Source organism: Mastomys coucha, unplaced genomic scaffold (genome assembly GCF_008632895.1).
Source record: "Mastomys coucha isolate ucsf_1 unplaced genomic scaffold, UCSF_Mcou_1 pScaffold16, whole genome shotgun sequence".
In the NCBI taxonomy this organism is placed as follows: domain Eukaryota; kingdom Metazoa; phylum Chordata; class Mammalia; order Rodentia; family Muridae; genus Mastomys; species Mastomys coucha.
In genome coordinates, this window is record NW_022196898.1 from 103098810 (window position 1) to 103170898 (window position 72089).

The 72089-nt window shown below is 37.2% G+C and overlaps 3 long non-coding RNA genes across 3 annotated transcripts; all 3 read right to left on the minus strand.

Annotated features, from left to right (window-relative positions):
* Nucleotides 1–7354: 7354 nt before the first annotated feature.
* LOC116094417 lies at nucleotides 7355–14041 on the minus strand. The gene is made up of 3 exons (XR_004120104.1): nucleotides 13681–14041; nucleotides 12170–12249; nucleotides 7355–7736 (listed from the first exon to the last, which is right to left on the minus strand). It is a non-coding gene; the product is annotated as an uncharacterized LOC116094417 (long non-coding RNA).
* A 5367-nt stretch (nucleotides 14042–19408) lies between these two features.
* LOC116094418 lies at nucleotides 19409–45356 on the minus strand. The gene is made up of 3 exons (XR_004120105.1): nucleotides 45308–45356; nucleotides 21061–21099; nucleotides 19409–19560 (listed from the first exon to the last, which is right to left on the minus strand). It is a non-coding gene; the product is annotated as an uncharacterized LOC116094418 (long non-coding RNA).
* LOC116094420 lies at nucleotides 45345–56322 on the minus strand. The gene is made up of 3 exons (XR_004120106.1): nucleotides 56203–56322; nucleotides 52931–53024; nucleotides 45345–45391 (listed from the first exon to the last, which is right to left on the minus strand). It is a non-coding gene; the product is annotated as an uncharacterized LOC116094420 (long non-coding RNA).
* Between the last annotated feature and the right edge of the window lie 15767 nt (nucleotides 56323–72089).

The window sequence follows — 72089 nt, forward strand, 5'->3', positions numbered from 1 at the left end:
ATGGAAATTTTCTTTTATTGAAGTTTAATTTTCAGATTATCAGTTCTTTTTATTGTGGATTATCTATTATCTATTAGCTACCTACCATCATCTATTTATCTATCACCTATTATCTATCTAATATATCTATTTATCCATAGAAAAAATTGTCCAGATATGTAGACTTTCTCTTCACTTGGTTGTAACATTTTAATATCTATAGCAAAGTCCATCATTCACTTTGAGCCTTAATTTAATGCACCATAGTGTCCCACCAACTTTCTCTCAAAAACAAAATGTGATTTTCACACATAATTTTTTCATCATAAGAAATACTTCAGGAAAAGTTAGTCTGTGTTTTACTCTAAAAGATGGGCTGGAGAGATGGCTAAGAGTTTAGAGCACTGTCTGTTCTTCCAGAGGTCCTGAGTTCAATTCCAAGCAACCACATGGTGGCTCTAGAAGAGGGCATCAGATATTACATTACAGATGCCCTCTTCTGGTGTGTCTGAAGACGGCTACAGCATACTCATATATATAAGATAAATAAATAAATAAATAAATAAATAGATTAATTTTTGTTTTTTATTGAATAATTTTTCTTTACATTTCAAATATTATCCCTTTTCCTGATATCCCACCGGAACCCCTAGCCCATCCCCCCTCTTCCTGCTTCTATGAGGGTATTCCCCCACCTACTCACCCCCTCCTGCCTCCCAGCCCTCGAATTCCCCTACACTTGGGCATCAAACCTTCACAGGGCCAATGCCTCTCCTCCAATTAATGCCCCAAAAGGCAATCCTCTGATAGATACAATCTGTTAAAAATAATTCTGGATCTTAACATTTAGAATTATTCTCTGAATTTCCATGTGACATACTAATTCCCTTAAGAGACTGAGTGCTAGCGTTGTATTTCCCTGGAGATTCTGCTGCTTTATGTGGGTGGGTATTATCGTCAAGGTACACACCATATATGTGATAGATTGGCCAATGTTTGCTGTACTTTATTTTCCTCTAACTTCTCTGATATTTGCCTTAATATGGAGTAAAATGTTATTTTCATAAACTTCAATTCATGAATCAACCAACAATGGAGGTGGGGCCATTCAACCATTTTCTACCAAGGCAACAACAAAAGGTAGAACCTAAACTCAGTTCTATCAACTCTAAACTGAAAGTTTTATAACTCCACAAGCTATCTCTGAGAAAGGAGGTCTTTAATAAAATCTCACAGTATTTCCAGGGATTGATAACTTTTGAAATATTGGCAGTCACTACCATGGGAAAAAGGAACAAATTTTGCTGTACACATTAAATTGTTTATCTGTTTCACAAAGATGTCTTTAAAAATGGCTTGCCATTTTAAAATAAGAAATGAAAGAGACAAGAGAGGGGTTTACCTGGGACTTGTGAGCCATATCTATTTCTTTTTTTGTTTATTGGGTTATTGGCTATGGTAGTTTTAATGTCCTTACTGTATAGACATTCAATACTATACTTCAAACAATGCTTGTGAATATTGAGGGTGTATCTACATATTCTAGAACAGAAAAAAAGTTTGTTAAGATGTGAATAGATTAAAAACATTGCAAAATGTTTATATTTTCAAAAAATATATTTGGTTAGTTTCATTATTAAACCAAAGGAAAGACTGTATGGTAAATAAGAACGGTCTAGGGGATGGGAGAAATGGCTCAGCAGCTAAAAGCATTTGTTGCTCTTGCAGAAGACCTGAGTCCAGTTTCAGGAATCCACACAGTGGCTCACAACTAGTAATTTCAGTTTCAAGGGATCTGATGTCCTCTTTTGGGCTTTATAGGCACCAGATATTAATGTGGTACAACAAATATACAGGCAGACAAAACAAATGCACATAAAATAACAAAGTAAATAATCTTAATATAAATAATGCTCAAATGTTAGCTATTGTTTTCTATGATGTTTATACCTACCTAGTCAAGAGCAATGTCTTTCTTATACAGAGGTACCTGGAAGCAAAAATCAGCTTTTCTTTGCCACATGCCATGGTACACTGTTATAGTTGACCTATCAATAAAAGCTTGTGGTGATTTGATTTTGTTTCATGTGTTTTCAAAACAATTTGTCGTTAGTTAATATGATATTGGACTCTAGAGGCCTTGATGGGTATTGGGAATGAAATAACAGGCAACATTTTAATGAAGACTGCTTTGTACTATGTAAACAAATAGTGAGCTTATATAGCCTGGTGCTAACATGAACTTTCCTTGTTATAGAGTGGTGTGTACAATCTTTTCAAAGTGCAAGAGAAAACTTTTTTATTTCTTTTGAGTTTCTTTTTCTAATGAGTTGATAATGTGTGCAGCACCCACTGCTGATGTAAACCTGATAGAATTCTCAACTCATTTAGCTACTGTCTCAACAGGCAGACAATGCCTGGTGGGAGGGATGATTAAAAAGTAACAACAGAGGCAGAAGAAGCATGAAAAAAATCTATAATAGGAGCTTCACTGCTGTTGGGCTGTCCTGTCAGCTCAGAGAAGACAGCACTTTAATTATACAGTATGTTGGTTGAATGATGGGCACACCAGAGAGGCAGTAAAATAAAGAATAGAGAAAAAAATCTCCCTTTGATCATGTGCCCTGACCATCACCAGCAGAGGCAGTCTTGAGGACATGTTTCCTGAGCTGTTAGACTGTATTCACAAGAAAACAAAGAGGTAATTATTTCCTGCATGTAGATAGTCAAGCAGGGCAGGGAAGGCAGAGGGTCATCCTTCTGCTGCTCAATTATAATATTCAGATTCCTCATGCCTCTGGTTTTATAATCACTTAAGAGAGGTAAATCCAGTGTTGGTCCATGCTTGTCTCCACATTGAGGAATACAACTTATCAATTCCTGTATGCTTCATTTGATTATAGTGGTATATCTAGGGTTATCTATCAAAAAAATAAAAATAAAAGAAAGGAAAGAAAAAAAGAAAGAAAGAAAAGAAAAGGAGAGAAAAGAAGAGAAAAAAATTGAAAAAAGCTTCTTTATGTTGTTTCCCAATTCAAGTTAGAACTGGAGCTACAATGTGTGAGGATGTTGTATATACGTGTGTGTATTTGTGTGTGTCCATGTATCTGTATGTCTGGGCTTGCTTATGTTTGTATGTGTGTAATTGATGGTTTTATTGCCAATGAGAGAGACAGTCTGAGACTGATTCTTTGTTCTAAGAAGGTTGACTTCATGAAATAACCAATAATTCTCTTCAAAGTCAATAAAAAGCATATAGTGTTTCTTCTCAAGATACAAGAGAAAGCGAGGATTTAAGTTCAGAACAATCAGGTTTTCAAAGTGCTCATCACAATATACAGTGTGTAGGGGAAAATTGATGTATTCAAATAAAATACATTTGCAATATAAAATCTCTACACTTTTTTTCTGAAAATGTCAGCAATTCATGTATGTCACGGAAAGCGTGCTGCGTCCATCTTACAGTTACTGAGTGGCTGCTTCCTTTTCTGTACTCTTCCATCATGGTGGTGTTATTATATGCTCCTTCTTGTCCTCCAGAGACTCACTGTGACATAACAAACGTTCAAAATTTTTGTAATATCAAAGGCGGCTACAAAGTGCTCGAGTTCACATTCAATCCCTCCCCTGACTAAAGGATGAATATACAGAAAATCTCACAAAACAACACATTTATACGTATGACAGGAACCGGTCTGTTCCTGCTGAAATGAGAGGGAAAAGCGGTTTCCCGGGGAACAAGGCACCATGTGAAAGGGCAGTCGCAGATGAGCCCCTCCCTCGCAGAAAGCTTCATGGGTTGGTTTTGTTTGGCTCTGCTTTGCTTTGTTTTTCTTGCTTTCTGATTCTCTGTTTGCAGATGAGCTTTGATAGAAAATCAGTTCCTTGCTCTGGCAGGTAGACTCAGCGAGGAGAGCGAGCCACTGACAGGTAGCAGCCTGTATGTCACTCAGAAGGTCTGTATCTAAGCACTGATTGCTATCACTTTGTTCCCAAACTACATACACTTTTATCTGCAATTACATTGAAACAAAAAAAGAATGTGATGAAAAGAAAAATAAATAAATCTCTGGGCTTTGTTCTTAGTTGTAACTCTAAGTTTCTAGAAGGAGTCCTGAGAGGTTTGTTTCTGGGCACTTGTTCTAAAGGGTTTTTTTTTCATGGCAACAAAAGTGGCAATGGGCAGCCATCAGGGGTGGCAGGAGTCTTTTAGTAAAATAAAAATCCAGCTGGTGGGATAAATGCGGTTTGTAGCGCCCTAGCCATAGGGGAGTTGGTGGACATTCGTCAAGCTAGGTTAACAGTGGGTGAATGGAAAATGGTTTAAGGTAATTTCCTAAATGGCAAACTGCAGTGGTATAGATTTGCATAAATAGCAAAATGCATTAAAAGGCTCTTTCTTTGGCCACCTACATTTTTTTTCCCTCAATACTTCTTTTGAATTACTTAGAAAATTAGTAGCTACAAAATTATATCCATTCAGTGTGGACCCTAGGAGCTACTTGGAAAGAGTGGTAGAAAGGACCGGACTTCCCTCCCCTGGATACTGGGCAGCAACCTTTGTTTCCTTACACTTCAGCTGCCTGTGTGCCATAAGGTCAAAAGCCTAATAAACATGGAAAAGGATCCTAGAAATCCGCAAGGAAAAGGCGTGTTCTAGGTACAGTGTAATGTGGCACAGATTTCAAGTTGAGATAAGTATCTTGTGCTACATTGACTGCTGTGGTTAGAGGTGCCAGGAGGCAAGACGTCACTGTCACTGACATCCTGACCCAGGGAGCACTGTGTGGCACAGCACAGTGACTAAAACCAGCACCTGACGGAGAGACGGTTTTATTTACCAGAAGAAAAGGATGACTCTCAAACCAGCAAACGGATACCATAGCTATTATCAGTGACAATGTTTGTTATTTAGTATATCTAATGTGGATGATAGCTATGTATATAATCATCCATTAGTTCTGGGCCTCTGGCTAGAACCACAGCATTGAGCAGCTTGGCAAGGTGCCTCTAATGGTGATAGAGTATGCTTGTGGCACTAGTACATTGAGAGTAAACAACTGCTGTCTAATTGAACTAAAAGACTGTTCTATGGCAGGGAATTTATGCTTTATATTGTAAACCTGGATAATTAACTGCATTCTCGATATTTATCTTTATATATAAAGATATGCATTGATAGATATTTTAGCCCTCTTCATCAAAGAAGCTTCTTCTTCTTTTTCTTTTTTTTTTTTTCCAAAGATGGAGATCATTATAGATATTCACAGATGGTCAAAAGACTGAGGACAATTGACAACTCTAGTTGAAAATTTCATAACATAATCTCTAAACCTAAAACTACACTGAGGGAGAAGTGAGAAAGACTTGTAAGCCAGAGCCGTACCAACACAGATGTGGCTCTACACAGCCAAACATTGGACTGAGAGCAGGGACCCCCCCATGGGAAAGTTAGGGCAAGGAAAGTAGGAGCTGAAGGAGTTTGCAACCCCATAGGAAGAACAACAATATCAACCAACCAGACTCCCAAAGCTCCCAGGGACTAAACCACCAACCAAAGAGTACACAGGTGTACCCATGGCTCCAACTGGTATGTAGCAGAGGATTGGCTTATCTGTCATCACTGGAAGGGGAGCACCTTGGTCTTATGGAGGCTTGATGACCAAGGATAAGTGAATGTTAGGACACTAATGCAGGAGTGTGTAGGTAGATGGGGGAGCATCTTTACAAAGGTAGAGCAAGGGAGGAGGAGATAGGGAGCTTGTGGAGGGGAGACTGGAAAGGGGGATAACATTTGAAATGTAAATAAATAAAATAACCAATGAAAAAACCTAGAAAATAAAAGCAAAAATAAAAAACAGAACAAAGGACTTATATGTTTACATATCAGTTAGACAAATGGTGTCTCCAGTGATAAAGACAGTGGGACCATATCAGATGTGAAATCTATCAAGAAAATATTTGATTGTGTGTTGGTTTTCAGGACTTTTTTGCCTAAATTTCATTTCTTAACTATTCCCTAAGTTTCTAGAAAGGCTTACTATAGCATCCATAATTGAGGGATAACCCTCATAAACTTACCAGATATACAGTGTGATTTTATGTATGTCCAACATAAATCTTATCACTTACTTCTTTCATTTATTATCCAATACTTTTACATTTTCGTTCTTTGTAGTGTCTGTGATTTTCCAGAAATGTTTTATTATGTGTGGGGGGTGGGGGTGGGTGGATGGGTGTAATATTATCTATCACTGGGATTAAATGTTGGCATTGTTGCTGAAATCAGGTATTTTAAATATGAGTTTGGTTTATTGTGGGTAGATCTCATTTGTTAATAAGTAGCTTACACTCAGCTTCCCTAGTAAATTCTTGATGAATGGATGGATTAAATGTGACCAAAATGAAATACTGGTTCCAAATTTGAAAATACTGTGAATACAGGTATGTATTAAGAAAAATAGAAGTATATTGGTTAAACACTGGGCTTTGAGGTTAAAATCACATTTCCATGGCCATATTTTTTTCACTTGCAAAATGGACAATTAGTTCAATGTCTGTATACTTCTATTTATTTAAGTAACAGGATGCTTTTAGCATAGTTAAACAGGAAACAGAATAGTGACACAATCATAGACTCATTACCACGGCCTTGCTGTGAAAGGTCCCTCAACAGCCTGCCAAAATGCACAGGCCACCCTGCTCCTGATAAGCAGCCAAGAGCTTCCTCTTTGGACCTGCCCAGTCATCCTGGTCACAGGACACTGGATGTTTAGTCTTTGCCTGGTCACATGATATGTGCTTGGAGCTGAACTATCATGCTTCCCATTGCCTTAAAGGGAGATCATCCCAGAATTATCCCCTAAGTTCTTAGACCATAGTGCCTAGTTTAGATCTTGATCTCATTAAATTTTATATTGCATGATTACACCCCTGTTTGTGGAAAAATGTTTTTGTACTGTATTAAGTAAAGAAGTTGAACTTTGCTATGAGCACAACTTTCTAAATAATACTCAAGCTTAAATAACCCCCAAGCTTGATCTTTTATGCTATCTTTTAACATTCAATGAAGGAAATATAAGTAAACATAAAAAAAAATAAAACTGTTTTCCAATTTTTAGTTTTCTTCTTTCTTTGCCCAAATGATTGAAGATATCATACTACTTTTGGGTTGTGTTGTATATCTCTAGATGATTCGTCTTGTATTTAATGTTATTTGTGTTTTATAATGTTCTTGTAACAATAAAGAAGCCAATAACAATCATTTATAGCATAGACGAAGAAAATAAATTCTAGCCAGGCCATCTAAATGACAGAGAGACAATGAGATATGTAGAGCACTCATCTTGTGCCTTTATTCTGTTTTGTTGCTGTTGTTATCGTTTCAATGTCAAATGCTTGTTTTAACTCTTCACATGACTATTTAAAATTCCATTGTCATCTCCTTGGGAAAAATGACCTCATTTTCAGTTGTTGTAATAGTTGTCCTTGTTATGACCTGTTCTTTGATTTTATGGTATTTTTCCTCCTAAATAGGAAAAGAGAGATTGTTGAAAAACATGGCCAATGCTTCCTGTTGTTGGAGGCCAAGGGCTATAAGTCTGGTAGCAGCAGAGAAGAAACCCATCTCTGGCTGTAGGTAGTGAGCACAAGCTTATCTATCATAGAATTGTCACGTCAGCAGTTACCTAAAAAAGCAGGCAACTTCATTTCCCAGAATATATCCTTCTCTGAGTAGCCTCTCATCCGCGTGCTACCTGGAAGAGAGCAGTTGTAAACAGTTCAGTGGTGTGTGACACACAGTAACAGGAGGCCATATCTGTCACTCTGACTGTGGAAAGATAGTCTTGTTTCAACTATGAAAAACTAAATCAATTTAGCAGTTCTCTAAAACTTTATTGATGGATGACAGTCCTAAATGTGAGGCCATTTAGAGACAACAATTTGGAATAAGCCTGGGCAATTCATCTCCACTAGAGTGGCAGATAGATCATAGCATGTATTGATGAAGGGATTGCAAGATCAAGAGGATTTCATCTTGAAGATTTTGTAGCTAAGCTGTATCAGTCAGGAGATACTTCAAGATGGTAGAACTCTCCAGACAGTATGTTATAAGAAAAAATATATTACTCAGAGAAGCTAAGATACTGTGTGTCTTGAATACATAGCCTTGGCTATGCATTGTAATAATTTTTACCATCATGATGTTCTAACAGTCCTTCTGGGGCCAGCATAAAATAGGGTCTACAATGGAACAGTAATGGAAAATGGGCTATGTTGTCTTAATTCATGTTTTTTTTTTGTTTTTTTTTTTTTTTTTTTTTTTTTTTTTTTTTGTTTTTTTTATGAATGATAAGTGGATGCTGCCACCTTCCTACTCCAGAGGAGAGAGCTCACTGAGAACAGTTATCATGATAGAAAGGAACGAGAGTAGGTGTTTCAAGAAGAGAAAAAGACCTAATTCTAAACAGATATTGCAAGTCCTGTGTAAGCTATTTATAAATATCATATTTACTTAGTGATTGTAAGCAAGCTTGATTGAGATGCTATGACCATATATCAAATAGATATGAAAAAAATATGGTTTTGTGTTAACTTATTCTTCTTAATGCAAAGAATAATTAATTCATACTGAAATGGAAATCTTAGAGTTAAATAAAATATTATACATTATCTATAATAAAGTGAAGTTTTAAGATAATATACTCCATAGTAATAAACATTAACATTTCTCCTTTAAGCATATGTTGCAAGGGTATGTTGGCTCAAATGTAGATTTGCCCAAATCTCCTTCACAAACACAACATTAGATTTGTATGTCAATTCCTATATCTTATTTGGCCAGTGTTTCAAAGATTAGAAAGAATTAAATGAGTAGGTTAGAACCACAATGTGGTCCTCAGAGACCATATTATGTTATGAAAGAAATTTTGGATGCATTCATATTTATGTATTACTCCCAATAATTATATAAACTGACAGCTCTACTAAGAGAATTTTCCTACATTCATAAACAGCCTCTTGAAGAAAATGCACTGGACTTAGCAAACTGTCCCCTAATATTTTTGCTCTCTCCCTTCTGATAGTCCCACATTATCATAGCTTGGACAGTCACTTATAGTTGTCTACAAAGTAATCCATTTTGGTGTGTGTGTGTATATATGTGTGTGTAAATAGCTAGTATAGAACTGTTAAAATCATATTATAAAATTTAACAATTTCAACATTGTATAGTCTTCACTTAACCTGTTTTAAATATTTGTAAATAAATTGACAAGGGATTATTTTCTTATTTTTGTGTTCCTTTAAGTTCTTTAAATTGATACTTACTTTAATTTATTTATTAAATAAAATATACTATTAAATTATTCTATGTGAAATCTTGAGAAACCAAAAAAAAAAAAAAACCTAAAGAAATAAAAAGTTTTCACATCCAAGGGTTAAATTAGGATAACTAATTATTCTGTTGAGAGTATTGAGACTATATTACATTTCAGATATGGTGCCTTTTGGATACAATATCATATACAGTCAAAGGGTTTTAGGAATCTTTGGGATCCTGAGCAGAAAGCAGGTAAAGTAAATTGAAGGAAGGTGATTATGATTTTAACAGTGAAATTTAAATTTGATCTGTGAAGACATTCCAAGGCAAGTGAACAAATCTCTTCTCTGGGAGTGAGCTCCCTTAGGTAAGAAATAATGTGGAACTCATGGTTGACCTCTATGTAGAATTCTATGTTTTCAGTACATCAAATATATCTGTATACCTAACAAAACAGAGGGAGAGAACACACTTCTGCATTCATGTGTTTTTGAATTGTTGGGATTCATGCATGTGTTGGGGAAAGGAAAGAACTATACATACACTCTGTTCACTGACAGAGGGAAAGTGTGTATGGTTCACACATCCCCACCAAGTCTTCTGTCTTCTCAACACACTCTTTACTTGACACTGGAAAGCTTCCCAGGCCTGTTCTATCAGATTCTACCTGCTGTGAAATAGTCTCAGACCAGAAATGTGGAAAATATCAAAAAGGCTCTTTAGCTGGTTTCAGAATGAAGGTCACATCCATATTAATTGCTCTGGTACTGAGGCCCTCCTGGAGACCACCTGTCAGAACATCTGGAGCTGTTGTTGTGGAGACTTCCTACCCAGCACCGTTTCTACCTCTGTGCTGACTTCAAAGGCCCATCAGGGTTGAAATGAAGGACCTGGGAAGGGCATCTGTCTGGATTCACTGATCCAGGACAAGTTTGCTCCCATAATGTTCTCATTTATTTTTCTAGTTAGGGACTTAGGAGAAATGATGTTTGGACAAGCTTTCACTAGAAAATATGGTTTTCTAAAGTTCTCTCTAATTTTATGATGAATATAAATCAAAGTCATCTGTTTCAATGCCAATAAATTGAGTGCAATCAGTTAAGTGACACTCTGATAAAGTAAAGGTTAGTACTACATATCCAGTTGATGAGATGAAGGGAACCCCAGATAACTGGCTGAATGAAGAAGATCTATCATCTTCACCAGATGCATGCGGCATTGCTCAGTAGTAGCATGACCAAGATGTACCAAGATGACCTTCAACTTGTAGAAATGTTGAACAAAAATAAACTTGTGTTCTCTCTCTCTCTCTCTCTCTCTCTCTCTCTCTCTCTCTCTCTCTCTCTCTCTCTCTTCTCATCTCTTGCTCACCTTTGGAATCTGAACTACATCTTGAAGGACCTACAGAAAAATGCATATTTCTTATTGCTGGGTGACTGTAGATATGGAGTTTAATTGATTTTCAATATTGCTCAACAGAATGCAATTACCAGTTCTTATTAAAGTCACAGGAACAGGAATTTAATTCATATAATGTGATGCAAAGTAATAGTTGATAAACTGAATTAGGAAAACAAGGGATCTTCCTCAGTATGTTTCCTTACTACAAGTTTCTTTGTAGGTTTGGGTTTCAACTTAAAACTCAAATAAAGAATGTGATTCACAGAATCATTCTTAATCATTTTCTAATCTTATTCTATTCTCACTATAGGATTTTTGAGTATTTCATAAAATGCATTTTGAAATACTTATTAAGTAGATGCTCAGCACTCAAACAGATAATGTATATTGTATCTTGGTACTACCTGCACCCTGATGATGTTGGACACAAACACACACACACACACACACACACACTACACACACATGGAGAGAGAGAGAGAGAGAGAGAGAGAGAGAGAGAGAGAGAGAGAGAGAGAGAGAAACACTCACACATGTATGCATGCTTGTATGTAAACATTTAAATGTGACTCTATCTTATGTACAGCACCCTCTTTAGTGTGCCTTACATCTTTCCACAGCCTAGAATTAATAATTTCCACATAGTTTCAGTGTCTATACATGATGCTTTTATTATCTGTGGTCCAAAAGTAGCCAGTTAGTAGGTAAAAATTAATGGAATGCTGCAAAATCAACACTATGCTCCTGTGCTTAATTAAGGAAGTCACCAATGCCTTCCCCAATCAGACATCCTTATATAGATACCTGCCAAGATGTCTGTTGGTTGATGAAAACAGAAAAACCTGTTCATGAGTCTTACTATAACTTTATGAAGAATGTTAGTTTTCTTCAAATCAGGCATTGTTAGCTATGGAAAAAAAAGTAAACAAAAACAAACAAACAAAAAACTTAAATGAACTAGTCTGGAAAGGTATATAATCCTTTTCCACTGCTTTGAAAATATCCTAAATCCTTATCAAAAGACCAATTTGTGTAACTTTTATTTTATTTTAAAAAAGATTTTAAGTCTAAACTTCCATGAAATAAGTTTCTGAGCTCTTCATATCTTTTGAAAAATCTATTCCCAATGGAAGTTAATAACTGAGTATATAATTTTCATAATATCAATTTCTTTTTAATCAGAAATTACTTTCTCCTTGCTGATCTGAGAAATTCATTTAAAATAATGTTATTTGCCAGGCAGTAGTGGCACACGCCTTTAATCCCAGCACTTGGGAGGCAGTGACAGATGGATTTCTGAGTTCAAGACCACCCTGGTCTATAGAGTGAGTTCCAGGACAGCCAGGAACAGAAACCCTGTCTAGAAAAACCAATCATCATCATCATCATCATCACCACCATCATCATCACCATCATCATCATCATCATCATCATCATCATCATCATCATCATCATCATCATCATCACCTTTAGCTCCTTCCGTTGATGACTTGGTTTTCCAGTGGTAATGCTGTTTCGAAGCTCCTGCCAAGTTTAAGAGGTAGAACCTAAAAGGAAGTCACTGAATTCAGTCACTGAAGTCATTACCTGGAGCTCTTCATTTTGTCCATATCCTTTTGCACCTCTGGCTCAACAATGCATACTTAACAAGTACCACACTCATGTCACCCTGGTGTCCTTTCTCAGAATAAACCCCTGGAAGATGGACAGGATCCTATACAAAGCTAGTAGCCAAAGTAAATACTTCTTCCCTTAAGTTGTGTGTAAAACATTACGACAATGACAATGTACTAGTGTATGCTCTTTTATTTTTCTTTATAATATATTAAGAGCACAAAGAGAGATAATTGAACCAACTAAGAGGGGTAGAAAAAGACCAGTTTCCATGAAAACATTGAAATGCGGCCATTGGGACAATGGAGAGGGAGATGCAGGGTGTTTTTAAATGCACAAGTGAGAGAAGAGAGTGGGCTTGGACAAAGATTAGAATAAGGAGCCAACTAGCCAGAGAAAGGCTGCCCAAGGTCACTTCTTTCTAGGTGTTCTTACTTATGTGCCTCCCTACTTTTCTATACTTTATACTTTACAGAGTACCTAAAAATCAATAAGGTTTTAACACCATGATCATGAGAGAAATACGAAGTTTATTGATGGAGAGGCCATTACTGAGTGCCTGTAAATATAGTAAGTCCTATAATGAGAACCAGAAGCAACTGAGCCACAGAAATCTCAACTTATCACAGTTGACATCACCAAATGTTGTCTTCTATCCCTGATCAATTCCTAAGAACCTCCACCAAATTAAGGCTGACTGAAAACACAATTCTGGATGTGTACTTTGTGAATCTTGTGAGTTTCATGAACTTTCTGAGCCTGCTAGGTTTTCTTACTTTTCTGAGATTTAACAGCTTCTCTCTTTCCTCTAGAAGAAGATGAAGGAAATGGTCATATAATATTTGGAAATTAGTACTTTCATACTCAGACTAAAATGACATTAAGAATAATAATAGATACATTCAGTCTTCAGGCTCTGTTTAATATTATATACATATCTTATCAAGTTAATTTCTACCACATAATCATAGTAAAGGACGCAGCATGAAGAGTAAATTAGATATGATAGGATGCTGCCTGCATAGACTTTTCTGTCCTACAGGACATAGACAATAACCAGTCCATAAAAGGCAGTTATCGATTTAATGTTTCTGTGATGAAGAGACAAGTATAACTGAATTCAAGCTTTCACTAATCTAAAGCGTGTCTACTCTGTCTTTCCCCTTTCTACAGCTGAAGTGAGAAATAGGCAACCTTGTCATTAAACTGAGGGCTCAATAGACATTGGTCTGAATCTTGTAACTAAAGGCATGATATACTAAGTTATGAGGTCTCCCTCTCCCTCTCCCTCTCCTTCTCCATCTCTACTTCTATCTCCATCTCCATCTCTACCTCTATCTCTATTTCTGTCTCTCAATAGTTACCTGGGTTTAGCTTGAAAATATTCATTCAAGGTTCTGGTTTAGAATTTAGGCTTCACGGTCCTTTTCTTAGATGGTAGAGATTTGTGATCTGTATTTTCAGTATGTTTCCAAATTCCTTCTGATGCAGGTACATTGTCCTCCAAACTCTGTGAGATTTTGGTGATAATAAGGTCTTAACATGCTAGAACAGTGTTTCCATTAGAGACAGTGCCATGTTGTGATATATCAACATGACAAAAACATCCTGTAGAAGAAAAGGGCAGGGAAATAACTTAGAGACAAGGACTGGTCCAGAAGCCATGAAGGAGTGCTGCTTACTGGCTTGCTGATCATGGTTTGCTCAGCCTGCTTCCTAGTACATGCTGTGATCACATGCCCAAGGCTGGAATCTCCAGACTGGCCTGGGCCCTTCCAACACAATCACTAATTAAGAAAATGTAACATGCTCGCCTACAGGCCAATCTGATGTGGACATTTTGTCAATGGAATTCCCTCTTCCCAGATAATTCTACCTTGTGTCAAGTTGACATTAAACATTACATAGACAGACAATGAATAGCAGAGATAATCAATCTGGCAGACAAGATGACCTAACCATAGCCAAGAAGTGTAGCCCCAAGAGCTCCCGTGAGTTAGAGGCAATGTAACAGCCTGAACAAGTTTGTCACACTTAGCTTTTATTCTTGTTTTATTCTTGACAGTAGTGATTCAACCATTTCTCAAATCAGAGGGATTATTTCATCACTTAGGGAAACTCTTGTTACTTCATCATCAGAAAACTTCCAGTAGCCTTTCCTAAACTTTAAGAGTTTACTGTCAATGGTAAAAAACTAACCATAGACCAAATAGAAATATTTTACTTTGATACAATGGTAAGGTCCAAAATGGGAAGCACCTCAGGCTTTTATTAAGCTGGTACACACAGAAATGAAGAACTTTCTGATTTCCAAAAAAGTAATTGTAATAATTTATTTCAACATGTTTACTTTTATGTAGCATTTTATATATACCAATAAGCATATGCATGTTTTAATCCTCAAGAAATTAATCTCTTGACTCAATTTTGAATGAAAAATGTAAGAAAAAATATACTGCAGATAACCTTGGAAATCTTTTACTGTGCTTAAAAAGTTCTTTGAGAGACACTAGGGAAGTGTGTGAGAAAATAGCATTTCTAGTGGCCCAGATGCCTAAGGAGGTCATGTCCTTAAACCTGAATATCTCCATTGAGTTAGCATGGCTTTTAAAAGTTTTTTCTTTCAATTTTGAGATTATAATATAATTATATTATTCTCCCACTCCTATTCTGTCTCTTCAAGCCCTGCTATATATCTTTCCATACTTTCTTTTAAATTCATGGATACATATATCCCTAAATGCATAAATACAACCTGTTCAATCTTAAAAATAATGTTATTTGGATATAGAAATATATTGTTTGCAGGAACAACCATTTGGTAATTGATTACCAATTTCTCTTTGCTAAAGAACACTATTTCTTATAAATGAGTGCAGTCCTTCCTGCTCATTAAGGAAATTCTCTTTGCAACAGACAGAGAAGACTATTATAAAAAAAAAAGGAATCAATGGCCTTGTAGCAGAGGTTTGGAGCCCCATCCCAACGGTTACATATACAATACATACACACTGACACATATACAGAGAATCAGGGATTTTACTGTAAGACTATGTCTCCTAGGATTATCAAATCTTATATCCATAAAGATTCACTAATAAGACTGCTTAAACATGAGCTAAACATGGACATCAACAATAGACATGATAATGTGGATGGGTGGGGGTTGGGACTCTGTAGGCAGAGAACTATAGACAACAAAGGAATGCTGAGAGCATCAGCTGGGCTTCGTGAGTTTTAAAACTATTGCTGATTCTGTGGTCTTGGAATTTTCCAGATTATGAGAATGTCTGCACAATATGATGTGTTTTATATGATATCTTGTCTCCTTGACATCAAGGTTAGGAATTGGATGTGAAGGTGTCAGCATGTACTATCTGGTGCTTCACACAACTGAATACAATCTTAACTATTTTCTTTTCTGAAATTTAAAAGACAGGGATAAGTGCTAATTGTTCTATTTTATGAAAACTTTACTTGTTCTTCCAAAATAATTTAAAAACACCCACAGTTTTCTGATCCTTTGTTTGATATCTTCCTTTCTTTCTTGTGGAATCTGCTGATAATAAACTCCTTGTGGATTCCATCATAGCACGTAACTCATAGATGCTTAAAAATGTTTTGTGACTGAATGAATAGATGCAATTCTAGGAATTTCAGGAGTATAAAGAAAATATTTTTCATAGTCAAGCTCAGGGATTGTTTACGATAAATAAACTGTCTTCTGAAACTCAGAAAGCTGGTCTTGGCATCTTCTTTGATATGCTGATAGCAGGAACAAAAGTAATGAAAGCTACAAAGAAATGTACTCATTATTGTCATCAAGTAGGAAGTGGAACCCTCCTCTACAGAGGTTCAATGACCACCTCAAGCCTGTATTTAACTTAGTCTAGTGACAATAGTGTTAGATTTCTACGGAGGATACAAGGTATTTGAAATTCACCTTTGTCTCAGCTCTAGTTCTCCCAGCTAAGCCATGTGTTATTACCCCATTCATCATTGCCACCATTTGGCAGAACCAATATGGCCTCTGAAAATGAATTCTTTCTGCTCTAGGGTACAGTCTCCATCTTATAGATAATTGTCCTCCATTGCAGGTGGGTGAAGGGTAGGGATTTTGGGAGAGATGGAAACATATCAAAGTGAAGAGGAGTAAAGGGTATAGGAACAGAAAATCTGTACTATAAATATATAGTGGAAAAGCTGTAGAGAAGTAACAGGTGATGGAGTAACATAGAGGAGTAAGGCTTAGTGGAGTAAGGGTGTAACTGGAGGAATGGGAGAGGAGTCAGGTGAGGAATGGTATTAGAAGAGTAGAGGTAAGCCTGTTTGAGAGGATGTGCTCTCTCTAGAATCCATGTTACTGGAAGCATTGGTCAAGGACTCATCTTTGTTTCTTCAGCTTTGGCTTCCCCATTGCCCATGAACAGTTGATGTTCCTTCACAAACACAGCAGGCTGTTTCAGTAGGGAAGAAAGAAGGAAGGAAGGAAGGAAGGAAGGGAGGGAGGGAAGAAGGAAGGGAAAGGGAGGGATGTAGGGAAGAAGGGAGAGAAGGAGAGAGAAAGAAGAAGGGAGGGAAGGAGAGAGGGAGGGAAACAGTGAAGATAGACTCCAGAATGTAGGCAGCTGTGGCGTCAAGTGAGAGTGTAGATAGACTCCTGAATGTAGGCAGCTGCGCAGTCAAGCGAGAGTGTGAATCTATTTAATTACTGGCCATCTTCCATTCTGTGTAGCAAAAGCCCACAGCATTCAGAGCTGTGGTTGTGAGCCTACACTACAGCCCAGGATCTTTCATTGGGTGTCTGATCTTGGCCAGATCTCTCTGACTGCCTTAATTTTCATTGTTCATTGAAAAAGCTGCATTTATGCCACTACCAGGCACTGTATTACAGAATGCAAAATACTTTTGGGCACACTCTTCATCTTTCTTCCCAAACAGCTGACTGTTCAGTATACCCTGCGAGCAAGGTAGAGAGAAATGAGTTTATTTTCAGACTTTGTCAACCTGTTTCCTGGGTATCTGTCTGCAAGTCCTGCAGTTCACTCAGGCTTAACTTACAAAGTGGCAGATCTCTCTCTTTAGGGCAAACACATCACTGCTATGCTTACAAAACCACCAAAGCCATATTCCTAGCTGCCTTTTAGAGTTGACTCATCCCCCATGTGCTCAAGGAGGTGTGACTAAGCCACAAGGCCTGCAAGAGTCTCTGGGATTGGGAGTCTTTTAATAGCCATGGAGCCTTGTTCTAGCAGGAGATTGATTAAAATGGTACAGCTCTTATAATTTACTTTATATATATAAAGGCACTCTTTACATACGGAAATGATTCTTCCTTCTATCAGGCAGCAGCCAGGCACCTTTTCACATTATTTAACTGCAGAAAGTATTCAAATGAAAATTCAGGGCCTCAGATTGGGCTTATATGCACGACTTTCATTTTGACCTTGACTTTGTCCATAGATAACTATACTAAGTAAATTAAATATACTAAAACTATGTCCATGGTGGTATCAAGACTCTAACCCCTCCTTTAAAAGAACAAAAAAAAAAAGGTTAAAAGAAAAGAAAACAAAATAAGCACCAACCCTCTGAGCCCCGGAGTTCTGTTCTCAGTTTTCGCATCCTTTACTATGATTGAATCTCCAGAAAACAGGAGTCTATTTTATGACATGCATTCGATTATGGAGACATTCCTAGGATAGTTTTTGATACTTATCGCATTCGTTCTACACCCTGCCCTTTGAACGCTTTTATCCCTCTGTCTCATCTGAACCTGGAGCTGGGTAGAAGTTCAAAGGGCAGGGACCCTGCTTCCCGCTCTCTTCTCTGTCTCTTTTTTCAGCGTAGTGACATTAGATCACTTTTCAATTCTCTGAATATACCAAGCACTTTACTCCTCTCTGGTTTTGTTAACATTGTGCTTCCAATTTAGATGGCATCCACTATGAAACAATATCATTATGATTCAGGGAAGAAATGATATGGATCAAACTCAAGAGGCACAGAGGAAATGCTGGAACTCTGCTGCAGAAGCAAAAGCCAGCAAGGCCTGCCAGTGTATGAGGTGTGGGAGAGGTGAACAGAGTGGGATGGCCTGGATTGCTTTCGTCTTCCTCCAAACCCATGTTGAACTTTAATCTCAGTGTCAGATCATTATGAGGTGTGTTTGCTGTGCCTCCTGCTTGCAAATCTCCTCCAGATGCCATCACAGCTCGATTTATTAATTACTTGGTTGTCATGGTAACTGCCTGTGGCCAGTACAAAGAATAAACCGCCTCATGCTCTTTCTGCTACACTATCATTTTCTGTCATTTATCACCATTTAAAATCATTTCTTTTTCATTGTTCCCTGTGCCTTAGGTATGGGAGATGTTTTATGGATGAATCCATTAGGACTTGGCTCCACAGCTCTGCATTTTGATGGATTGTGATTCTTTTGTATGGATTGTCTCCTTCTGTTGCAAAGAGAAATTCTTTTGATGAGTTAGGATCTATATTTACTTGTGGTTACAAGAACAAATATCTAGAATGTAGTTAGGGATTAAGCTGGTTAAGAAAACTGTTAGTCGTAGGTTCTCATCTATGAGGTCACTAGCCCTGGGTACTTGGCTAGGCTTTCAGTACTAGGCGTGTTCTTCCTACTGTCGATGAGTTGTAAGTCCAACTAGAGAAAAGTTGGTTACTACCAAGGTATTTGTACCACTACTGCGCCCTTAAGATAAGTGTTGGTCCAAGTTGGCACACTGCTGGTCCAAGTTGGATAGGACTGTTTATCACTTCTATTTGGAAGCTTGCCTGTGTCATGTCATGTCATTGGGGGTACAAAATCCTGACTTCAGAGAGGAGGCTTTCGGGTCAGTTCTAGTTCAGTGGCCTCTGAACTCGTTCTCGTTCTGGGAACTGTCTGAATTGCATATTTTCAGCAATAGGGACATGCCTTGTACCTCTGGGAGCAACCAAATTTATTCATAAATATTGTTAGTGAGTTAAAATGTTCTAGCAGATCTTTATATATCTACATAGACATATATGTAATCAATCATATGACCTTATCTACATGTAAGAAATAAATTACATTCTTAGGAGGTCAAACATTTTTAATATGTAACCCACAATTGGCTCTGTCCAAGGCTAATCCACATTCATCTGCAGTCATTGTTGTCCGTAATTTCATATGGTATGGTGGTGGTGGCTGCAACAGAGGCTTAGACTAGACTTATTGTAGCAATCTTGTGAACTGTCTGTATATTAAAAAAAAAAACATTATCAGAAAGTAGCATCTCTGGTTTTATACCTTTCTTCATTTTACCCATTAAGGAACAGAACATAGGCAACACAGTTTAAAATAAGATATTTTAAACAGAATAATTGAATTAAAAATTTGGGTTTAACATTGGGGAGAATCTAAGACTCTGTATATGCTAGGTTTCAATTTTCCCTTTAGCTGATGAAGACAAGATAGTCCTACATCTAAGCATACTGAGTTTCTGGTCCTAGAGTTCAACCTTTTCCCTTTAAGTCCCCTTCCTCTCTCATAAGATTTGTAATTTGGGCAACATATGTTTTCATACATTTTCCTGGAAAGTTCTTTTCTAAAATGCTAGTCTTATGAAAAGTTAAACTAACCAGACACAAGAGATTATTCTAATCAGAAAGTGTTTCTGTGAAGTATAGCTAGAGGATGCTGAGGGACATATTACTGGAGGTTCTCCAGGGCACTGGTGTCAACTGCTGATTTTGCCTGTGACACTGATGCTCACTGTGTCAGTTTTCCTGTCCTGCTTTAGACTAAAGGTTTATAATCTAGGGTAGTACATGCATTGCTAGCAAAAATAACCCCAAGCTCAGCAGGTACAATATACTATAAATTTGTTTTTCATTCTACAATTTTGTTCCCCACGTTATTCAGCCACCTGGAGATCTAACACTTTTTTGCTGTCTCCTGGGAATAAGGGAAGGGGGCAGTTTTTGATCTTTCCTTGGATGGCCTGTGCATACTAGTCTGTATGGCAGTGGGGAGATGGGACACACAGCAAATGATTTCCTACTATCTTTGAGGATTGTGTGTCTTCAGTATTTTTTCATTATTGCTATGAAAGAACTCAGTCATTGGTTCATAGCAAATTTCAAGAAAAAGTTGAAGCCAGAGGTGAAGTAGAGGAGGCCAGTGTTACACCTAAGATTAAATATTTTGCAACAAAATAGATCTATTGTGCTAGGAAACAGATTTCTACATATGTAACAACAGTTCTCTCCTTGATTTATAGTGTAAGTACTTTGGCTAGCATGACTTCTGCAGGCCTAAATGTTTCTTATTTGGGCTTTACATTTATATGTTTTGTTAGATGAAACCTTGCTTCTGGAATCTACCTAAATTCTATATGGTCTGCCATTCAAATTTATCTTATTTTATTGAAAGTTACTATAGTGAAAGGATTATTGCTATCATGGCCCCATCTTGATGCTAGGTCACATTCTACACCATGAGTCCTGGTATGATTTGTTCCTATGGCTCTGTATTTGGGGGTCTGTGGGCAATCCTCTGATCCCAATATACATATATGCACACTATTCCCATCTCCGTCTCCAGCAGCTATATGGTCAGGATCTAACTCACATTCATCACACAGCTGTTTTTTGAGCCTGAGCTGCGGGTTCTCTCTCTGATATCAAAAGTGAAATGTTTGCCACGAGTATTCATTTTAGCAGAAACAATATATAGTCTTACAACTTCCACCTACCTCTGTCAGTGTAGGAAGATGCAAGTTTTGCTGCAGAATCTGGGAAGAAAATGCTAGAGTTGTTAGTTGAGAATTTCAGTACAGTTTCCAGTGTTTATGGCCTAGTCATCTGCAGAACACTCTATGGTTCATTGTCAGAATAACTTTTAAAAAGATACAGGAGAATAAATGTGGAGCATAAAATATAATGGTACAAAAATAATTTAGTGAGTAAGATGGCCTCTGTCACAGTATTCCAGTTGTACAGGGTTAGCAGAAATGATGTCAATAGTTTGCAGATTTTAATTTCAGGGGTGAACATGAACATTCACACACAGATTTTCATGAACATACGAGAACAGCTGCTGTCATTATGCTGAATCTGTATTTTCCTCATGGAATCCCACATGCTGGGCTGTGCAGAGATCTAACAGGTTGGTTATTTACTCTCACAGAAGAGGAAGTAAACACTCTACTAGTATACTCTGAATATATTTATAGATATGAAGAATGATTTGTCACAATGTACTCCTCATTCCAAGCAACTATTCTTGCTTAGTTTATAGTAAATATTCCTACTTTTACCTTTTTGTGTATTTGTATGTCCCTTTCTTTAGGACCTGAAAACTAATCAAATTTTATAGTGACTTTAGATAGAAACTTGTCTTTAGATCTTTTATTAATTTATTTTAAATTTTCAGTGTGACTCTGTCCTTTTCAGTAACTGTTGGCATTGACAATGGTCAGTAACAAAATAATTCAATTCCTGATAACATGGTATATACAATATAGCATATTCTTCTCAGTTTCTATTCATAATTCTTTGGTGATTTTAATTTTTAAGTCCTCATTATGACCTTAGTTTAGACAACTGTGTCTAGAGAGTTAGATTGTTTCTTATCTCTCTCAGGTGTGCATGTGTTTGTTTCTGCCAAATTTGAGAGCTGTGTCTGCTATTTATGAATAGTAGAAATGGCCATAATGTTACAGTGTTTTCAGGCCTGCTCAGGCCTCCTTTCTACTATGACTCTAGTCTAGACTGTGAACATAATTTCTGTTCTACTTTCTTCCTCTGGAATCTTTCAGTCCAAGGGTGGCTTTAGATATCTACTCCCACTTAATTGTCTATTTCCCCTGTGGTTGCTTTAGTGTCCTATAGGTTCACCCCTTTCTGTGGCCTGGTCATCTTTCTAACACCTTTTCGATATGCAGTTTTTGTTAAATCCAATTCCTCATGCATTTGGAACCTGAGCTCCCCCTTCTCTTCTGTTGTCTGTAGCCTTTTATTGAAAGAACACCTTTACTTTATAGCACACTTCTGATGATATTCTTATTTCTAGCATTTGATTTCCAGGACAGACAGCTATGATCATAAGTGTTTTCCTTCTTGATTAAAGGAAGCTTCTGGAAACTCTCATTCTCTGGGATTCCTTGGTAATGTTTGTTTGGTTTCAGTTCCTGCAAAGCTTCCCTTCCATGGAACATATTCACTGTCTCTAATCACCTCCCATCTGGAGGCATGCTTGTAGTGTCCTCAGGTCAGCTCCTTCATCATCCTTCCTGCCTGTTTTCAGGCTCTTCTCTCTCAGATTCACTTCCAAAAAGCAGGCTAACCTCATATAACTGGTTCAGGACCTATGAGCATTCAACATATTTCTGCTGAGAGTCTGATGACCCAAATTGAATAACCCCTTATGTGATAAGAAATAGCAAGAGAAGCAATGTGCTTTCTCATGTGCACAGTCCATGCGCACACTTCAAGTACACAGCACATGTTCACTGTCCCCAGCACTTTCTTTGACTTTCATGAAACATGTGCTTTGTGCTGCTGAGTGTTTCAAAGTACAGCATTTTATTATGTTGTGTGATCATTTTACATCACACTACAGTTCTAGTCTGTAAGTGAAAGAAAAAAGTAACCGTAGATGGAGAAAACTACACAAGACAGCAATGTCCTGCTCTGAAGGCTTGGACACACTTCTGGTTGTGACAATGGCTGATCTATTTTCTTTGACAAACTAGGACAGTCATATGCCACCTTGGCTTTGACAGGTTGGCAATGTCCTAGGGTTTTGACGATCTAAGCTTGCTCCTCTAAGATTTTTTGTGGTGACCTTTAGTATCTTACCTGTTCACACCTCCGCTTTCCACAGGATTTCTAAATCATGATAAACTACAACCCTCCCTAATATTCATGATAAAACTCTCCACATTGTTTGCTCACAACTTTATCTATGACATTTTCAAACACAACTATAGCCCTAGTTGCTGCATTTCTCTATTTCAAGTTTCCGTTCTTGCCTCCATTTGCTTTTATATGCTTATATGAGTCCCTCTTTAGTATTTTTTATTATTATTTTTAGGATTTTAGCTAGAGAATTGTTTCTTTCCAGTTTATATCCATTTGTGATGATACTTATCACTTTGCTCTTATTTTTGATTGTTTTTCTCAAGTGTTTCTTCTGAAAACAACAGGTTCCCAAATCATTCATTGCTCTTCACTGCAATTGGAGAATCTTTGTCTTTAATCAGGAAGGTTAATCTGTATAGAGCTGTTATAATCACCAGGCTCTTAGGGTTCCTCATCACACTGAAATTTAGGTTATCAGGCAGTCTTTTCTTTTGAGTATTCTGTACTAGAAATATCAATTAAATTAGAATTTCTATTTCCTTTTTCAATTTTAAAATTACGGAAATTTTTTTTTCTTATTTAACAAATAATTTGGGACTAAGGCACAGACCAAGGCTCAACCTTGCTTATACTGTAAGAATGTCAGGATTTCTATGTTTTGGGACCATGCATGTAACAACTTAGAGGAACTGATTCTTTCTTTCTACTAGGTGGGCTTTGGTGATGGAAGCTGGTCAGTTACTAGGCATGGCTGCAAACACTCATAGAATCTTCTCCTGGGCCTACTGCCCAAGTTTTGTTTGCCTTGCTGATTGTTCTTTCAAGACCCCCAGGCAAAGTACTTATGCTGCAGCCAGATGACACTTAATGTTTGCGGTAGTGTAATGAGCAGACAGTAGCCAACCAGCCTGCCTGTTGCTGATGAAGCTTGCTCACCCCCATTTGAACATACTTAGACACCTGTTTCAATATGTCTGCTGCTTCCCTTGTTGATACTACAATGCTTGGATGCTTGTGTTGGGTTGAGTGCATATTTGTTGCATCTATGGTCATGTAATCTTCCATTGCTTCAGGTTTATGATGATCTTGGTTGTAGTTTGAGCAAACAAATCCTGAATGATCATACTTCAAAATGTCTGACACCTCTCACCCACTGAATGAGTTCTCTGGATTGTGCACCTAGGTAGTAGATAAACCAAAATGATGGAGGGGTCAAGAAAATATGGTTTAGAAGAAGTAGATAAGATTATCTCTCCAGGATGTGGAGAAAGAGGAACATCCTTCCATTGCTGGTAGGATTGCAAACTGGAACAACCACTCTGGAAATCAATCTGGAGGTTCCTCAGAAAATTGGAAATAGGTTTACCTGAAGACCCAGCTATACCACTCTTGGCAATATACCCAAAAGATGCCCCACCATGCCACAGAGGCATGTGTTTCATTATGTTCAAAGTGGCCTTATTTGTGACAGCCAGAAGCTGGAAATAACCCAGATGTCCCACTACAGAAGAATGGATACAAAAAAAGTGGTTCATTTACACAATAGAATACTACTCAGCTATTAAGAACAAGGACATTCTGAGTTTTGTAGCAAATGGATGGAACTAGAAAATATCATCCTGAGTGAGGTAACTCAGACCCAAAAGGACATGTATGGTACATACTCACTAATAAGTGGATATTAGCTTAAAAGAAGTATAGAAAACCCAAGATACAGTTTACAGAATCCAAAAGCTCAACAAGCTGAAGTGCCTAATTGAAGATGCCTCAGTCCCACTTGGGAGGGAGAAGAAATCAATCACAAGTGGGGAGGGAGGGAAGGACCTGGGAGGGAAAGTTGATGGGGCAAGGGAGTTGGTAGTGAGAGGGGAACTTGATCTGTTACTGGGGTGAGGGAAAGGACTGAAGCCCTGAAGGCCAGCAGAAAGAATGGAAACAGGCAACCTCTGGAGATAGGAGGTTGGGGGGACCCTCCAGAATGCACCAGAGACCTGAGATGTGAGAGACTCTCAGGACTCAAAGGGAGGGACATTAGATGAAGTGCCTGACAGTAGGGAGAGGGAATTTCTAGAGCCCACCTTCAGCAGGAAGACAGGGCATCAAATGAGGGAAACTGGGGCCTCCCATAGTAACAACTCTGACCTGTAATTATTCCTGTCTGAAAGAATTACAGGGATGGAAATGGAGAGGAACCTGAGGAAAAGAAGGTCCAGCAACAGGCCCAAAGTGGGATCCAGCTCAAGGGGAGGTCCCAAGGCCTGACACTATTACTGAGACTATGGAGCACTCATAAAAAGAGACCTAGCATGACTGCACTCCAGAAGACCCAACAAGCAGCCGAAAAAGTCAGATGCAGATATATGCACCCAACCAATGGACTGAAGCAGCTAACCCCTGTTGTTGAATTAGGGAAGGCTGAAAGAAGTTGATGGAGACTCTGTAGTAGGACCAGCAGTTTCAATTTATCTGGACCCCCAAGATCTCTTAAACACTGAATCAACAAATAGGCAGCATACACCAGCTGATATGCGGCCCCCAACACACATACAGTAGACGACTGCTGGGTCTGTGTTCATTCAGAGATGATGCACCTAACCCTCAAGAGACTCGAGGCCCCAGGGTGTTTTGAGGTCAGGTGAGGTATGGGGTGGGGACAATCACATGGAGACAGGGGGTGGACTGGAAGTATGGGGTGTGGAGCAGTTGGAAGGTGGGAGGGGATGGGGGGAAGAAAATATGGAGAGTAATTAAATTAATTAATCAATAAAAACAATGAAAATGATTATCTCTCCATACAGGCAACTCTCATGTTTAGTCCTTCCTATGCTAGTCTATTTTCTTTAATGGTTTTCTGAGTCTCCTAAACTTGTTGAGCTGAATTTATCTAAGTTTCAAACTACATCTGCCCTAAATACACAAACTCCGCATCCGTTGAACATGTTGTGAAGGAAGAGGATGTAGCTAATCCATGCCCATCACTTTCTATAGAGAAGGGCCAGAAGCCTAAGGTACTGACCCCGTGGGGAGCTTGAGCTCACTTTGCACAAGGGCTTTTATTGGGACCAGGATTTCTTCTTAATTTCATATTCTTTGTGCCCATCTTGGTCTTATTACTTAAAGTGTTGTGGTTTTGTTCTCTTTTTCTACCAAGTAGCATCCTCCTTGGTGGAACAAAAGAGACTCTGTCTCAAGTACATAGATGTCCCATAGCGAAATTCTCTGCACTAAGTTAAGATAGCTAAATGACTTTGCTCTGCGATGCCTGCAGGAACACAAATGACTAAATGCACAGGACACATCATCTCTTTTAAACAGAATGCCCTGGAATGGAAAAGTTATTTTTTCAAATGTATAATTTTTTGAGAACTAGAAGATATTTTCTTACTTTTCAATCACATAAATTATATCTGCTGAGAAAGTGTCACAGCACAGTTGTTTATCGTGGCCCCTAAAGGCTTTTCTGTGAGTCATGCTGCTCGTATGTCAAATGCGGTTAATGTCTGGTTTCCTAAAGGGTTGAGTCGGGCTTAGAGAGAAGGAGGGGTGAGCAGAAACTACCAACAGGAATTGTTTGTCCTTGGAACCTTAAAAGTGAGTTCTATCAAAATCTGAAGCTATCAAAACTAGAAGGAATTGTTTGAAAAGATCAGACGAAGCAACAAACTGCAAATATGTATAAAACGCATGCTATTTACTTATTCTTAAAAATTTTAGTTTTTGATAATTTTATACAGGTATATAAAGACATTTCATCACATCTGATAACTATTCCCTCTCCACCTTCTCCCTCATATTCCCCCTCAGTAGTTATTAACTTCTGGTTTCTCCTCCTCTCACTCCCTTCTCTCACAGTGCAATGACCAGCAACCACAATGACAACCATCCAACACCACTACACCCTCATTCTTTAGTACTGATTGATCACTTTTAATTTTATAAAAAAAAAAAAAAAAACTGGACATGGTAGCTCATACTTGTAATCCAGTAATCAAGGAGCTGGGGCAAGAGAGTTCAAATTCAGCTTAGTATGTGAGATGTGTTCCTCTAGCTAGGCTGTCTGTCCTTCTCAGTGGGAGAGGAAGTGCCTAGCCTCACAGAGACTTGAAGTGACAGGGTGGGAGGATACCCAGGGGGGTTCCACCTGCTCACGGGAAAGGTGAGTGTGGGGGGAAAATTCTGGGGTTGAGATCTGGAGGGGGTAGTGAGTAGGATGTAAAGTGAATAATAAAAAATAGATAAAACTGAATTTAGAAAAGCCATATTAGAAGACCAAATGAGTTCTAAACCAACTTAGAATATAAAGTGAACCCCTGTGTCTAAGACAAATAAACTATATTTTTGAGTAAAATAAAAACAACATTTTGTCTTGAAAGGTAAGTAAATTACCCAAAATTTAGTTCGACTTATGATTTACGTTCATGCAAAAGGGAAAATAGAAGAGTATTTGGAAATATATTATAAGCTGCTGGTATGACACCTGACATACAGAAGACATGAATTCTGATGTGAACAATTGCACAACCCTCCGGCCCCTTCTAGACTACGGCCACTGTGCCAAAGCCTGCTTACCCTTGAATAAAGAACTGAAAGTTGTGAGTTTACCTATTTGCTATATTTTGCTGTTGCCATTCCAGCTTCTATTATGCTTTGTTCTTTTCATTCATATCCTGAAGTGATAAGTGCCCATGTTTTACATTTTAAATTTGGTTTATCATTTAGTTTCCATGTAAAATGGAAAAACCCTATAGAAGAAGACAGTAATATTGGATTCTGCTTTGCTATAGGGCACATACAGTATAAGAAGCTTATCTCATCTTTAACTTAATCACAAGGGAAAGCTGTTAATGGAAAAGCCAAGGATGAAAGAAGTGTGCCTTTCAGAGATTTATTCACGTATAAACACATTATAATAGCAATCATATATTGTGATAATATAGTAGCAATAATATATTTCTTCCTCTGCAATACTTAGATAAGATTTATTGTCTATAGCTATTGAATTCCGAATGCAGAAGTAAAGAGGTCTTTAAATGACTTGACTTAAGTATCAGCAGCTGACAATGCTGTGGGGGTAGTATAAATAAGTAAACTTGTGCCCCAAAGGAACATGCTTCAGACTGTCTAAACGGCAAGCTACAGAAGTGACGAAGTGTTCTTTGTGTGACTTCTTCCATCTGAAATAGTTCAATGAAGATGAAAAACTATACATTAAAACTCTCTACAGTACCCTATATATCCGAAGCTGCCATCCCTTTTCCTTTTTGTGTAACCTAGACATATGGAAGCAGGCATCTCACTTGCTCATTACAGTGCCATGTTTGAAGTGTTACATTTATATTTTCAATGCCTGTTGTGTCTGTTCCCTTATGTAATATGTTGGGCTTTGTGGACCAAGAAAAGGATATAATTTAAAGACAACAGAGTGCATTCCAGTTGACAGACTATTAGCTTTGGAAGTGTGCAGCTTAGCACAGAAATCACTGTGTCCTTAGCCAAAGAATTACAACTTTTTTAAAGTTATGACTTTTATTTTTTTTCAGTCCAGTCATTGCCCCCCACCCATCTGCCCCCACAGCTCCTAATCCAATTTCTCTTTCCCCTGTCTTCAAGAGGATGTCTCCCCATATCCCAGCCAGCCCTCCCCACTCCCTGAGGCCTCAAGTCTATCTCAGGTAGGAGGCCAGACCAGGCAGTCCTCTGTTGTACATGTGTCAGGAACCTAGTACCAGGTAGGGTATGCTGCGTGCTTGGTGGCTTGGTGTCTGAGGGATCTCAGGGGTCCAGTTTAGTTGAAATTGTTGGTCCTACTATGTGATCGACTTCCTCTTCAGCTTCTTACAGCTATTCCCTAATTCAACCACAGGGGTCCCCAACTTCAGGCTAATGGTTGGGTATTATGTCTTGGTCTGCAGCTTGTTTGACCTCTCGGAGGGCAGGCACGCTAGGCTCCTGTCTGTAAGCACACCATAGCATCAGTAACAATGTCAGGCCTTGAAGCCTCCCCTTGAGATGGATCCCAAGTTGCGCCAGTCACTGGACCTCCTTTCCCTCAAACTCTTCTCTGTTTTTTGTCCCTGTAGTTCTTTTAAACCGGAACAATTCTAGGTCATGGTTTCTGATTGTGGGATGGCAACCCCATCCCTCTACCTGATGTCCTGTCTTTCTACTAGAGATAGACTCTATGAGTTCCCTCTCACCACTGTTAGGCATTTCATCTAAAGTCCCTCCCTTTGAGTCCTGATAGTCTCTCACCTCTCAGGTCTCTGGTACTTTCTAGTGGGTCCCCTAACCTCCCACCCCTCAAGGTTGCATATTTTTATTCATTCTGATGGCCCTCAGGGCTTCTCTCTTGTCTCTACCCATCCTCATGCCTGATTGTGTTTTCCTTTCCCCTTCCCCTCCCTTCTCCCATTATTGTTTTCTTCTCCCTCCGAAGAGAGATTGAGGCATCCTCACAGAACTAAAGAAGGTTAATGAGCAGAAGGGCCTGAGTGAGAATTGCAATGAGCACATTTAATGAGCAGTCCTCTTATTATTTAAATGGGTTTAGGCTGGTGTTTACACCAAGCAGTTCTGGTAAGCAGTCTACCCCAAAGCCCCAAACCCCAAATGTTTGCTTGCTTTGGGGGCTCATATCATATTCATCTTTTGGGGTAATAATAGTCACATCACATTTTAATAGCACTGGTTTGCAATATCAGAACATCTAAATTCTACCCAGTCAGTTCAGTGTTTACAAGTTAACTGAGGCTTTTGTGTGGCTTTGTCCAGTATCAAGCACAGCTGTCCATTTGCTGTTAAACTTAAAATATTTTATCAGATGTGCTTGCTAATCAGGAGTGCTTGCTAATAATTTTGATGAATTCTTACATTCTCTAATTTACATTAAATAAAGTTTATTGGAGATGAATATCACAGGAAGTGTCTCCGGTGCTATTCCCTTGAAAAGCAGGATTACTATGTAACCTATTCAAAGACCAATGTCTTGAACCATGTCCGAGTTTCTTGAAGACCTGTTTTGTTCAGTGCCCTGATAGCCCCATATATAGTAATGCAGTGCTACAGTAAATGACTGATGGTTTCTGCTACTTTTAAGGTAAAATAACTTTGCATGAAGATAGAGAATACATAAAAATAATTATGTTCTTACAACATGAAGTTTATAAAAGTTAATGTTTGACAAGAAATTTTAAGTTGAAATTAACTTGTTTTTTTGTTTTAGTTTGGAATATATTTGAGGATCAATTCTGTAATTTGGGATGCTGTTTATTTACTTCTATGGCCTCACCTGTGTAGTGACTTGCGATGGTTCAGACAACTGGTTTTTCTGCCTTTTGCTCAGCAAACCTTGTTAAGTTTAGATGGGATCTGTGGCTTGGTGTTGTCCAGTTGAAGATATAACACCCATAGTTAAATAACATTCTCTCTGTGTCTCTCTGTCTCTCTGTGTCTCTCTGTCTCTGTCTCTGTGTCTCTCTGTCTCTGTCTCTGTGTCTCTGTCTCTGTCTCTGTGTCTCTCTCTGTCTCTCTGTCTGTCTGTCTCTCTCTCTGTGTCTGTCTTTTCTTCCCTCCTTCTTTCTTTTATTTTAAGACTCTACCTCTACACAAAGTAAAGACAGGGTGTCCTATCTGTGAGCTTTATACAAGGAGTCGCCATGTCATAAAGCAGTTTGAAAAGTCTCTGGAAGCAGAGTATTCCCATATCCTGTCGGAAGCAAGAGCTTGCTGTCCCTCATGAAGTAACAAGAAATGACACTGTTACCAGGTTGAGTGATCTAGAGATAGATTATTTCTATCTCCTATGTGAGACTATAACTCATTGTTTGGTGTTGACTGGGATCCTGAATTGTGGCCTGTTAAAAATTTGAAGTTATTACTATTTTAAATTGTGAGTACGTTTATTTGGTGATAGTTCATACATACCAAAAGGAAACAAACAAGATTCCCAACATGTAATTGCTTATCTGTAGTTTAATGATGAAAAATACTGTAATGTAATAATGAAACTTAGATATATTTTAAATTACATTATATAGCTACCTAAGTAAACATGCACGTTGCAAGATGTGTGTTTAATAAGAAAACCTGAAACTTTATTTTGCTTTTTTTTTATAAGAGATAAAAGGAAATTTCTAAATATAAGAATTTGGAGCAATCTTAACTTTGTCTCACTACAAATTTGTTAATCATGAAATTTCCCCCCAAAATAGTTTGAAAGTATCACTAATCGGGCAGATCAAAGAAGTTAGAATGACCTCTTTGGATTATGTACTTTTTCTTTAAAATTAAAAAGCAGCGTTTTCTAGTGAAAGTAAAATGCCTTATAAATAATTATAGAATAATTGCCTAACTATGTAATAATGAGTGGAAATTGCACAGTGTGTAGAACATTATCACATGTGAGATAATGTACTGGTCAGGTGTGGGCACTCTATACAGGCTTAGCATTTGAAAGAGTCAATCTGGTGATGGCACTTTTGGTCAGCACTGTTACCAGTGAAATGTAAAACGGAATAAAAGTCAGTGGGTCTATGTGTCTTCAGCAGTTTTCAATGAACTAAAATTGCTCTTTCCAAAGTCATAATTTACCCCAAGATGGTTGTTTGATAAAGGGGCCCAAATATCCATCCATCTATCTGTCTGCCCACCCATCCACCCAATCATCTATCCATCCATCTATCTATCTATCTATCTATCTATCTATCTATCTATCTATCTATCTATCTATCTATCTATCTATCTATCACTATCTATCTATTTCACTGTCTGTTTTGAAGGAACTTTGATGGTTTGCAACATCTGAATAAAGAAATCCTACTGTTATTTCTCTCATCTTCCATAACTGTGTATTTAAAAAGGCCATGGCAGAATGTCTGATCCATACTACCCACTGAGTTACAACTGACATTCTGATCCCAGCATCCATGGATCCCAAGAGGGTATTTTCAATTTGTCCCTATAACACAAGCTAGGGCACCACTTTGCATTTGGTCACCACTCTACTTTTCTGTATCAGGGAAGTTTTCTGCCTTGAGTTGCTCTTTATACCACTAACAATTCTGAAAGCACACATAAGCTTTATTTGCCTTATGTGTTGTTTGATCATTTTTTTTTTAACAGTCTGAGATTTTTCAAGGAAGAAGCTACAGAAGAGAATGCCCTTTTCAGGCTTTCCCTTTGTTTCACACCAATAGTTTGATTGATCAGGTGCACCTTGGGCATGATTAAGATGGTAACAGCTACATGTCTCTACCTCAAATTTACATTTTCCCTTTTCCTTTCTTATTTTAGAATCATGTTATTCAATTTATGGTACAGGCAAAAGAAATAGAATTAGGGAAAAGGGAATATTCAGTTTGTCATGGGAATTGGTTAAAAAATCTCTGGAGAGTTTCGGGAGCTGTTTCTAGGAGTTTGGCAAGAATTTGACATTGGGATAGGACAAAAACATAGAAACAGATAAGAATTAACACTGGGCTAGAACAAGACTCAAGATGAATGCAGACGAGGAATGTATTGTATTCCTTGTATCATAGTCATCCTGTTAAATCCCTAGACACAGTGTCCACAGGACCATTTTAATTGACTTGTTTGTTCTTTAACACATTGTCTATGCTTTGTTTGTTCTTTGACTACTTTGCCTTTGATCTAAGAACTGACCCTATTCTTTACTCGTCCTAGAATGGTATAAAAGCATACTGGAGAAAATATAAACCTACTTCAACTTCAGCCTCAGCACTGGCTGGAGTCATGCTGTAATGTTGACTAATTGTCTTTTGCTTTTCACTCCCTCCCTCGAGACCCTGTTGACTGACTGAGCTAGCTTGGTTAAACATCAGACCAATTAAGATGTACTTTGTAGGACAGAAATTAAGGCAATTGAGGTATTTTATTTTGTTTTGTTTTGTTACATACTTTGGCACTTGTCTGTTAATTATGCCTGCTGCATTTACGACAAGCATTCTAACTGACATACTTGATCATTTTTTTTGTACATTGGCTATTTTGTATTGTTCTGTGAATAATCTTTGTTCCTGCTCTTGCACTTACTCTCTTCAGTCAGTTTTATGCACCAGTATATTCTCATCCTTAGTTTATTCTTTGATTACACTGCTGAGCCCTGGCTTATGAAGCAGATAGGTATATCTGTGAGCTTTCCTACCTACACCCTTGTTCTCAGATAACAACTCTGAGGCTATCACTTATTAATTAACCATAAACCTGCTTAGGCCTTAAGCTAGGTATGTTCCCAAATTGCTCATAAATCAATTAACCCATTTATACTATTCTATGTCTGCCACGTGTCTGGTTACCTCTCCTCAGTTCTATATGTCTGACTTTCTCTGAGTCTAGGTGACAAATCCTGCACCAGGCTACTTCCCTGAATTCCTCACCCCTTTCTCTGCCAGATGACCCATCTTCACATCGTGACTCACTTTATTGGTTATCAGGTTTTTATTGACAGGTGATGCTTTTACACAATGTACTAGAGATTATTCATACACCTCCCCTTTTTAGTCCAATAAGCTTGCATCAATAAACCATATCAATTAAAATAATTATGAAAACTCTCAGGTAAAAGTAAATTCACAATATCCAGCCCATTTGCATTTGGCAAATGTGGAGAAAGTACTCCATTATTTATGCTATCTTGGTGAATCCAAAGTTCTGTACCTAAGTCATCTCTCTATCATAATTTGCATTACCAAACTAAAGTCATCTTTTTAGACTTTATAACTTTTTTTCAATCCTAAACAACTTAAGTTTAGCTGTAATTCAACCCCATCAGAGACCTGAGAGGGATAAATATTACCTCAGTAAGTAGAAGTACAGAGCAAGCAGCTTCCAAAACTACAGAAATGACCTCGATCTCTTGAGGACTCTGCACATCTTTTCCCCCTGAAGGCAGATCAGGCAGTCCTCTGCTATATATGTTTGTTACCTTGGACCAGCTTTTATGCTGCCTGGTTGGTGGCTCAGTGTCTGTGAGCTCTCAGGTTCCAGGTAAGTTGAGATTGATGGTCTTCCTATGGGGACACCCTCCTAATCTGCTTCTATCATTCCCTTAATTTAACCATGGGGTCTCAAACTTCAGTCCAAACGTTGGGTCTAAGTATCTGTGTCTGTCTCAGTCTGCTGCTGGTTGCATCTCTCAGAGGACAGCCATGGTAGGTTCCTGTCTATAAGCACATCATATCATGAGAATTAGTGTCAGGCCTTGGTGTCACCCCATGAGGTAGATCCCCATTTCAGCAAGTCACTGGACCTCCTTTCTCTCAGTCTCTTCTCCATTTTTGTCCTTGCAGTTCTTTTAGACAGGAACAATTCTGGGTCATAAATTTTGACCATGGGTTGTTTAACACCATCCCTCCTCATGAGGCCCTGTCTATCTACTGGAGGTGGACTCTACAAGTTCCCTCTCCCCACTGTTGGTCTGTTCATCTAAGGCTACTTCCATTGAGTTCTGGGACTTTCTAGAGCGTCTTCCTACCTCCCAACTTCTGAGGCTGCATATTTTCATTCATTCTTCTGAGGGAACTACTTTCTTCCAACAAGAAATCTGCTGTGGGATGTGCTTATTTCCTGCCTTTCACCTGGGACTTTCCTGATGCCTGAATATTGTTCTAAGCTTGGAGTTTTAGCTAAGTTTGGATTACACACCTACCACAATGGGCACCACATGTAACACTGTGCTTTTCCACCCTCACATCAGTTCCTGACTCATGACTTAGAGGCTTGTTATTTATTAATAAATACATAGACCTTAAGCTAGGCATGTTCCCTGACTAGCTCATAACTCAACCTGTTTAAACTATTCTATGTCTGCAACATGACTGGTCACCTCTCCTCAGTTCCATGTGTCTACCTTACTCGGAGTCCACGTAGTGAATTCTGTATCTATTTCCCAGAGTTCCTTGCCCGCTTCTCCAGCCTCTGGCAGATCTTCCACCTTCTAATCCTGCCTCAGCTTATTAGCCATCAGACATTTACTGACATGTGATAATTTTACAAGAGATTGTCCTGACAGACAAAACCGAATATATTCATTGAGAATTTAAGATATTACAATATAAAACTACATCACACATACTGAGCTTCGTAAGTCAGCAGCAAACTGCACTGTGGAACAGTCTGTCCTCAGTGGCGCCCCTCCAGTCACTGCCCAGTATTGCAGGTGAGTATCTCTATGTGTATCACTATTTCAGGATAAATCTCAATAAAAATTTTGATATGTAAATTCTGTGACTTTTCTGTTAACTTTTAACCATTGTATCATTTAAAACTCACATTGACCTATCAAATTTTAATTATATTTCATGTATGTGAAAAGTCACAGATTAGCACTCTTGGTGGATAAGACCTAAGCAGACTCATATGTGGTTGTGTATGTGTGTGAGCAAGTGTATGTTTGTGTATGTGTGTGTGTGTGTGTGTGTGTGTGTATGTGTGTGTATGTGTGTGCATGTGTATGTGTGTGTATGTGTGTATGTGTGTGTGTGTGTATGTGTGTGTGTGATACATTTCTTAAATACTTAAGATCATCTATATTTAATCATGAATATAATTGCGTGATGCTAGGATACACGTGTGTTTACACTAGTACATTCTACTTTATTCAATAATCACAGGGCTTATTTATGTCTGATTTGTTTATGTGTTTGCAATAAATTTCTTTCTCTGACCATGAGAAATTTCTTAGTGCCAATATGCCTATCTTTCGATTCAAAAAGTCCACCCATATTAATTTCAAAATTATAAAATTAACTCATTTTAACAGCACACCTACCAATTCCAGTGCTGCATGGTTGCTGCTTATTTTATTATTTAGTTGCTACTTTATTGATTTATTTGTTTTTACCCTTTGTAGAATACAAATGGGGGACTATTTGTGGACATTCCTGGACCCAGGCTTTCACCCAAAAGAGAGCGTCAAACTCTCTTTATTTATTCATGGTTTATTCAAGTTGTGGATAGAATTTAATAGAATGGTATTCTTTTGTTTCATATTATATTCTATATTTGGGTGGAGGCTTTGTTTGATTTTCATTGCAAATTGCATGACATTCCTTCTTGGAGTTATACTGTTTGATTTGAAAATTCTCAGAATAATTGATACAAAATGAGCATAGCCACAGAAAGTCTTGTCATAGGAAAAATTTCTTGTAGGAAATTTTTTCACTCAGCCATGATCTTAGAATGACTGCCAGTCATTGATTTGTCCTACAAACTTCTGTTTCTAATTTTCTGAAATCTAATATAAATGTGATCATCATAGCCTGAGAGATGAATTGTTCAGCAGTTAAGGACACCTGCTTTTCTTGCAAAGCCCAGGGCATCTTTATCAGAACCTATAAGGTGTCTCACAACCATTCACAGCTTTAGTTACAAGAAATCTGAAGTCCTCTTATAACCTCTACAGGAAGCAAGTACACATGTAATGCATAGGTATACATGCAGGTAAAATACCTATGCACATAAAAACATAAACATAAATACATCTATCAAAAACTTGATATAACCATATTTTGTGTGTGGGTTTTTCTGGGTAATCATGTGTGCTTAAGACTTATTGATGTTTGAACTAATTGTTCAGCTCATTCACAGCAGTATATTTTGTGGTTCTCCAAGCTGTTTTGGCCTTTATTAGAAAAGCTACTACAAATCATTAATTGTTATTGTATGAACATAAAATATTTTTAACTATAACAATATCTAGTGGTTTTGCTTAGTATATTTACTGTGATAACTTGCTATGAACATTTTTTTCAAAACAGCCTATTTACTAGTGTCCCAATCAGAGGGATCATGATCCTTCTTCAGAATTCTTCCATCAGATCATAATGATAGACTGATTATTATTTATTTTTAGTAGTATTTCTGAGATCTGTTTTGTGTTTATCATTATTAGGAACTAATGGTGACCTTATGAACTAATAATGGTGAGATTTTGATATTCTTATCTTTATATATTTGAGGAAATTCAGATATATTACCAATTTATTTTTGACTGGTTTACTTTCACACTTCCTCTTTACTTCTAAATATGCTGAATTTTATATAAGTTTTCATATATTTGATGAATATTTTGTAATAATATAACTCATTTTTATCCTCTTAAGAACGTATTTTACAGAGCAAAAGATTTTATATGTATAAGTATATGCTGATACATATTCTTTACTTTTAAGATTATGACGTGACTGTCCTATGTTTTAAGTCTTAAATCAAAAATCAGCGATAAATAGTGAGATCCTACCTCAAAAATAAATAAATAAAGTAAAAATAAAACAAAACAAAATAATTAGCCATGTTTTCTTTCATAATTTCTTCTGTACATTTCATAATTTTGCAGTTTACATTGAGAGTTAAGATTAACTTTTGCTGACATTGTTATAGATTGTGAGAACAGTGCTGAAGTCCATCCAACTCATCATACTGCATACAGCATTGACTTGCCACAGCTTAGCTGTTGGAAATGCATAGATGCTTTTGAATTCATGAGGTCCTGTCTGCTCTATATTCCAGAATCCTATGTGGAAAGCAAACACCTCTGCCTTTGAACCGAAATGCATTCCTAACTTTTTCTCTAGTAGTTTCACGGTATGGGCTCTTATATCAGCATCTTTGAACCATTTACATCATATATCTCTATGGTATAAGAGTAAAAGTCCAGTTTCATTTTTCTGCTTATAGAGATCCACATATCTCAAAATCATTTGTTGTAGAACCTGGCATTTATTCAATGGATAATTTTGATATCTTTTTCAAAAATCAGGTAGCTGTAGTTTCATGAACCTATACCTGAGTTCTCTGTTCTGTCACACACACACACACACACACACACACACACACACACACACACACAAAACACACATACCCCCACACACACTGATCCTGTGAGGACATATGAATGAAACAGATAACTACTGTAAACAAGTATGCCCACTCTTTTGACATTGTGATACCACATGGTCACCTACAAGAGGTAGACTTCAGAGGGAAATATTAACTCACATATGTATTTTATAATATTTTAAATAATTTTGTGGTTTTTGTTAGTCCTCATTCATAGCTATCTGGCTACATAAAAAATAATTGACAGAAGCCTAGGTGTATATTAGATATAAATTTACTACCTTGGGTAGCATCTGTATTTCATGCTTTTGTTCAGATGTTTCCAAATGTTTTAAGGATTTTTTACTATGACTTAAGTCTAAGAAATGATTATGGAAATTTTACATATTTGAAAAAATGGAATTAGTATCAGTTTTCCTATATGTTAATCTGAGCTTATATGTATGTTATCTATATGTGCTTAACACATACACTTTATATATACATATATATACATATATATGTATATATATATGTATGTGTGTGTATATATACATATATACATATATATATATACATATATATATATATATATATATATATATATATATATATATATATATATATATATATTGTACTGGCTGGTTTTGTGTGTCAACTTGACGCAGGCTGGAGTTATCACAGAGAAGGGAGTTTCAGTTGTGGAAGTGCCTCCATGAAATCCAGCTGTGGGGCATTTTTCAATTGCCCCTTGTGGGTGGTGCCATCCCTGGGCTGGAAGTCTTGGGTTCTATAAGAGAGCAGGCTGAGCAAGCCAGGAGAAGCAAGCCAGTAAAGAACATCCCTCTATGGCCTCTGCATCAGCACCTGCTTCCTGAATTGCTTGAGTTCCAGTCCTGACTTCCTTTGGTGATGAACAGCCATGTGGAAGTGTAAGCGCAATAAACCCTTTCCTCCCCAACTTGCTTCTTGGTCATGATGTTGTGCAGGAATAGAAACCCTGACTAAGACATATATATATATATATATATATATATATATATATATATATCTCACATTATACATATAATATATCAACAATGATATATATATATATACATGTAGATAAATATATTACTCAATAATTATAATATATAAGGATAAACATGCTAAAGGGATGAAGGAAGATTAATAGAGACCAAAGAACATGAAACATCAATTGATAATGAGTTCTCAGAAAGGTCATTTCTCCTCTGATATCAAAATTTAGTACTAAAGAGCCTGGTGAATTAGAAATGTTAACAGTCCAAAAAATAAAAACACAAACCATTTAAGTATTCCTCAATGCAGCAAGATAAAATATGTATGACAATACCAGGTCTGTCTCAGCAATACACCAGATAAACCTGACTGACTAGAGTCACTTCCAAAAATACAGATGAGACTCGAGGAACCTCTCTTTAAAAGCAGAGGGAGAACAGGAAACTCCTATGTATGTGCTACACAATGCTGAGCCTAGGAGAACAAGAAACTCCTGTGTATGTGCTACACAATGTTGAGCCTAACATTACTACCAGGTGCAGACTCCATTCTATAGTAAAAAAAAAAAAATTGTGGGAAGCCCAGGCTTTCAGAACTCATCAGTCATTCAATTGTTTCCTCATTCCTGGGGTTGCAGTTGGAGAGGTCCCATGCACTGGCCAGGAAGGCATATGTCAGTGAGTTCCACAGTAGAACAGATACCTCACAGCAATGAGTGAGGAAGCATTCTTTAGTTTCAGTGTACCATATGAGGTATGGTGAAAACAGGCAGGATCAATAGCATCTAAAGTCCCATGTGTGAACTATAAATTCTTCAATGAAACCTAAATCAAAGGCATCTCACCCCGAAAATGAGCAAATGTCAACAGGAACAACAGCCTTCCCTGAGCAAGAGAGAGGAGACAGAAAAGAAAAACTCTCAGATCTCAGACATTTGGGTCTCTTGCAAGAGGTCTGATTCTATTTTCTTTAGATTCCAAGAAGGCAGTATAGGATAGGTTTCACAAAAGAAGAAGAAGAAGAAGAAGAAGAAGAAGAAGAAGAAGAAGAAGAAGAAGAAGAAGAAGAAGAAGAAGAAGAAGGAAGAAGAATTTGAGGAAATAGTGGTTGACTACTTCCCATAATTGGAGAAAAACATAATTTACATATTCAAAAAGCATATTGAAGCACAAACAGAAACTCCAAATGAAACAGACTAAGAAAATGCATAAAAATACATGTCAAAGCATATTGTTATCAAGCTTCTAAGTACCTAGGAAAACTTTCCAAGCTGTCTTAAGAAAATAAAGTATTACCTACAGGGGAAAAGTAGTTCAGATGACAGCTGACTTTGCATCAGAAGCCAGAGCAGCCAGAAGGAAGGATACCACATCTTTCAAGAGCTAAAAGTAAAGAACTGTCAACCTAAAAATTGTATATCCACTGAAAATACCCACCAGGAGGAAGAATGCAATCAATATATCACTGGGTAAAAGAAAAGTCAGAGAGCATGTTGCCAGCAGACATATTTAGTAGATTGACCAAAGTGATGTTTGCACACTGAGTAGAAGCACAAATGTTGAAGCATAAAAGAAGATGAATAAGGAAGAGAGTGAACTTGTGCAGAAAGGTGTCTCTGTGTAAGACATTTTTTGATAATTGGGATAAGTTGAACCTTTCTAGGGTGCTTCAGCAGGCATTATTTTTCTCCCCTGACAATTTGCTGAGAATTTTCCCATAGCATGATGCTGGTCCTCAGGGAGGAGGCTTCCATGCAGACCCATCTCAGTTCTGCCAGCCACTGTGTCTGTTTATCTGTGGTATATTCAGCAGTGTGTATTTACTTTCAAATTCTGTAGGCAAGTAAGGAAAACAGAAATATCATATATTGTTTTGGGAGTTGCTTGGAATATTTGTCATATAATTACCATGCAGCACAACACTGTCTAACATCTGGGAAATATTTCTTTGTTCACTGTCTTTTTGCCTCAATCCCAACTAAAATGTAAGGCTCATAAGACTGTAGGCTCATCTACTGGGTGTTCACCTGCAATCCCAGAACATAGATTAGTCACTGACATAGATGACAAAGAAAATAAATATTTGCTGAAAATGATGATCATAAATCAAGAAGGACACAGGGCTGAAAAAACAAAGCAGAGTAGCCTGCGAAGTTTGACTGTATGAGTGGTGATGGGCACAGAGAACCATTCTGTCTTCCATTACTACCTCTAGGGCGTTGGTGAACTCAAGGAGGGGGTTGAAGTATAAGCAGAAAGAGAGATAAGTAGGGATTACATTGATTATTAAGAGAATAATATTAGGCTTGGATAAGGACAGAGAAATATTTCTACAGACATAGGAAGCAAATCAGAGACACTACCCATCTATCTGCCCCTCCTCATTCTGTAAATAAAACAAATAAGTGATGGTTGTGTGAAAGTAGCTATGAAGGCTATTGTTAATTGTCAACTTGACATAATTTAGAATCACTTAGGAGATGAGCCTCTGGACATGCCTGTAGGCAATACTTGTTGACCAAGCCAGCTGCAAGGAAGGAGTGAGGATTAAAAAGAAAAAGAAAAAGACAATTAGACAACACTGTAGTATGACTCCGGCTAGTTCTGAGGATGAAGTGGGTTTGCTTTTTTCCAGTCTGCTTTTATACCATTTTAATTACATGGAAATAATAAGGGTTGGATAAGGACAAAGAAATATTTCTACAGACACAGGAAGCAAATCAGAGACTCTACCCATCTATCCAGGGTAAGGAACAAACAAGGTACAAGTCTCCTGATCACTGTTTCTAGAGGCTTATCAGGATGACCAAGATATCTGAGCCTACTTCCCTCTCCTAGCCCAAAGTCAAATTCTTGCCTGAAGCCTACTTATTTGTTCTAGCCCAAAATCAGATTCCTGCCTGAGCTTACTTCTGTGTCCTGGCCCAATGTCAAATTCCTGCCAAGTTTCTAGAAGTAGCCCCAAAAGGTTTACACAACTTGTCTTTTTTAGTTGACGTGAGAAATGCCATCCAATGTGAGTGGCATTTTTTCTCAGCGATTCCTGGAATATACAGATGGAGCAAATGAGTTTAGCATGGCCTGAATGTTTAATACCTGCTTCCTCTTTGAACCTGTGGTTAAGACCATCTCCTTCAAGTCCTTGCCCCTGTGAATTCCACATGATGAGACTACACACTTGAAGCCTGAGCCAAAATAATCCCTTTCTGCCATAAAGGTCATTAGCTAAAGTATTTTATCACATAAACAAAAAAGTAACTAGACAATGACAGTACTCCACCCAGACAAATTTTTTATTTTTAAGCCTCATTTTTCCTATAGATATAGGCACCATGGTTCCTCACTCAATAGAGTACTGATCATCATCCTTGACTTCACTAACGTCTTGTCTTTCATACTATCCACCATAAGAAGAACTCATTATATAAACCCGCTAGTCCTTTTAATAACTTCTGAAGAAAACATGCTAATAAGTATATAAAAAAAGTTCTTTTACTTTTAGCTTAGTAGCTTTTTGTGGCATTTATCTTTGTCTTTACCTGCCCAATCCAACATGTTTCATGTTTACTCTATATGAAAATAATTGCCATTTTTTTTTTATTTTTGGTTTTTCGAGACAGGGTTTCTCTGTGTAGCCCTGGCTGTCCTGGAACTCGCTCTGTAGACCAGGCTGGCCTCGAACTCAGAAATCCGCCTGCCTCTGCCTCCCAAGTGCTGGGATTAAAGGCATGCGCCACCACCGCCCGTCTTTTTGCCAATTATTTTGGAGAGAATGGAAATTATTTTTTCTACATCTACATATACATCTCTATTTTTTGTGTATGATGTCTTTCTCAGTTTCCTCACATAGTAACAAGATGTAAGTGTCCCCAATTAATACTTTGGATTCTAGTGGCAAACAAGAAAAACTGTAGTCATCTGATGTTGGTTAACTTTTGACAAATAGGAGATTTTATATATGTATATACAGATATAATTCATGTATATATATATATATATCCATGCATTATATATTGAACATTTATAAAAATAGTTTTTATTCTATAAAATGTTTCTGAGTGACACAGATTCTCCCTCTCTCTCTCTCTCTCTCTCTCTTTCTTTCTCTTACATACACACACACATGCATACACAAAAATTTAAAAGTCAGAAATTTATGTTTATTTATTTAAATTCCTCATCCCCACTGCTACATATTTCTATTTGATTTCCTGACATTCTGTACTTCTCTCTTGTCCCTTCCAATACCCGATCCTGCTCCCTACTTTTCCCCTCCCCTTTCTTTCGCCCTCCCAGGTCCTTCTGTCCCTCTGTCTCCTGTGACTACTTTGTTCTCCCTTCTATGTAGCATTGAATCATCCATACTTTGGTCTTACTTCGTAAGTAAGACCAACTCCATATGGTTTGTGGGTTGTATTGTGGGTATTCTGAGCTTTGGGGTTAATATCCACTTATCAGTAAGTACATACCATGTGTGTTTTTTTGTGTCTGGGTTACCTCACTCAGGATGATATTTTCTATTTCTATCCATTTGCCTATAAATTTCATGAAATCATTGTTTTTAATATATGAATAGTACTTCATTGTGTAATTGTACCACATTTTCTGTATCCATTCAACTGTTGAGGGACATCTGGGTTGTTTCCAGCTTCTGGATAGTATGAGTAAGGCTGCAATAAATACAGTGGAGCATGTATCCTTGATATATACTAGAGCATCTTTTGAGTATATGCCGAGTAGTTACATAGCTGGCTCTTCAGGTAGAACTACTTCTAGTTTTCTGAGGAACTGACAGATTGATTTCCAAAGTAGTTTTACTAGCTTGCAGTCCTATCAGCAATGGAGGAATGTTCCTCTTTCTCCACATCCTCACCAGCACCTGCTGTTACCTGAGTTTTTGATCTTACCCATTCTGACCAGTGTGAGGTGGAGTCTCAGGGTTGTTTTGATTTGTATTTCCCTGATGAATAAGGATGTTGAATATTGAATATTTTCTTTATTTACATTTCAAATGTTATCCCCTTTCCTGGTTTCCCTCCCTCCTGGAAACACCCTATCACATCCTCCCTCCTCCTTCTTCTGTGAGGATGTTTTTCCACCCTCCCACCCATTCCCACCTCCCTGCCTTTGATTTCCATAAACTGGGACATCTATTGAGCCTTCATAGGACCAAGGACCTCTCCTCCCATTGATGCCTGACAAGGCCATCCTCAGCTACATATGCAGCTAGAGCCATGTGTATTTCTTTGTTGATGGATTAGTCCCTGGGTGTTCTGGGGGGTCTGAGTGGTTGATATTGGTGGTGTTCTTATGGGGTTGCAAGCCCCTTCAACTCCTTCAGTACTTTCTCTAACTCCTCTATTGGGGACCCAACATTCAGTCCAACGGTTGGCTGTGAACCTCTGTATTTGTAAGTCTCTGGCATGGCCTCTCAGAAGGCAGCCCTATCAGGCTCCTTTCAGCATACACTTCTTGGCATCCACAATAGTGTCTGTGTTTGGTAACCATATATGGGATGAATCCCCAGATGGGACAGTCTCTGAGTGGTCTTTCCTTCAGTATCTGCTCAATACTTAATCTCCATATTTGCTCCTGTGAGAATTTTGTTCTCCTTCTCAGAAGGAATGAAACACCCACCCTTAGGTTTTCTTACTTATTGAGCTTCATGTGGTCTGTAAATTGTATCCTGGTTATTTGGAGCTTTTGAGCTACTATCCACTTATCAGTGAGTGCATATCATTTGTGTTCTTTTGTGATTGTGATACCTCACTCAGGATAATATTCCTCATTTGAGAATTCTTTGTTTAGCTCTGTACCCCACTTTTAATAGAGATATTTGGTTCTCTGGAGTCTAACTTCTTGAATTATTTGTATATATTAGATATTAGCCTTTTATTGGATAGATAATATTGGGTTGGTAAAAATCTTTTCCCAATTTGTGGGTTGCCATTTTGTTCTATTGACAATGTCCTTTACCTTACAGGAGCTTTTCAATTTTATGAGGTCCCATTTGTTGATTGTTGATTTTAGAGCATGAGTGGCACAACCTTCTTCTACTCAAAGGATAAAGAAATTGAGAAAGAAAATAGGGAAATGATACCCTTCACAATAATCACGAATAATATAAAATATCTTAATGTGATTATAACCAAGCAAGTGAAAGATCTTTATGACAAGAATTTCAAGTTTCTGATGAAATAAATCAAACTAGACTTCAGAAGATGGAAAGATTTCTTATGCTTATGGATTGGCAGGATTAACATAGTAAAATTGGCCATCTTACCAAAAGCAATCTACAGATTCAATGCAATCCTCTTCAAAATTCCAACTCATTTCTTCATAGAGATAGAGCAATTCTCAAATTCATCTGCAATAACAAAAAAAAACCCAAGATATTGAAAACTATTTTCAACAATAAAAGAACTTCTGGGGAAATCAGCATTCCTCACCTCAAGGTGCACTACAGAGCAATAGTGATAAAAACAAAAACAAAAACGAAAACATAAAACAAAACATGCTATTGGTACAGAGAAAAGCAGGTAGATGAATGGAATAGAATTTAAGACCCAGAAATAAACCCACACCCCTATGGTCACATGATCTTTGATGAAGAAGCCAAAACCATCCAGTGGAAAAAAGACAGCATATTCAAAAAATGGTGCTGGTTCAACTGGTGGTCAGCATGTAGAAAAATGCAAATTGATCGATTCTTATTTCCTTGTACAAAGCTCAAGTTCAACTGGATCAAGGCCCTCCACATAAAACAAGATATGTTGAATTTAATAGAAGAGAAAATGGGGAAGAATCTTTAACACATCGGCACAGGGGAAAATTTCCTATTAACTTTATAATCTCACTTGATTTCTTTGAAAATGTCATGCTTCAATTTTATCTCTTTTTTAGACATTGGTCTCTTTCTATTGGTTTTGTTATCATTTTATTAATTTATATTTTATGCATGTAAATAGTTTTCCAGTGTGTGTGTCTGTGTATCACATGTGTGAAATGCCTGTAGAGATCAAAAAAATGCATCGGACTTACTGGAAAGCTAGTTAAAGTCAATTGTGAACCATCATGTGGGTGCAAGGAATTGAACCTGCGACCTCTGGAAGAAGCAATTAGAACTCTTAATGCTGAGCCACCTCTCCAGTATTATCTCTACCTACTTCATCATCACTTTGACCCTTCTTGTAGTTTTGTGTAATTTTACTCTTCTGGTTATAAAGTACACATTTTTTTACTCAAAATTAAACAGTAAATACACCTATTAAGTCTGATGTTTCCCCTACTCACCACAAAATCCCTGATAGATTTCTCAGATATCTTTCAAGATGGCAGTTTGTTTTGGACCTGTATCCATGTGCTCCATCTTTACAATCACGATGAGTTATGATGGGTATAATATAAAAGTTTCGTACCTGACTTTCAAAATCCTCTATCCCATGCTATATCCTTAAACTTAGTTTTTAAAAATTCATCTTGTATTATATTCAATACATAATAAAAGCATAAGGTGCTTATTATTACATCACTTTATTGTGTTTTTTCTCTACCTATATTTTGAGCTGTGTGTGTTTTTCAAACTTGAAACATGGAAATACAGTCTGTTTTTATGCACCTTACTGATATGCATTGGCTCCAAAACACAGGGTAAGAGATCAAAATCTGAACCTGCTCCTGGGTGTCAGGGGAAGAGCCTCCAGTTAAATTTCAAATAAATTACAAGGAAATTTTTATTAGAAAATGATAACAGGTCTTGTGACACCAGGACTTGCCCTATCAGGCATGTAAATGCTCCTATTTAATATTTATCACTAACCATGTATCCTTATGTACTGAATCCTAGAGATAGATTCATAAATAATTGACCTGGTTTGAATGAAGCTGAAGCTGTTAAAACAGGAGATAGGAAAATAATTCTGAGGCAATAAAGGCATAGCCTTGAGATTTAGAGTCAAACTGTGTACACCTGAATTATGTAGGAAAGACAGAGTCCTTCATGATGGTAGAAATACCCAAGCATTAAGTTAAATAACTTTATATGAACCAAGAAAATGGGGAGCATAGTAGTTTTGACCTTTCTGTCATTTTAAAAGTGTATTTAAAATAATTTTTGAGTTTTATATTGCACAAAGTAAATTGAGGTACACTCTGAACTTAAGGAAGTCCTCCCTTCTAACAGTGACATGAAGAGAAGGGGAAAGAAATGGACATTAGTAAGTCAAAATAGCTTACAAGAGAGTTATTCAGAGTTAAATTGGACCAAATAAATATGGAGAAACCTTTACAAATGAGGATACAAGAATTGACTTAAAAAACAAAGCATGAAAGCTTTCTATTTTTCTTATATATTTAGAATGCACTTTTCTATTGAAGATAGAGTACAATAGCTTCATGTTTATGTTTTTGACAATCTAGTTAAGGAATCTCTTGCCTTTGACTTCTTCCTCCCACCCCCCAAAAGCCTAAGGAAACACATAAATAAAATAACTGCACTTCCCCTCGCATAAAAATCAAAACAACAAATAGAAAACTGTAATCCAGCCAGCATCATTTCTTAGGCATGAAGTATTCTAGTGCTTCCCCTAAATTAAATCATAAACAAGTTCAGCAATCCATAATGCAGTTACATTTGCAGACACATAAATTTTATCTGGATAACTGCATGTCAGTTTCTTAAAAAATGTACATGCTGCTAAGGAGCATCTTATTCGCATACCAATAAATCACAGGATTTTCGTGGCTTAGTTGTCATGGATACATACCTTTTGTTTGAAAGATCTATCAGATGTGTGCATTTTAACCTTTGTTTAGCATATCTGCAGTGATGGTACAGGTATTTCAGAGTAGCAAATAAAATTAAGTCACTGTATAATTAATGCTTAAAAAATAAGCACCTCCACTGCATGCATATATTTTAATAAATCAGCCCTTACTGGCATTTGAGATACGAGAAGCTAAGTAGTGTGCTAACAGTTCAGGAGGTGATGACTTCACTTGTGAGGATATAGGCATATGGTACAGAAGGCATTCTGACGCAGGGGAATAACATGAATGAACACCATATCTCTTCAAGCATCATATCATTTGTTCCTAGCAGACCTCTGTCCTGTAGAGAGTGAACTCTGCAGGTCCAGATCCTAATTCTCACTCAGTCCCTACATCCTTCTATTTGAGTCTTTATTGTGTCATTTTCTTGTGTTGGTACATCCATTAAACTCATATATTTCTTTGTAATATTCTAATTTTTTTATTAGATGTTTTCTTATTTACAATATCTCCTTTCCCAGGTTCCCCTCCCAAAAACAATAAAATAAAATAAGAAAATAAAATAAAATTAAAAAAAACAAAAACTAAAATAATCCCCTGTTCTCTCCCCGCCTCCCCCTGCTCACAACCCCACCCCCTCCTGCTTACTGGCCCTGGCATTCCCCTTCACTGGGGCATAGAACCTTCACAGGGCCAAGGTCCTCTCCTCCCACTGATGACCGGCTTGGCTATCCTCTGCTATACGCATGCTGCTAGAGCCATGAATCTCACCATGTGTACTATTTGGTTGGAGCTTTAATCCTTGGGAGCTCTGAGGGTACTAGTTAGTTCATATTGTTGTTTGTCCTAAGGGGTTGCAAACTCTTCAGCTCCTTGGGTCCTTTCTCTAGCTCCTTCATTGGGGACCCTGTACTTAGTCCAATGGATGGCTATGAGCCTCTACTTCTGTATTAGTCAGGTACTATCAGAGCCTCTCAGGAGACAGCTATCTCAGACTCCTGTCATCTAGCACTTGTTGGCATTCACAATAGTGTCTAGGTTTGATGATTGAATATGGGAAGGATTCCCAGGTGGAGCAGTCTCTGAATTGTCCTTCCTTTAGTCTCTGCTCCATAGTAAGCCTCTACAACTCCTTCCATGGGTATTTTGTTCCCCTGTTTAAGAAGGAACTAAGTATCCACACTTTGGTCTTCCTTCTTCTTGAGTTTCTTATGGTTTGTGGTTTGTACTTTGTGTATTCTGATCTTCTAGGCTAATATCCACTTATCAGAGAATGCATACCATGTGTGGTTTTTTGTGACTGGGTGACTTCACTCAGGATGATATTCTCTAGGTCCATCCATTTCCCCATGAATTTCATAACTTCATTATTTTTAATAGCTGAGTAGTACTACATTGTGTAGATATACCACATTTTCTGTATCCATTCCTCTGTTGAAGGAGATCTGGGTTGTTTCTAGTTTCTGGCTATTTTAAGGCTGCTACATTCTTCTATTCAAGTCTTTATTATGTCATCTTCTTGTGTTGGTACATCCGTTAAACTCATATATTTCTATCTTCAAGACCTAAACTAGGAAAACATGGCACTGGCACTGTATTTTGCCATATGTGAAAGTCACTGACACAAACGAAAAGGATGAAAAGAGAACAAAGAAAATGAGTAGAATGGTAAATTGCTGTCTCTTGGTTCAAACTCATAAACTGAATTTCTTGATGTCACCATTATTCCAGCCTGCCAGCTATGCCAGCATTTGGATGAGAAGGCAGAATGCTCAGCATGCAGTGACTCTATTGATGATGCCCAGAAGCAGCAGACTCTTTGGAGGCTGTTAAAAAGACCCTGAGAGACAGGTAGAGCACACAGTAATTTTACCTCTAGATTGGTGCACTTACTGATACAGATGCCTCTAGTAAACAAATACAATTAAGTATAAAAACTTCAAATTTAGCCCCATCACTATCTTCCTTTTGGGAATATTTGCTGATATTTACTGTATGGCGTCTTACTTCTCCATCACATCATTATAGACATGCTTGGATAGGTGACAAAATTCTCTTTTTGGAGAAATTAGAAACAGTGAAAACTGTTAACTTACTATTTGTCTGATAGGTAAATTCAAACTCCTATATAGATACTGTATGGAAACATTCATGAGGGATATTCTATTTTTTATTATTGTACATATCACAGTTAATTATGAAGTAGGGGAGATATGGACATGGGAGGTTTTTTCTTTAAGTCTTTATTTCAATATTAATAGGAATGATTTGGTGCTACTTATGTTCCCATCTTATGAAGAACATTTTGTAATGTTATTAAACATGAAAACTTTTCCTTAATTTTCAAAATGGAGAATTGTTCTTAGAGTTACCTCTTTTATTAAGTTATTAACCAAAGTTAGAATCCATTTTATTGTTACTTTCACTATGGAAAATTCAGGATACTTTAGAAAATGCCTTAAAATGGAAACATTAACTAATAGTCAATATAATTCAATCCTTTGTTCACTTATTTAAAAATATCTAGAACAATTCTCACGATGTCCACAAATGGGATGTGGTTGAGGGAAGAAGGAAGAAAATAAATCCCATTGTATGTGAGATCTTAAGAGATGCATTCTAGTAAGTCACTGACTCAAAAAGAAAAGAAAAAAAAAAGGCTGTGAATAAATGTTGAATGCAAAGTTCTAAAGGGTATTGGCTACTTTGCTTAAAACCATAATATGTTATCATTATTTATATCATATATGTCATATATACACTTATTTAATATATTACATGTATAATTATATTTGTATCATATATATAACACTGTTAAATTTATATATACATAAACACATATATACATGAACATAAATAATATATGCAACAAGTATATATAATATGTTATTTACATTATATATGTTGTGTTGCCCCTATCAGTCGTGAGTGCTAGCTTGTTAGCTTCTGAACCTTGGTTCTAAGCAGAAGCAAAAAGCAGATGATGATAAAAATTCAAACATGTTATGGATTTTCTGCAGTACAATATACGTCAAATAAATATTCTTAGAAATTGAAATATCCTGGAAAAGTTCAAGCCTAACTCAGCTGTCACCCCAAGCCTGTCTTCCTGTGCCACTTATATCACTGACAGCCAATTCACTGAATGAAATTAAGTCAGATAGGTACATTTCATGAAAACACATTCTGTATTTTTCAATGTGATCTCTGATTTGGATAACCCCTGTTATCACAGAATGATTCATGAAGATGGATATTCTCCTTGGATTTATTAGAATAGTTTTAAATTACAGGTGATGGTTCAAAATAAAACCTGACAATACTTAATGAAGAATCTCTTGGGGAAAAACTGAAAAAAATTCATGTTATTGTTTTTTACAGTCTTAGGAAATGCACTGAATTCCACTAGTTATTAATTAGGAGGTAGATCAAAGGAATAATTGATCTATGGAACATAATTATTTTGTTTTGTTTTTATTAATTTTGTCTAAGTTTTATGTATATGTGTGGAAATTTGCTTGTATTTGTATGTGTGAGTTCATGTGTATATGATAATGCACATGCCTGTATAAGAGTGCACAGATGTGTAAGCATGTGTATGTGTATGTGAATGCACAATGTATGGATGTGCATGTGTGTGAGTGAGTGCACATATACATGAGTGTACATGTGTGTGTGAGAGAGAGAGATTGTACAGGGGTGTAGGAGAGAGAGAGAGAGAGAGAGAGAGAGAGAGAGAGAGAGAGAAAGAGAGAGAGAGAGAGAGTTAATATTTACTTACAATTAACAAAGTTTGTCCAGTCACTGCACAAGAAGGGCTCAGCCCCATTTTCATGAGCCAGGTAAGATTTCCATGAGGATCCCATGCTAGTTCCCCATTTCTAAGCAAGTAGGTATAAAATGAAGTTTCCTGTGATCCTTGCTTTGTTTGGTGACTGATCAAAATGACTCACATACCTCAGGAACATCCACCTCTATTACAGATGCTTGTAGAAATGCCACACTTGATGCAGGTGGACAGCCAGTGAAGACAGCAATAGGGCAAGTTCCCCATGGGTTCTCATCATGAGGCTTCAGTTTCATTAAAGTCTGGAGCCTTGGCCCTGAGCCCTGGTGTCTTTCAAGAAGTTTGGAGAGGGTTCGTTGCTTCCTTGTGTAAGCAACATCAGATAATCATGTACAGCTTAACTGCCAGGTAGTTCCCATCTCTGAAGCCCATCTTGAGGCTATTAAGAGCAATGACATTAGAATAACACATACTCTTATCATTAAGAAGTTATCAGGCCAGGTGGTGGTGGCGCAGGCTTTTAATCCCAGCACTTGGGAGGCAGAGGCAGGCAGATTTCTGAGTTTGAGGCCAGCCTGGACTACAGAGTGAGTTCCAGGACAACCAGGGCTATACAGAGAAACCCTGTCTTGAAAAACAAAAACAAACAAACAAAATTATCAAAGAGTTTAGGAACAGTATGTTAAGAAAGACCAAATTACAAAAAATAAAACAACAACAAAATGCCTTGAGTACTGCTATCACTAACACCAAGTACTCCCAGCATAAGAATCACTTGAGCATTGGAGAGTTGGAGGTATGTTGTCTGAATTAAAACAAGGAGGTCCTCATACTTGTTTTATAGAATTCAGTGAAAGCAGCAGAGGTTCTGAAAATGGGTTATTCATGGATGTGAGTGCATACATTAGAAAATAAAATGTCTGCTATAATAACATATCTTTGCTTACTGCTGTGGTAGAAAGAAAAATGTAAGTTATCACAATAAGATAAATGTGAAACTAGATAAAAAAGAGGCAGAAAACACAGAAATGACAATTTTAAAACTTACAGAAGTGACAAATATAATCAAGAATAGCAAAAACATTAGTTGTTAATATTATAATTAAAATAGAATAGAATTAGAGATATTTCAGATATTAATAAAAAAATACAGAAATTTTAACAACAATAGGAATGCATTCTGAAATTTAGAATAAATTGACACAAATCTATCAAATAATCTACGAATACTAGACATTTTTAAATAATATTATTTTTAATAGTGTCATAAGTAAGAGCTGTGACAACTAGTGCACAAGTGCAGCCAGCACAAACATAGATTATGTAAGGTATTTCAGGATATGAACTTACCATTTCTCACAATAATTTCAGATGCCCAGGTTAACAACACATTAAATTCGACTAATGATTGCTGGGCATGCTGGTCCCCACAGCAAACACAAGCCTGTTACAGAAGGAAAGCAGAGTTCAGTTTCAGTCAACAACCCTTGTGCAACCTTACAAGACAGAACATTGAAAAGTTTATCTATCAGTGTTACCAGTTCCTAAGACTTACTAAAAGACTACAAGGCTAATTTATGATTAAGATTGGATTCACATTATTGTCTAAAGCCATACATGTTAAATGGTACACCATCTGATCACTCTGTATGGAAAATGAAAATATCAGTAAAATTGTAAAACCCGTTTTTGATGAAGTAAAATTGTAGAGAATAAGAAAGTGAAATGAATAATAACAAAATTTCCACAGCTGATACATTTATGGTGAAATGTTGAAGCCATTACTCTTTTTTGATAGTGATGAATCACATAAGCAATTATGAATAGCTGTGATGTATTTTCCAGGTGTTAACTTTTATTGTGTGTATTGATTGCACATGGTACTGTTACATAAGGACATTTTAATTCAAGGACTTTGGACATAGAGAAGCCATTACATCAAGAACACAAACTACCTTCTCATTATTTCTTTTTTATTAATTTATAACAGTAATATGTGAATGATAACAAAAAAGATGAGTGCTTTTGTGAAGTAATTGGTAAAATCAGGGGGAAAATAACATTTCATAAAAGTTCAAATGGAATTTGGACAAATGAAAAGTAAAATGTCTTAAAAATAAAAAGTTTTTACTGGGTCAACTTAACAGTAGTAGAGACTCTGATTCTCATTAGACAGAACCATTGAAGTCATGAAAATTGAAGCAAAGGTAAAAAAAATGTGAAAAAGTACTCAGCAAGGCTAATATACACTTGACATTCTCAATAATTTTCAAGACAAATTGAAGTACTAACTTTTATCATTTTCCTTTATTCTTGAGAATCCCATGAACTATGAAGTAGGATCATATTTGTGTCCTGTATCCATCAACTGTCTCCCTCTTCCTTTACAGATTCCTCTCTGAACTTTATGCAGCCCTGTGTACAGATGATGTATTAAATCTGACAGTGGTGTCTAGGCATTGCTATGCATATGTGTGTGGTCATGGAGGGTCCATCCACTGAATCATGAGACGTATACTGGTAGGCATATCCCTGAAAAGAACTGAATTTCAACCTTTGCCACAAGGCTCTGGATACATCATGAAAGAGGATGAGAGCAGGATATGATCCTGAGGATGGGGAAGATAGCTATGGGATGTGGTCTTCTAGGTATGGCCCTGTGGTTATACTGAAGAACTCACAGCACACAGGGGTTATCAACACAATATCAAGCCAGTCAATATTACGACATAGATAGGGCTGTCAATCTCTTCACATTTTATTACATGAATTTGTGAAAATTTAGGAGGAAATGTGGTCTCTTTCTGTATTCCTGAAGCCTATGGTGAAAAATATTGGAAGAAATGAAATAAAAAAGGCAAAGGGATGGTGCTATGGAACTTGAGCTTTGAGGCTGGCCTACAATCATGATCCACTTCAGTGACATTTGGCAGCTCCCCAGTGGTCTTCTTTGGCTACACTATACCTGCTGCTCCTGTCTGCAGAATTAATACAGCAACTGGAGTTAGCTGATGCATGTAGTACCATCTAGAGAGTACTCAGAATGTTCTAGATGGCATGCCTAGTTGAGAGTTATTTACACAACCATACTTCTCGAGTTCCTTGTGTTCCACATCAATTGAAAAGGACATTTTCCAAAAACAGTCTTTTTTTTCACTCACACCCTGATGAATTGAGATCAGGATAGACAGGAGACCCTTGAACCATCTCCTTATTGAAGCATTATTCACATTATTCAAGAGGAGGGATCAGTGTATCTGCCTCCCTCTGTGGGAGTGGATAATAATGGCATCCTTAGATGCCATGAAGTCTGCAAACAGAAGCATGTTTTACCATTTGTAGTAACATGAATGAAACTGGAGCACATCATGCTCAGTCAAGCAAGCAAGCTCACAGAGACATAAGTATGATCTTACGCATAAGTTCTAACAATCCTCAAACCATAGTAACAGAAAGGGAACATTGTTCACATGAATATGTGGTTCAGGAAGGATGGAGAAAGAGGTTTAAGGCTATACTCTCTGTTGACTTCGGGTTTTCATGCTCTTCTCATCCTTCAGCTCCATTAGAGTGGTAAGATACCCTGACCAAAACCAGCTGAGTGTAAAGGAAAGGATTATTTAGGTTAAGCTTCCAGCTTAGTCTTTCACTGAAGAAAGTCTGGGAAGGAACCCAAGCAAGACCTTCAAGGCAGGTAGGCTGGCTTTTCTGTGCAGCATTCCCTTCAACCAAGGAACTCACAGCCAGGGAGGAATAGCAAGAACCCTGGAGTTTGCTGCCTACTATCTTCTGTGGATTCACACCCAGACAGGAGTGTTAGCTGCTGTGTTTCTGTATTTTATAAGTACATTTATGAGAAAATGAACTTTTTATGTAAGTTTCCTTCATATGAGATCACTAAGGGATGAAATGGTATATAAACTTCATGTTAGGTTTTTGTAAAACACATCTCAGTTTTTCCTCTGGAATAAATACTCTATATGAGACTGCTCGATCATATATTATATTTTTAAATTTTTCAATTCTACTATTTTTCAAATCTATAATTTAAAATAAGGGCTATAATAGATACATATATATTTCATTGTCTAAGAAATATTTTTAAGAACCATTTCTAGAATTTTGAAGTATATACTTCAAAATTATTTAAAATCCTTACAATTATTTTTCTTTTCTCATTTTTACCAAATGGAAAGTCAGTTTCCTCTTCCTCTGAAGATTTTCTTTTAAATTTGCTTCAATATGGAAATTCATGTAGATATCATGTCATTTAATGCACAATACAGGTTGATTTGTGTGTGTGTGTATGTTTGTGTGTGTGTGTGTGTGTGTGTGTGTGTGTGTGACTTTCAATGCACAAAAGCTTGTGCATTTCCCAGGCATCCTGTAAAATTCTCTCAGAAATACCAATTTAGAGAGTGGTGTCCCAGGATATTATCTTCTTCTCCTTTATGGGGTTATCTAAAAACTTTGGCCTATAAAAACAAAACACTTTTCTGTGCAGTGTAAAACAGTGCTCCTTACTTGGGCACTTCCCATTGGATTCTCAAACTGTATTAACATGTTTTACATAGACTCACATGACTGGAAAAACATGATGATACAACAATGAATCTCCATACCAAGTAATCCAGACACCTGCTTCCAGTTACAGGCTTTATGGTTTGTCTTTTTCTAAGTACTCTGGAAAGTATAACTTGCACACTCTCATTCCACACAGGAATCTGACACTCCCTGGGACAGTAGTTTCCTGAACTGTGGAAGTCAGCCTGTCTTCCCTAGAATGAAGCAAATAAAAGAAATTAAACTATGAATTCACTCTAGCAAATAATGTTGTCTTTTTGTTGTTTGAGCACACTAATTCTAATGTCTGAAAATAGTGAGATTTTGGCATGGTTTGACCTATAAAGAACATGTTGGTGACACTGGGGTTGGCAAGGTGGTCCAGATGTTATAGTTTTAGTGGTGTTTGTGCTGGTCTTAACCGTGAGAAGGAGGTAAGGAGGTAGTGGAGGATGTGGCTGTAGTGTTGGGTCTTGAGGTGAGTTATAACTGATGGTGGCCATGCTTGCTCAGAAGACTGTAAGGATGTTATTGTTGGTGAAGTAGTGGATACTGCCAAGGCATGTAGGACCAGTAGCTGTGACAGTTATGGGCTGATGGTAGATAAAAAATAATTCAGGAAAGATATGTGTATTTTATGAATCTTACTCTACCCTTGTGGGAGTATTGATAACTATTGCTGGCTGTGTGCTATGAAGATCTGTGGCTCAGTCCTCATTTGCATCATTCCAGGGTGAGAAGGGAGAGCAGGCTGAATGCCTCCATACCTTATCAAGCAAGTTAGGCTCTTGTAACACATTGTAAACACTATAATTAAAAAAAAATATGTGAATGGCACATGCATGGCATTTCATTCAGTGATAGTGTGGCAATTACTGAGGACACATGGGAGTGAAATGATGTTAAAGATTATGTCAACATGGATGGAAAATATGCATTTCAGTAGAGGGAATGAAGAAATCAAAACATTAAAAGGTGAATCAGTTCTTACTACGGAAAGGTTGACATAACCACAGTCACTCATAGCCTGTTGAGGAAGAATGATATGTTTGTTCATCCCTAAATGTCCTTTGGGTGTACACTGACCAGAACTTGTCTTCATACTTTGTTGCATAGGGCTCTATAGTACATAAGCTAGGAATGTTTACTGTTGCTCTCAGCTTAGGATATTACCAAATTTTATTTAAGTTTTTGGTCCCAAACATTAGATATGCATATAAGGTTTTCTCATGCTCTAAATTTTCACAATCATGTAGAAGCCATAATAGTAAAATACAGACTTTCAATACATTAGCACTATAAACTTTACATTTTGTTGTTCAGTATGAGTAGTTCCATAACTGTATTGTCCTCCAGCATGAGCAAGTCTCCATAGAAATTGTGTCATCATCACTGAGCTCTCCCTTCAAGTGGCACACTCTACTCCATATATCCTTTGAGTGACACAATAGTATTATACTGGCATGTCCCAGAAAGATTACATTGTTGACAGACATGGCTGTAATGTTTCCTTCTGAACTCTGAGTTTGAAAGTAGAGGACATGTTAAACTATTTTACTTTTAAAAGTCCATCTTTGTGGGATGACTTAGTGGCTAGTGGTACTTGGTATCAAGCCCAATAATCTGAACGTAACCCCAGGGCCCACACAATGAAAAAGGGGATTCATTCCCTGTGAGTCTAAGAACTCTTACTTCTGCAGAGGTATGGACTTGTACATACAATCTTCCTGCTTTTATTACTTAAGTGCTTGGATTATGGGTATAACCATCTATACTATGCAGTGGTAGAACCGAGCCCAAGGAAAACAGTCTGCCTAACCAGCTGCATCTACAAATCAGTTTGTTTAACTCTTAAAACTTACTTCTGGTAGTTGAATATCACCAAGGTCTACAACAGAAGCATGGCCTCTTGAATGTACATGGCATGTGCTCCAACTCTGAAGGTGGTTTCTTTACCCTTTAATTACTCATGCCATATTGTTTCCTAATGCCACTTTTTCCCCCACAAACTACACAAGTTTTGCACTTGTTTTCTTTACATAGCTGTAGTTATTTCATCTAAGTCTGCCGAAGTCCATGTTTCTGCAGTGTCTGTGAACTGGGCAAACTGCAGTCAAGAGTAAGAGTAGATACTTTAAGTGATAATACCTCTCTTGCAATGGCTGCCACTCTCCCCCACAGATGAGTCAAGATGTTTTTGTACTTACATAACTTACATATGCATGTTATATGCATATATGTGTGTATGTACACACAAACATATTGGGGGTGTAGCATATATACAGTTATATATGTATATATATATATATATAATTATATATGATATGCAACATAAATCATACATATAGTTACATATATTACTATATACATAATTGTATATTTTACATGCATATGTGTGTGTCTGTGTGTATATGTGTCTGCTTGTGTCTCTGTGTGTGATTTATTGGTCTAAGTGAGTATCACAAACCCTGTAACAGTAATATAAATATGATGATTTGAATAGGTATGGCCTCCATAGACTCCTGTCTTTAAATGCCTGACCCTTATGGTGGCACCCTTTTAGGAGGAGTAGGTGTGGCCTTGTTGGAAGAAATATGTCATTGTGGTGATAGGCTGTGAGGTCTTCTATGCTCAAGCTACACCCAGGCACACAGTCTCTCCTTGCTACTCATGGATCAAGATGTAGAAACCTCAGCTCTGGCTCTAGTACCGTGTCTGCCTGCACCCTGTCATACTTCCCACCAAGACAGTAATGGACTAAACCTCTAAAACTGTAAGCCAGCCCCAATTAAGTGTTTTCCTTTATAAGAGTTGCCTTGGTCATGGAGTGTCTTAAGAACTATAAGCACATAAAATAATCAAGTAGTATAAGCTTCTAACCCAAATTTGCTATACCAGTAATATATGTAACTATATATGTATGATTATTTGCTATAATCAACTCTAACAAAAAAGTAGCAATTAATTATCAGCTATAAAGTGAAGACTTCCTTCTGGGGATCTAACTGGATCATGCACACCAGAATCAGATCCAACTCTGTCACCCTGCAGACAGAGCCTATCTGTGGTGACCCAGGCAGATCTGTGCTCACATGAAAGTCCCTTGATTCTCTGTCTCCTTTAAATATTAATCACTCTTTATGTCGATTTGCTAACAGTTGGCTACAGTTAATACATTTATTTCTACATTTGATGGTTACAATAAGTATATGCTGTGAAAAACCACAATTTATTAAATTATGTATGAGATTTAGAACTTTTTTTTCCAATTTTATGCCATTGCTAATGTAACAGTCTGGTGCCTGACTATATACACTGATCTGTAGTACAGATAGCAGAATACAATTGTTAGGTTTTAGTATTTTCAAAGTCTTCGGTTTTATACAATGAAGTGAGGTACTGTGCTTTGTGAGTTTAAATTTTTCATCTTTTTAAGAGAGCTTTAAATACTCAATTATTTTTCTTCATCAACCAACATTTGACATTCACTAAATCTTTAATTTAAAATAATTTCTTGAGCATTAGTTCTAGAGGAATTTTAATCCAGTAACATAGCTGCTCTGATCACAACCAAAGACCTTCTAGGTCTGTACTATCCGGCTAGAATGCAGATAAGCCACACTCCTATAATCCCTCTGGATAGAATAATTTAGTATACACCTTTAGTCCCAAACAATGACATCTAGTTGAGGGGCATACAAAATGATTAATCAGAGAAGCATTTGACAGATAGTCAGAGATAGGATACACCCAACTCTCAGTAGAAAAGCTATTTTTCTATTAGATGTTTTCTTTATTTATAATATCTCCTTTCCCAGGTTCCTCTCCAAAAAATAAATAAAATAAAATAATAAAACAAACCCCTGTCGTCTCCCCCTTCCCATGCTTGCCACCCCACCCTCTCCCACTTATTGTCCCTGGCATTCCCCTACACTGAGACACAGAACTCCCCAATGAAGGAGTTAGAGAAAGGACCAAAGGAGCTGAAGAGTTTGCAGCCCCTTAGGATGAACAACAATATGAACTAACTAGTACCCTGAGAGCGCCCAGGGACTCAACCACCAACCAAGGACTATACATGGTGGGGCTGATTGTTCTGGCAGCATGTGTATAGTTGAGGATTGCAAAGTTGATCATCATTGGGAGGAGAGGCCCTTGGCCCTGTGAAGGAATTATAGTTCTTATTGAAAATCTAATTAATTTGTCTATCTGATAACCTATAAAAGGGGGAACAGAACTGGGAAAACAAGTGGCCTTAGAAGCAAGGGACACGTGGAAACCTTGTCGATTACTATTACTTAATTACTCTGACATTCTAAAGATATGGCACAACATGCTTATTTCTGGAATTCTTAGTTTTTAAGTCTGAGCAGAGTTCCACAATCTAAATGTCTAATTATAATCATTTTATGTGAATTAGACTTATGGGTATATTTACTACATTTATGAATGTGACATATGGTTTGTTCTTAGCAGCTAATATCCTCCAGATGAGAGCTAGGCTTGTTCTAGTATCATTTGTGTTAATAGGTAACATTTTTGTAATTTTTGTTTTTAGTGTAATGAATGAAAACTAAGTCATTCATTTTTCTTTAGGGAGCACCATTAATGCTGTTTTTATAAGACTTGCAAAAAAATTTACTAGAAATCTTCCTTTTGAAACATGAATTGAAGAGATATTCCTGAGAGCATATTTAGAACTAAATAGAAAAAAAAAAGTTAAAAGTCAGAAAATTAAAAACAACTATTTCTTTCTAATTATATGTGCATATTGGGTTCACGTAAAAGTCCTTTGATTTATTAAGTCTTTATTGTATTAAGCTTTTATTTCTGAGATACTGTTTGATAGGATCACAACTTGTGATGTGCTCTTGATTGGACTTCCAGCACTGTGTGATCAGATGGAGCAGGCATGGTGCTCATTAATTTGTGGAGTCCCTTCATGTGACACATTTTCTTTTCTCAAGTCAAGATGACTCAGCTTCATAAAGTAAAGGCTAACGTATCAACAACTATTCACTCTAATATTAAACTAACATATTAATGATTCAAAAACAACATGAAATTTTAAAAGGAAAATACTGTATTTCTTGTATCCAGGAATAGTGAAATTGTTAATATTATTTTTAAAATTAAAAAAATAAAGCTAATTAAAATGCTAGTGTGAAATACTGAAAAAAATCTAGATTAGTGGTTTTTTTTGGTTTGGTTTGGCTGTTTTATGTTGTTTGTTTGTTTGAGACAGGGCTTCTCTATGAAGCCCTGGCTGGCTTGGAAACTGTTCTGTAGACCAGGCGAGCCTTGAACAGGTCCATTTGCCTCTGCCTCCCCTGTGCTGGGATGAAAGCTGTATGCTACCACTACCTGGTTTCAAGATTATTTTTAAATGGTTTAAAAACTAATAAAAACTATCAGAAAGAGGGAGAATGTGTGAAGGAAACAATGAGGAGATTGGGAGGATTAGTAGTTCTTATACAATGGCTGGAAAGTTACTCTGCTCTGGCTCCTTCAGATGTCTTATCTGCTCATCTTCATTAGTTCTTGTGATGTTAAGTAGTAGTTTTGTTTTCTGTCTTCATGATTTTGAAGTGTTCAAGAGACCTAGAAAAACCTCCACACATACATATTTCCACTTTGTGGGTGAGATAATTAGAGCCCTTCTTTAAATATTTACTCTGCTTAGGTTCGAGCAATGGAGAGATGCAGAGCTGATCTAACAAACTTTGTGTTGCTACTATGAGGACATTATGCATTAATGAATTACCTAGAATTATGTTGGAAAACTAAATGTGCATTTAGATATAAATTAAACCCATGATGTACTCAAGCACCATCCATCATCTATCTGGCAAATTCCATCAGCTTACACAGCACCATGTCTAAGGCTGTAAAGGTTCCACAGATTTATGTAATGTGTATGTTATCCTTAAGGTCACTGTGGTGAAGTTATCAAGATATGTCACTCTTAAGAGTATATATTAAAAGGGACTGTAGAGCCATTTTGACAGATTTCTACACTAACTATTTGAGTCTAGAATATCACCCATGCTGTTTTAACTGAGCATTAAGAATGTGTCTGTCACCACAAACACCAGCACATTGTAGGAAAAAATAAGAGTTTGGGCTTTGAAAAAGCATAAGGAATGTGATAGAAAACAGGACAAAGACATGAGCCTTAATGTTTAATGTGATACATCAACACAAAGGATATATTAGAACTCATACTTGTCTCCTAAACTAAAAAGGACTGGACAGCAAAACACCAAATGAGGTGTTCAGATAACATCCTATGATGTCCCACCAATCCTTTGTCATTTGATTTGACTTTGTTATGCTGATGTTAATTTCCTTCTTAAAACAAAAGAAAACAAAACACTAAATAAAATGGTATAGGTAAACAGTGAAGGTGAATATGTTCGAAACTGAAAGGAAAACAGACTGAAAGCTTTATGTTAGCAGGGCCTGGCCTAACCGAAGTAAAGTAAAGGGTAAAGTATTTGTTCCTTAGTCAGCTTTAATATTAAAGGTTCGGAAACGGCATGTGTTGAAATCATATGCAGGTTTAAGCCTAGGCTGGTGACCAGTAGAAGAAACTCAAAATGGAATATTTCTGAGCACAGATATTTGATGGGTACATTCATTCATTACATGTAGAACACAATTCCTGGGCACAAGTCAGGGTCTCAGCTATAACAATGCACATGATCCTCATCCAGAAAAATCTATAAATCTAAAATATTCTAGATTTACTATATATAATGAGATTTACTATAAATCTTAAATATTCTAGAACATTCTTTTGAGACTATTACATGACCTTACACCTACAGTATTGAAGAAGTCAGAAATATGTTATTATGGAGTTCAGTATTATATTTGATTAGCTAAATGTTCATAAGGAGTTTCAAAAATAATGAATCATCTTGATATTGGAGAAATGACTCAGTAGTTATGAGAGCTGGATGCCCAATCATTAAGACCACATCATAGTACCATATATATATGTACTATGTATACATATGTATATGTATATATATATATATATATATATATATATATATATATATATATATATATATACATATATATATGGTACTATGATGTATATGGTATATGATATATATATGTATACATATATATAAATATACTTATATATATGTGTGTGTATAAATATACACACATATGTGTATAAATATAATATATATGTATATAATAAATCTTAAATACTATGAATGTATTACCATGTACTTCTTATTTAGGTCTTCTTACAGTGCCACTATCAGTTCCTATGGCACATCAAAACCAGAAGTAAAGTTTTATTCTTCCCTATTCACTTGACCTTATTTAGTTTCCACCTATTTTTGTATAGAATTCAACACAACTTGCTGCATTATAAATTTGTATTATACTCATCATTGTCAATATATGAAATTATTCATCACCACAGAGCATTTCTCTCCCAATTTCTATGTCCTCCAAATGGGCTTGTCTATTTGTTACTTCTGTGTTTTCTTTCTCTTTCTTTCTTTCTTTCTTTCTTTCTCTCTCTCTCTTTCTTCCTTTCCTCCCTCCCTTCCTTCCTTCCTTCCTTCCTTTCTGTTGCCTGCCTACCTGACTTATTTCTCTCTCTCTCTTTCTTTCTTTCTTTCTTTCTTTCTTTCTTTCTTTCTTTCTTTCTTTCCTTCTCCTTCTTTCTTTATTTCCCTTCCTTCCTTCCTTCCTTCCTTCCTTCCTTCCTTCCTTCCTTCCTTCCTTCCTTCTCTCTCTCTTTCTCTCTCTCTTTCTTTCTTTCTTTCCTTCTTTCTTTCTTTCTTTCTTTCTTTCTTTCTTTCTTTCTTTCTTTCTTTCTTTCTATTTTTCCCCAATCAAAAGGACCATAAAAAACTCATGTGCCATGTAGACTTCTGGAACATTTTTAACTGAGCATAAAGCTCACACAGATTGTTTTATTCAAAGACAGCTGATTACTTTAGACAGCTTACTTATATTCCATTACAGGGACAAGTTAATACAAAGAGTAATCAGGTGTGTGTTCTTTAAGGGCTGTGTCTTTTGCAATATTGTTTCCAGTATTATGCTCTTAAAAATAAAGTTGTGATGGAAAATTGTGTGACAGTGTTCTTGTAAATAATGGTTTCAATACATATTGAATGTCCAAGAGTAGCTTCGGTGACTCACACAATAGATGTACATTTAGTTTAGAAATAAACCACAGAGATGATAGTGATTTGAAGGTCATACACGTTGGTGTAAGGTGGATTAACTGCATGAAGGTTAGGAGCTGACTCAGTGATTGAGTTGTATAAGGGATATTAAAACTAAAGGCTGTGTGTGTGTCATTCTTTCCAGAACATAAATCATTGAGAAAGGTAGCAAATCTGCCACTTGGCTTAACTAATATTAACCAATTAATTCAACAGGTAAGACAGATAAGATGATAAGATAGGTTAAGATGAGATAATAAGTAGGGAAAGAGAGAGAGGGAGGTTGTATAACATGGCTTTGAAACCACAAAGCCCATCTCTAGCAGCACACACACCTTCTCTAACAAAGCCTCACCCCCTAATCCTTTCCAAACAGTTCAATCAACCAGAGACTAACTATTCAAATACATGAGACTGTGAGGGTGGATCCTCCTTCAACACTAATGGCTTATTAGGATATGCTTCCCTTTTCTTTACCTTCTCTCTGTCACAGTCTATGTCCATACCTCAATAACTCTTCAGTGTGTTATTTACAATTAACTACTGCTGTTCTTTACAATTATCTTTTTATAAGCAGCGTCATGAAAACAGTACTGTATGTCACCTATTTTAACATTTCACTCCTCTTTCTGTAATTTTATGCCTTTACGCAGATATTTCTTCCCATTTGCTTCTTTTTCCATTGAACAATTTCCCTAGACATTTCCTATAACTCAAAGTTACTAGTAATTCTTTCAGCTTTTCTACCAATGAAAAAGCCTTTATTATAAGTTTGTTTTTAGAACAAATATTTAGGGATTCTAGCTTATTTTTTTGTTGTTGTTGTTTTGAAACCTTTGGTGTACTGATGCGCCATAATATGAGCAGAAATCTGGCCTAATTAGATATAACCCAATCCCTATACTGGAAACTTTATGTGGTGACGAGAGATGCAGTGTTGGGGCTCTGTCTCCCTCAATACATGGCAATGTCATTTAGATCGCCCTCATATATATAAATATCTGAAGAAGCTTCTACTGTACTAGGTGTTCATACTATCCCTTAAGTACTCTTTAAAAATCATTCTGAGTGAGTTAGCCCAGACCAGAATGACACATATGATTTGTATTCACTTAAATATGGATATTAGCTGCTAGGACAATGGTAAACATGCCATAATCCATAGAATTACAGAAGCTACTTATAGAGCAAGGGACTATGGAGAAGACATTTATCTACCTAGGAAAGGGACATAGAATAGTTAGTTTTGGAAAAATGGAGATGGGCCTGGAAATAGAGTCAAGTAGGAGGGTAAGAGTGGGATAAGGAAAGGAATACGGGGAGAGAAAACCAAAATTAAGGGCCATTAGATTTTTTAAATTATAATCAGTAATCTTAGGCAGTTTTATGATGTTTTATTTCTCAAATGAATATTTTTATCTTGGGTGTGTCTTGAGGACTCAAGTTGGAGAATGGTTTTCATTCATGCTTTAGACAATTATATAAGTTAATATTATTCATTCTGTAGACTTATATTTCTCAACTTAGAATAAATAGTTTTGCCAATTATTGTTCATTTGATATTTTCTGGCATTATTTTTGACTTTTTGAAATTAACCTGTAGGTCAGTGACACTGTTTATCATGTTTAGTTTAATTCTGTTTAGTTCTGTGTTTTAATTTGGTGCAAGTCACCTCTCTTTTCTTCTGCAATGTGTGATGTACTTAAACTCAGTGTGGTATATTCTTCAACTCACATGTTGGTTTCACCATATGTAGGAGTTGGATTCTATCTCATATTTTATATACATACGTACAAGAAGATTAGATACTATATCCATCTAGCAAGATCATATGTTCATCACTAGATTACAACAGCAGGCCTAAGATTCCTTCATGCATCCAATCAGAAAGCAATAGGTCACCCCAATAACAATCAAGCCATTATTATACTCATGGACACATCTTGCCACATATTTCACAGCTGGATAAAACTGTTGACCTAGCAGTTGAGATAGCACAGTCTTTATTATGAAAGATACTCGGCAGGGAGAAAGCTTCCAGGATAGTACCATATTTCCAGAAGTAATTTTCTTTCTATAAATCATGGATAACCAGATGTTAACTCCAGGTAGTGAGTAGGGGCCCTGAGGACAAACCTTATATCTGCTCTCTCTTCCAGAGCACTGCTGTTATCTGGCATTCAATGCTTGGTTTTCCTTGGTGTATTCATCAGAATATTGTTTTGAGATAGAAAAACCCTGCTTAGTTCCTCTTAACAAGAAGAAAACTAACCCTGTAGTCCCACCTTTCTTTTTGCCAATTCACAATTTCATCACACTGCTTGCTCTCCACTCCAATGCTTTGATCTATAATGGCTCTGGGACATTTTCCTTATTCTCTAGTATTCAGTCTATAGCTTACCAGTGTCTTCTGTTATCCCAGTTTCTGAATTGTCTCAAATATCGTCTATCTTAAGTCGTCCCATTGAACTCTATAGTTTCCTAAGAATCTTTGGGATCTCTTATATTCTACTCTCTTTGAATTATTATCAATGAATAAAACATTTTTGTTTTATAATTTTATCCTTCATTGTTGATGTTCTGTAGTTTTATTTTACATTTTTGTTGCTAATTCCTTATGGAAGTCCCTCTTGGTTTTATAGGCTTTGTTTCTAATTTAAATTTCTTTCTCTTCTAAAAATATTAAAAAAGTTTGGTCAAAATCCACACACACATATTACTTATAGGTCACATGGTTATTCATCTAAGTATGTAAAGCTTTTAAGACCCATGTGTAGAATATTCTTATGTCACATCTTATACCTGCTCTTTCATTTGAATGTACTCATAAATATCTAAATGCATGATTCACTTCTGCATACTGATAGCCATTATACAACATAAAGAAGCTCATTGCTTCAGATCAATTATGCTGACATCTGGAGGAGACTTGACAAGTGACCACATTCTTCCTAGTATTGGTGCTATTTTTAGATTACTTCTTGGCTGTTGTGAAAGATCTGGATCAAATGAGGACACAATGGCTTTATATTTCTAGCAAAAAGAAAAGAAGAAAAACAAGGAAAGATGAAGCTCCCAGAAGGGTGAATTCTATGGAATTACCTGCTTGTTAAGGCATGGTAGGGGCACTGCAGTTTATATGCTAATGTACTGTTAAGACTCATCTTGACAGTAGCTATGTCAGATTTTTATTTAACAAAAAATATATTCTTTATCAAGGAAAATATTCCTGTGAACAGAGAGCAATTGTTATTGATGCTGCCTAAACACTTGTTTAATTTCAGGGAGTTTCATCATGACTTAACTATAGAAAGAAACTATGGGTGGAAGGAAGGTTTTGTAGTGATAGGAAAGACAAAAGAAAGGATGTTAGAATGTATGTGACATTATAGCAAAGTAAAGACTTATTGAGAGCTAAAGAGCATCAGCAAGTAGGCAGAATAGTGTGGGAGGCATGGAGCATTAGAGGGAAACAAGGTCAAAATATGATGTTGTGCTCCAAGAAAATGTCACCATGAAACTCATCACTATATACACTAACCTATATCCACCTCACCTCTTACTACAACCCTGACAGTCTTAGGAAGGGAAACACAGACTTAGTGCCATGTCTGTAATTTAATATCAATTATCCTTCACAGCAAGCATGGGCTCCATGATGATCTTTACTTCTACATTTCTTTCTCTAAATAAAACTGTGCAGTTATGTGTCAATTGTAAAACATTTCAGAATGTATGCAGAGAAATACAATAAGGTACCTAAGCCAGAAAACATGAATTGTGGTAAAAGACATAATTGCTCAGGTCTGTTGTCCATATTGCTTCCCCACGAGCACCAGAGACCTAAGGACTGTAGTCTGAGTCAAGAAAACATTCACCAAAAGGAAGGTACATGTCTTCTTTTAATAATTTATTCACACTTATATGCTTATGTGTGCATGTATACATGCCTGAGCACTCAAATATCCTGGGTAAGCATATGGAGGTCAGAGGCCAGCTTGAAAGTAGATTCGTCTCTTCTACATTGTGAGTCCTGGTTTACCTTTTTATGGAAAATGTCTTTGCTGAGCTCTCTTCTAGCAGGTGACTCTTCTCACTCACAGACTATCACTGGGATTGCTGCTTTTCCAAATGAGGTACTGGGAAGGATAATTCAGAACCCCCTACCACAGACTAGGTGGACCTATAGTTTACATAACAATGCGAATCCCTGGGGCCATCTGAACCCTAATTTAGTTTCTCAAGTGCTAAACTCTGTTTATGCAAAACAGCCAGGTGATTTTTATAGGTAGGAATGTTTAAATAGTTGTTCTAAAGGTAGAGATATTCAGTTTTTTTAAATGTGTGGAAAATGCCTTTCATTAAATAACACATCTTGTTTGGAGCAAGTAATATGAACTAATTGTTTCCTACAGACAGAGCATAAATGTAATTAACCACAGTACCATGCAAAACTGTGAGTCTTAGCCTGGAAGTTGTAGATTCTTACAGAGGATGGAGACAAATTTCCCAGCACATGCCTTTGAGCTAAGAACTGAAAAATGGGATAGAATTTAGTAGACAGGGAAAAGTTGAAGAGAGGCATTATGGGGACAATGGCTCAGAGCAAATGCAAGAAAATGTGAATGAGTCATAATGGGCTCTGGAAAGTGACAGGTATATGGAGGGACATGAACTCAAGAGGGAGCGAATGAGTTCTCATGTCAGCCTCCCATGACTTCAGTCTGGTACAAGATTATTCCCTTAGGGAAAACTTGCAGAGTATAACTAAATAGTATCCTAAATATTTAACTGTGTACCTGGTTTTGGCTGTAGTTGGATGCTGCTCTCACAAGTTAGCATTGTAAGGCTTACAAGTTCAAGGTCAATTTCATGAGCTTCACTTCAGCCAGTACCCAACATTATCCTCTTTAAAACAAATAAGAATGAAGAGTTTCAGTTGCTATACATTGATTCAGTTTCAAAGCTAAAAGACCTAGTTTACAAAAGTTTGATAGATTCCTTCCATATACAAAGGGAGTCTATGTATAGTTTGCACATACTGTTCTTGCATGAATTGTGAATATGCTATTTTAAAATTTCTTGCAGTTCTAAAGTCCTTCAAGTTGAAGTTCATCAGTTCATCTCTATTTCATAGACATGAGAGCATTAACACAGAGTTGAAGCAGATGGAGTCGTTGCTGTCCTCCTGTTATGTCCTCAGGTACACTTACCTCCTATCTTCTGCAACTCTGTAATATAGAACAACCATGATTTTGTATGTGTTCATAACTTAAAGACTGCAAATTGCCACAATGTAACGCGAAGAAAGTTTAAGGGCAATCAAGAGGGTGACGATCAGAAGAGTAGCTATAGAAGACTGACTTGGACAAGAGTCCCCATACTCCATCCATCTAGATGCACACTGGCTGTGGGTATCGGCATCTGCTTCTGTCAGCTGCTGTGTGGAGTCTCTCAGAAGAAAGTTAAGCTAGGCTCCTCTCTGCAACCATAATAGAGTATCATTAATAGTGTTATGGATTGGTTCTTACTTATGGGATGGGTTTCGACTGGTTGGCCATTCTGTCAGACTCTATCTTTGTCCCTGCCCATCTTGTAGGCATGGCACATTTTGAGTAGAAGACTTTATGAGTAAACTGCTGTCCTTATCCTTCCACTGGAAGTCCTGCTTTGCTAAAGAGGTGGCCACTGCAGGATCTCTATCCCCCACTGCTAGGAGTCTCAGCTAGAATTCGCCCCATAGACACCCTGAAGCCTTCCCCCCTGGTCCCAGGTCTCTGGTACTTCCTGGAGATTGCCTCTCCACAGCCCCCATAGATTTCTGCTCTCTCTCCCCTGCTTTCCCTATACTGGATCACCCCTTCTGTTCCCTCCCTAACCCCTCTCTCACCTAGTTCACTCCCTCCATCCACCACCAATATTTATTTTACTTCCCTTTCTGAATGACTTAGGGACCTAAAAGGGACAAGGAAGAACAACAGAGTCAACTAACATGGATCCTTAGGGGCTCCCAGCGACTGACTCACTAACCAAAGAGCATACTCAGAATGGACCTAGGTCCTCCCTGACTCCCTTCACATATGTAGCAGAAGTGCAGCTTGGTCTTCATGAGGGTCCCCCAGTAACTGGAGTGGGGACTGTACCTAAAGCTGTTTCCTGACTATGTAACCTGTTCCCCTGAGACACCTTGGCTTCAGTGGGAGAGGATGTGCCTAGTCCTACAGTGACTTGATGTGTGGCATAGGCAGATATAGAGGGTAGTGATACCTAGAAGGGGGCTTCTCCTTCTCAGGAGAAGGGGAGGGAGGAATAGAGGAATCTGTATGACATTGTATTGGGAGGAGAAGGGCTGATACTGGAATATGTAGTTAATAAACAAATAGAATTTAAAAAAATCACAGAAGACCAACTTGGAGTAATGTTTATCAAAAACAGAGAAAGACGGCTTTGGGAAAAGCAGAGTTGCCATCCAACAGCTAGAAAAATGCAATACTTCATTTTTATCAAAAGTCTCCAGTAGGTACAGAACATGTTGACACTTGGACATTAGTCCACAAAGCTCATGTCAGTGCCAATGAAGGTGCTCAGAGAGTAAAGGTACTTGCAGTCAAGTCTAATGGCCTGAGTTTTATCCACAGATCTACAAGTTGGAAAGAAAGGAGCAAGTTCCTCATACTGTACTATGGTTTCCACATGTATACCTTGGTATGAATACAATCACATGCACACATACACACACAGACATGCAAATATAAATGTAATGAAAATTTAAATGAAACACATTTCAGATTCGTTTTCATCTCCTGAAATAAAAGCTCTGTTTCTCTCTGAGCATCTTCACTGGCTCTGACAGAAGATTTGAGGGCTAAAGTCCAAGTGTCAACAATATGGGTAAAATCCTGTAAATTTGCATTACTTTATCATGTTTAGTAGAAAAAAAAAAAAAGGCCTGTTTCCATGGACATAGCCATCAGGCAAGGAAGAACACTAAGTAGCTTTAATTTCATGCAGAACAAACATATTTCATTGCCTCCCTGAAAATGATTGAATGCAGTGCCAGCCCAAAGGATACTTGGGGACTTAGGGATAAGTGACCGAGATCCACTAGACTTGCTTTGCCTGGCCTGTGAACCAGATACTGTCCCACTGAAAGTGATCTAGAAAAGAAGGAAGGGCCAAGGTCTCATTTCCATTCTCTGATGTCAGTTGCTGATTTGCATATTTCTTGGCATTGTTGGGATCATGCAGATGGCTTATCTAATCCACATAGAATTTTTCTTTGCCCAACACTAGCTAATTTGTACTGTAGAAGACAGCTTGCCTCAGGGTTCTCAGCCATTAGAGCTGCCATTCTCCTAGTTGAACACTCTCCTGAGTCAGGACAGCAGCTGTCCTATGACTCCTGTCTACATGGCTATGCTTTGGTGTCTGAAAGTGCCTCTTTTGGTCAGAGGATTATTTGCACAAGTCAGCTGAGTGACAGAGCCATCACCTAATGCACTTTCCACACAAGCGATGTGTTCCACCCATTTTGTGGTACTTTCCAGAAATCTTTCTTCCTGGCTGGCCATGTATGCCCTGAGCTTTTGGATTTATTTCTTCCTTCCTCTCCACTGGCAGCCTCTAACCTTTCTCAAACTCTCTGCTGGCAATGCGTAACAGTCCACCAACCAAAGGAAAGATGTAATTGAAGATTTGTGGCACAAAGTTTTTTCTTAATAAGCTAATGCCATCCCTTTTC